At 45.1% G+C, this 72,089-nt stretch overlaps 2 protein-coding genes across 2 annotated transcripts; one reads left to right on the top strand and one right to left on the bottom strand.

Moving 5' to 3' along the window:
- Positions 1 to 22,474: 22,474 nt before the first annotated feature.
- On the top strand, positions 22,475 to 29,563 carry LOC144134958 (AB hydrolase superfamily protein YfhM-like). Its single transcript, XM_077667745.1, has 7 exons — positions 22,475 to 22,625; positions 24,173 to 24,388; positions 25,140 to 25,273; positions 26,175 to 26,287; positions 26,859 to 27,036; positions 28,033 to 28,169; positions 29,049 to 29,563. The coding sequence occupies exons 2-7, from the start codon at positions 24,200 to 24,202 to the stop codon at positions 29,474 to 29,476; spliced, it is 1,179 nt and encodes a 392-aa protein (XP_077523871.1). The 5' UTR covers positions 22,475 to 22,625; positions 24,173 to 24,199; the 3' UTR covers positions 29,477 to 29,563.
- Positions 29,564 to 42,812: 13,249 nt separating this feature from the next.
- On the bottom strand, positions 42,813 to 58,536 carry LOC144132617 (epoxide hydrolase 4-like). Its single transcript, XM_077665149.1, has 7 exons — positions 58,450 to 58,536; positions 55,239 to 55,456; positions 51,926 to 52,059; positions 48,851 to 48,963; positions 46,493 to 46,670; positions 45,081 to 45,217; positions 42,813 to 43,327 (listed from the first exon to the last, which is right to left on the bottom strand). The coding sequence occupies exons 2-7, from the start codon at positions 55,425 to 55,427 to the stop codon at positions 42,906 to 42,908; spliced, it is 1,173 nt and encodes a 390-aa protein (XP_077521275.1). The 5' UTR covers positions 55,428 to 55,456; positions 58,450 to 58,536; the 3' UTR covers positions 42,813 to 42,905.
- Positions 58,537 to 72,089: the final 13,553 nt, after the last annotated feature.

The raw sequence follows: 72,089 nt of genomic DNA, 5'->3' as shown, positions 1-72,089 counted from the left end.
ACACACAGGCACGGTACGATAACTTGCCTTCTGAATTCGTTTAAGAGATGGTATATATGAGGCAGACATATTTGCCACCGAAACGTGAACTAACTTTAGCCAGGGTTAAAATATGCCTACGCTGCCTACGACGACGCGACCAAACGCATGTTGCTAGCTGTCGTATCCAGCAAGTCACAGTATTTTGTGTATTCTGTTTAATTGCATAATTAGTCGACATTAGTTAACCAAATTACCAATCAACGCAGAACAGCAAAAATTGCAATTAGAAAGTTGTAGAACGGTCCGCAAAACGTCCGATTGAACACCTAACTTTCGATTGGTTCTTATATTGGGAGTATTTCAGAATATAGAAGGAGTTCAACAAAAGAAATCAGCCACCATTCTGAATTGATCCCAGCCCTTTTCCGTGCAGGCCGGCACGCAGTACTCAGGCCACGAAAGGTTGTCAGTTCCAGCGTCTTAGACGTGCGCCGAGTGAACGTGTTACGTTATGTTTGAAGGTAAGTGTGTTCGTGACGTCTGTATGAGTATGCAGTGGCATAGCATGTCGGGAAGTGCAACCTAGATAATGAGTGGCAAGATCTGTTGGTTCTTATGTGCGAGATTATGGTTTGTGTAACTATGTGGCTGTGCAGTATGTGTTTGCTGTGTGGAAGTATTCAAGCTGTGAAGTTCGTCGTGAGAGCCCAGCACGAAGCAGTCTGTGTAGTGGATGCGCGAATGTTGTGTGCATGCAAACATCGTACTTGATGATCACAATAATGTCAATGTCAACAAAGTGAAAAAAAAAGAATTAAAAGAGACAAACACAAGGAGAATGCGCTATCGCGTACTCTCACAAGGCAATGCTTAAGCGTCCTCCTAACTTTTTTAACAATATACGCACTGGAACACGTACTGTGCTTCCGCCCTCGTCTCCGGCAGACACGCGCTTCAAGTGGAACCCCTTCCCCGTCGTTCTCACATCCGACACAGGCACCATCTCACGCTTCCTCGTTTGCACATCGGGCTTCTTTCCTCCACGCCATTTCTCTCCCCCTACCCTTTCAACTCCTATTTCCTCCTTTCTACGCTCCGTATCACCTTCTGGACTCCGGAATAATTGAGGCCACCTAAAGAACTTTAATGAGAGTGCGCGTCAAAGATACCCAGGTGGTCTAAATTATTCAGGATTCAGGAGCCCTCCACTACTGCACCTCTTTCTTCTTTCACTCTCACCTTCCTCCCTTTTTCTTACGGTGCGGGTGAGGTGTCCACAGAAAAGTGAGACAGTCACTGCGCCTTTGTTTTCCTGGTGACAATTTTTCCCGCCATGCCCTTCTACTGCTCGCGCTCCGGAACTCATCATCATCGGCAGCCTGACTACGCCCACTGGAGGGCAAAGGCCTCTCTCACGTCGCTCTGATTAACCCTCTCCTTTGCCAGCTGCGCCCACCATACGCCCACAAACGTCTTAATCTCTTCCGCCCACATAACTTTCCGCCACCCGCTGCTACGCTTGCTTTCTCATAGAATACACTCCGTTACCCTTAAGGACCAGCGGTTATCTTGCCTTCGCATCACATGCCCTGCCCAAACCCATTTCTAACTGTTGGCTTCGACTAGGATGTCATTAACCCGTGTTTGTTCCCTCTCCCACCCTACCCGCTTCCGGTCACTTAACGTTACACCTATCATTTTTCTCTCAAACATGAATGAGAAATTCGGGTATCTGTTGCTGCAGCAAACATTGGGCGGACGTGCATGCTTCGACCCCCTATTGCTTCATTTTTTTTTTTGGTGTATGATTATAGGGTATATCTGCTGCTTCAGAAACCGCTAGGGCGGACGTGGCTGGTTAGACGTGCTATTATTTCAACGTCGTTCTGTCCGCACATGGCAGTGATAATGGCAGCGCAGGTGGAGGTATACATTTTATCGTCGTGTGGACGGACGTACGAAAAAAAAAGTTGGAGGAGACAGTTGATCTCCGCCTTAAGCGTATGACGCGATAGCGTAATGGGTTAATTCCTTTATATGCCGAAGGTCATTCTCTACTTTGCATTAAAATATCCTTGGGACTCCTTGTACATCTGGCGGAGTGGTGCAGCGGTTAAGCGATTCGTCACTTCCCTGCGATGGCAGGTGCTGCCACCGGTGGGCTTTGTGCAATCCAGGTTACTGTTCCGGAACGACCAATCCATAATTTACTTATTGGCAACCATGGTGGGCAGTTTGCTCTCTATCCGGTGTGCAGGTTGTGATGACGCCGTGATGTCACGTTACCTAGGCGGCCCACTTGCCTCCTAGTTCGCTCTCTGGGAACAACCTTGCAGAGCCATGCGCGTGAATTTTCTCTCACTATGCCGACAACAAATTTTCTGGTGAACCGAGTCCTTAACGCTGTCTTGTTAATATGCGGAAAAAGAGAAGTGAAAATATAGCAGTTAAATGTATTCCTGCATTAAAATACACAATTGCCGGCGCGGTTCAAAGCGCCCTTTGAACTTTATTAAAGTTGCGAACTGGGCGAGTTGGTACTGATTCATATTTGAACAGCGCAATAAAACAACAGAACACAACGAAGAATGGACACCACAAGCGCTGCTTTAGTCGCAACTAGATTTTTATTCACGCCAAAGGCATCTTAAATACTAAGTACACCAAACACAAACAAGAGGGAAAACCAAAAGAAAACAACACAAAAGCTAGTAATCATGCCCACAACGGTGGCAATCGCACGAGCGCGAAGCTACACATCTTGGCCGGATAAGAACATCATCTCTTTATCAGTCAGTGTGACAGAAGGATCACTAATGCAACTATCTGATTCCAAGCGGATGTGAAAAGCCTCCAAAATCTCACGCGTTAGGCTGTCATTAGGTTTTCCTAGGATGACGGTGTTAGACAACACGTGTTAATTCAAACAGCGCGCAGGGAACCTTAAACCATGCTGGCAAGCCTAAAGATTCGTTCCGCAGAAGAAAGCATTGCTTTTCAGCGCCGCCAAGGCTCAACGGTTTGGTGAGCTTAGCTTCGAGCACTTATTAAACATCGCTAGGGGGCTACAGCATGCATAACTCAGCGAATATTCTTGAAAACCCTCCCAATTAGTGGAAAATCCATACGGGCAGCATTTATTAGAACATGCTTTAAAGCTACCCAATCGTCGCATTTTGTTTTCGTACGGCCTTAGAGGTCAGAAGCCAGTATGAGAGCAAGATATTGCCAAACAATTATGTGTGAAACCCTGTCCGTCATGGAAGGAAGATCTCTACATTTCCTTTTCTTCTGAAAATGTGCGGCCAACTCGCATGTTGTTCCGTTTCTGAATCACTATTTGAGGAAAGGTTTGCTCAACCTTCAACAAATGAGCGAGGGCTAAGGACAGAGCCTCAGTCCGCTGCCAACGTTTCGACAAGAGGGCTCGTCTTTCAGTGAGAAAGCACCCCAATTATCGAAGGCAGAGAATTAAGCAACCGAGCGAGATGACGTCAGTACAGTGAAAAGTGACGCAGCTGTGCACGTTCAAGCGGCTTCTTGTTTCTTTGATAATAACCACGTATTGGTTCTCCTCTGTCGCTAAAAGGATTTGTCGATTTCTGCGTATGCCCACGTAACTACAGTGAAAATTAGCCTGGAAGGGTTGACGAAGGGTCCCAAATTCAATCGTTTATTTGCTAATGTTCTGCCAAGAATTAAAAAAAGAACAATCTCAGATAACACGAAACATACCTTCGACGTTGTTCAATAATTTTTTGGGCGTTCCACATTCCTGAACGGTAACCGCGTCGACGTTTTACAGATGAGTGTGGTAGGTGTATCTCAACTGCCATCAAAGTAGACGGGATCCGCATGCTGCCGACCAAGATATTCAAATTACGTGTTAAATTAGCACGTACACTTGGCGTAACAACCTTTCCACGTTTCAGTGCAAAATATGAGCAGAAAAAGAGAAGGATGTTCAGTTCTTGGATTTAGTAGCTCGCTAATATAGCATTTTTTTTAAACCCGGTGGAGAATTGCGCGGCACCAGGATTTGAACCTCGGTCCTCTTGCACGCGAGGCGGATGTTCTACCTCTACGCCATCGCTGCATCGCTGCAAAAAAAAAAAAAAAAATCCGCGTGTCGATGGAATTGCATAACCAGGTCTGGAGTGCGGCCTGATCTCGGTGACCAGAACCGATAACGCACTCTCTCACCAGAGCAGGATTTGGCCACCCTGGTGTAGTATTTGGCCACAACCTTCTATGATCAAACCAATTAACCCTCGGCCCTCAGTCCCCAGCGGCTGCAGAGCAACTGACCACGGCGGCGGTCAGACATGTGACGCAGCGGAGGGTGCTAAGAATCTCTAGCTCCGGACAGGCCGCCATTGGAATCTGAACCTGGCAACGTTTAACGCTAGAACTTTAGCTAGTGAGGCTAGCCTAGCAGTGCTGTTTGAGGAACTAGCGGGAATTAAATGGGATGTGATAGGGCTTAGCGAAGTTAGGAGGACAGTTGAGGCGTATACAGTACTAAAGGACGGACACATGCTGTGCTATCGCGGGTTAGAGGATAGACGAGAACTTGGTGTGGGATTCCTCATTAATAAGGATATAGCTGGCAACGTAGAGGAGTTCTACAGTATTAACGAGAGGGTAGCAGCTATAGTAATTAGGCTGAATAGGAGGCACAAGCTGAGAGTGGTGCAGGCCTACGCACCCACATCCAGCCATGATGACCAGACCGTTGAAAGTTTCTATGAGGACGTAGAATCGGCAATGAATAAAGTAAAATCGCAGTACACTGTACTGATGGGCGACTTCAATGCGAAGGTGGGCAAGAAGCAGGCTGACGACCACGCGGTAGGTGACTATGGGATAGGCTCTAGAAATAGCAGGGGAGAGTTATTAGTTGAATTCACGGATAGAAATAATTTACGGATCATGAATACCTTCTTCCGCAAACGAGAAAACAGGAAGTGGACCTGGAAGAGCCCCAATGGTGAGATTAAAAATGAAATCGACTTCATACTATGCGCTAAACCTGGCATCATTCAGGATGTGGCCGTCCTCGGAAAGGTGCGTTGTAGCGACCACAGAATGGTAAGGTCTAGAATTAGCTTAGACTTGAAGAGGGAACGGAAGAAGCTAGTGAAGAAGAAGACCATTACGAGTTAGCCGTAAGAGGGAAAGCACAGGAGTTTAGGATAGCGCTGCAAAACAGATATTCGGCTTTAACTGAGGAAGACGATCTTGATGTTCATTCAATGCACGATAATCTTACATCAATAATTACGGAGTGCGCTGTAGAAGTAGGCGGTAGGACAGTTCGAAAGGATACCGGGAAGCTATCTCAGGTGACGAAAGATCTGATTAAGAACCGCCAAAACATGAGGGCATCTAACCCTACCGATAGAATAGAACTAACCGAGCTATCAAAGTTAATAAATAAGCGCAAGGTAGCCGACATAAGGAAATTTAATATGGAGAAAATCGAGCATGCTATAAAGAACGGAGCTAGCCTAAAAACAGGGAAGAGGAAACTAGGCATAGGTAAAAACCAGATGTATGCATTAAGAGACAAGCAGGGCAATGTAATTAGCAATATGGATAAGATAGTTAACGTAGCCGAAGAGTTCTACACAGACCTGTACAGTAGCCAATGTAATCAGAGCGTTAATGAGAACGACAGCAGTGCACAGCAATGCGTCATCGCGCCAGTAACGAAAGATGAAGTAAAGAAAGCCTTAGAAGCAATGAAAAGGGGAAAAGCAGCTGGCGAGGATCAGGTAACAGCAGATCTGTTGAAGGATGGAGGGGACATCGTGCTAGAAAAACTAGCCACCCTGTATACGCAATGCCTTATGACCTCGACTGTACCAGAAGCTTGGAAGAATGCAAACATTATCTTAATTCATAAGAAGGGAGACGCCAAGGACTTGAAAAATTACAGGCCGATCAGCTTACTATCCGTTGCCTACAAAGTATTTACTAAGGTAATCGCTAATAGAGTGAGGGCCACGTTAGACTTTAATCAACCAAATGATCAGGCAGGCTTTCGTAAAGGATATTCCACAATAGATCATATTCACACTATCAATCAGGTGATAGAGAAATGCGCAGAATATAATCAACCTCTATATATAGCTTTCATTGATTACGAGAAAGCATTCGACTCAGTGGAAACCTCAGGAGTCATACAGGCATTGCGTAATCAGGGGGTAGAAGACCCTTATGTCAAAATACTGGAAGATATAAATAGCAACTGCACACCTACTATAGTCCTCCATAAAGTCAGCAATAAAATTCCAATAAGGAAGGGCGTCAAGCAAGGAGACACAATCTCGCCAATACTGTTCACCACATGTTTACAGGAGGTATTTCGAGGCCTGAATTGGGAACAGTTGGGAATAAGAATAAATGGAGAATACCTAAATAATCTGCGATTTGCTGATGACATTGCCTTGCTGAGTCACTCAGGAGGTGAACTGCAAATGATGATCAATGAGTTAGACAGGCAGAGCAGATCGACGGGTCTAAAAATTAACATGCAGAAAACCAAGGTAATGTTCAACAGCCTAGCAAGGGAACAATAATTCACAATCGGCAGCGAGAGCCTAGAAATTGTGACGGAATACGTCTACTTAGGGCAGGTAGTGACAGCTAATCCGGATCATGAGAGGGAGATAACTAGAAGGATAAGAATGGGGTGGAGCGCATATGGCAAATTCTCGCAGATCATGAGTGGCAGTTTACCAATTTCCCTCAAGAGGAAAGTGTACAACAGCATAATCTTACCGGTACTCACCTACGGGGCAGAAACGTGGAGGCTGACGAAAAGAGTTCAGCTTAAGTTAAGGACAACGCAGCGAGCCATGGAAAGGAAAATGATAGGTGTAACGTTAAGAGATCGGAAGCGGGCAGAGTGGGTGAGGGAACAAACACGGGTTAATGACATCCTAGTCGAAATCAAGAGAAAGAAATGGGCTTGGGCAGGGCATGTAATGCGAAGGCATGATAACCGCTGGTCCTTAAGGGTAACGGAGTGGATTCCAAGAGAAAGTAAGCGGAGCAGGGGACGGCAGAAGGTTAGCTGGGCGGATTGGATTAAGAAGTTTGCAGGCAAAGGGTGGATGCAGCTGACAAAGGATAGGGTTAATTGGCGAGACATGGGAGAGGCCTTTGCCCTGCAGTGGGCGTAGTAAGGCTGATGATGATGAATATAGCATTCCTGCCCCCACTTAGGCACTTTATCAAAGCGGTCTCCTTGTTGTCATCTTTCACTGTAACTAATACAAAAATTAAAGCTTCGGGCGCCTCGTTCCTTGGATGCAAAGAACGAAGGCCGCCTTCGTAGATTCAATTTTGCCGGCTGCAAGGTTGTCACCAACATCTAATCAGGGAACGACTTGACGCCAGCCGCAGTCGTGGCAGCTCTAATTCTCAACCGCTGGGAAAAGAGGAAGAATGCAGAGAAGGTTGGTCCCACGGCTCATTGTACATGCACAAGCCTAGCATTTGTATACCGCTGCTATTGCGTTTCTCTCTAAATATCGTCTTCGCTTTGCTTTACGTCAGCAGTAATTGAGCGTTCTAAGCTTATACTGTCGATGTGGTCTTTTATTTCGTGGCGCAATCCGGTAGGCACAGTGTAGGAAAACTGCAAGAAAATCACAGTGAACAATCTCTTTTTGCTGTTTTGCTTCGCAGTATTGTAATTTCTACTTTTCTATTACTTTAGTTCAGTGCTTTTTAATGGCTTTGTGATAATGACAGTCGATCTTCAACCGCAGTGGTTTGTTAGGAAGTGAAGGCAGGTTTGCTGGTTAGATAGTTGAGGTGAAACCTTGCCGGCGCTCCGGTCGAAATCCACGAACAACCCCTTTCTCCAACTGGTTCAAGCATGCTCTCAAGATAAGTTAGATTTTTGTTTTACAGCTAAGCAACAAGAGAAACCGCACACTGGTCGTAAGGCGTTTCGTGCCAGGATGATGGAACTGAGATTGTGCGTCAGCCTTCGCATGAGGAACTAAGCAGTAACATAGGTTGTTTTGCTTTCCCTCTATCAAGTCTGTAATTGCATAACACAGACATTGTAAAGCATACAGAGGAAGGTCCCTATAATGTGCGACCTAAATGGAACCTCCGAATAACTGCGACAGTGAAAACAGTATGTAAACAAAAGCACTAAATGGCTGCAATAAAGGCAACGAAAAACGAACATATTGAATAGATACAAAATAGAAAGCAACAAAAACACCGATTAAAAGGTGTTAAAGGTGACAGTGAAAAAAGTATTCGCAAAACTAGAATGAAGAAACAACAAAGAGATCCATATGAAAAAAAAAATTATTCAACAAAGAATTAGGAGTGCATACTATGCACTGGTAATTTTATTGCTTAGAGAAAGACAAAAACTGTCTTGTAAGGGGTGATGCAAAGTCAAATATTTCTTTCTCGATAGAAAACACTAGGGTTTATATTTGAAAGTGTGCAATGATGATATTGCTGTTAGTTTATCAATTTCTGCATTCCACAATTTTACAGCATCAAATGAGCAGGCCTGCTTTTTATATCGCGAATGCCGAGTGAGAAATTAATTTCACAGCAGATTCACTGCAGTTGAAATATCTGAGCGAATTTTTGACGATGAATTCTTAAGAGAGTCGTTTAGTACGTAGTCTAATAAACAGAATCGAAAAAATCGCCTTATTTTGTATGAACAAGTTGGATGCTGATGCAATGGCTGGTCACGAAGTAATAGGATCGCATTAAGGTGTGAGCCATTTTTCCCGAAAAAAAAGATAATACCAGATAAAAAAACATTTAGTTGTATGCCCTGAGAACGATGTTGTTTCGTCCTAATCAAAGTGTGAAAACGGACGAAAAAATTAACAATTTTTCATTTTTAAAAAAATCTACTGAGTTTAGATCTGACGACAGCAGTCATCACTTTAACTTAGTTCACTGCAAGTCAGATTGCTTTAGCTGCTATACACAAAATGGCATTAGCAGTGCAAAGAACCAATATGATTACGGTGCCATAAGTAGAGATTGTTTAGTAGTTGAATGACCAGAAACAATGGCTTCCGTGTAAACGTCTTTTAAGAAAAATGCAGCAGTAAGCAAAGAAATTGCATGACTAGTTTACTTAGTGCGAAACATTGGGTAGCCAGATATATAAGAAATAGGCGTATGAAGTTTCAATAACGTACAGGGGTAAAGTTAGGATTTCTCGCGTGTCCAGTAATGAAAAAAGTTAATTTCAAGAAAAAAACAAGAAACGAGATTAAGATTAAATACAAATGTCATAAATCAATATCCAGAACGGTTAAAATCCACCACACTATTAGCTCAGCTCCTGTTTAGTCTGAAATTTCCTTGATTTTGCTCGCGTGCCACCTCACGTTATTGTTTTGCAGCCTTTTTTTGCGACGTCAGCAGACCAAAAGATTTCCAGATAACTGCTGTTCACCTGGCTTTATTAATATTGCGGACCATGGGACCACATGTTGCTAAAATATAATTCGTTTTTTTAATACACTTTTTTTTCTTGAAGGAGCGTTCCTCAAGTTATTTTAAACTTTGCGCTGTCTCCAGTGCGCCCTTCGTAAAGTCCATCATACCACGCACTGTAATCGAGCGAATAACCTATTAGCAAACACGGCCATCGAATCTAACATATCTAAATTTCATGACCTATTAAGCAGTGTTTTCATTTAACAAAAATCTTGTTTCTTTTTTTTAGCCTTGTACTGTTCTGTTGTACTGTTGTGTGTGTGTGTGTGTGTGTGTGTGTGTGTGTGTGTGTGTGTGTGTGTGTGTGTGTGTGTGTGTGTGTGTGTGTGTGTGTGTGTGCGTGCGTGCGTGCGTGCGTGCGTGCGTGCGTGCGTGCGTGCGTGCGTGTGTGTGTGTGTGTGTGTGTGTGTGTGTGTGTGTGTGTGTGTGTGTGTGTGTGTGTGTGTGTGTGTGTGTGTGTGTGTGTGTGTGTGTGTGTGTGTGTGTGTGTGTGTGTGTGTGTGTGTGTGTGTGTGTGTGTGTGTGTGTGTGTGTGTGTGTGTGTGTGTGTGTGTGTGTGTGTGTGTGTGTGTGTGTGTGTGTGTGTGTGTGTGTGTGTGTGTGTGTGTGTGTGTGTGTGTGTGTGTGTGTGTGTGTGTGTGTGTGTGTGTGTGTGTGTGTGTGTGTGTGTGTGTGTGTGTGTGTGTGTGTGTGTGTGTGTGTGTGTGTGTGTGTGTGTGTGTGTGTGTGTGTGTGTGTGTGTGTGTGTGTGTGTGTGTGTGTGTGTGTGTGTGTGTGTGTGTGTGTGTGTGTGTGTGTGTGTGTGTGTGTGTGTGTGTGTGTGTGTCCAAACACGTGCGCCGTTACTTTTCTCGTTGGTTCTCGTACCCTAATATTGTTTCACCTACTTAGGTTTTGTTTTACAGTATTCATTAATCTTCTTTCTATCTGGTTTGATTTCTATTCCTGTTCCTAGGTATTCAGATTTTAATACCACGTTACCACTAGCCAGTCAATTCCACAATTTTATTGTTCTTGTTGTTTGTTATATTGCAATGTTCATTAAACTTCCGCTCGCTATGTGATACCCTTAGTTAGGGCTTTTAGGGGCACCTTACAATAAATAAACTAGAGAAATTTCCCCTTCGCATTGCCGAGGAGATGCTGTTAGCTTTTGTCAGCAGGTGCCACAACTGTGTTATGCATTTTTCGGATGCGACTCTGTTTAAAAATGTTTTCTACTTCCTAGGGGTGCGGTTTATATTACTCTTTGGCACATAGCTTCTTCCAACGTGAAATAAACTTTGCATTCACTGATCATGGTTTCGAGCATCGACCTACATAAAAATGCGCGTATGCACTGATCGAAAAATTCTCGATAAAATCTTCTACAGTACTTCTAACAAAACTGTTGTTGAATCGAGCGCTTTAGCCAACAAGCTTTCCATTGCCACTAAAACAACTGGGTGCATAAAATTCAGTGTTCTGCCCCGTTAACTTTGGTTGAGTAAAATGGAGACAAGTGGAGTTAGGCGCCTCAAGTCTATTAATTTTAGGCGTATGTGCTCACTTTCACTTTCATTTAACGTCGAAGGAAAAATGTGTTCATTAAAGACCATTATATTGTTTTATGTTACAAAGTGTTCCGAGTGCATGATGTGCACCGATCTTTAAATTATACGTGCAAATTTTGTTTCTAGGCGACTGTTTCCAAGAGACAAAAGCATAGAACAGACTTCTTTGTTAGCAGAGGGTGAAAGACAAGAATTAGTAGGAGCGCAGCGAGACAACTCGCTTCTTTCTGTTCGTGTTTGCCCATGATGGTGTTTCGCCGTCTGTGCCTTTGGCTAGCAATGCTCCTCGGGGTGTGCAGCTCAAACTACTTGTGTCGCGGAGGGAGGGTTAACACTGTGTTTTTATTCTGCTCTTGTGCAGGTGTGTGTTCTCCTCATTCTTAATATCGCCCATCCTACGAATCGTTGTTTTGTATTGTCGCACTGCCTATTTTCTGGATCTCGCTCTTGAAAATAATAATTGATTTGAAAGCAGTGCTCGTCTGTGTCTCTCACTTGTTTCCTGTTCCCTCTGGGCTGTGCGTATACTCATCACTCTGTCACACCAACCAGTTCAAACTGCCTCCTTTCGAGAAACCGCATAATGGGTCCAATAAACTGTTTGGACGTAATTGCAGGAATTGTCTACAAAGGATAGTTGTGTGATGGCTCCATCGTTATATCTTGTTTTATCAATAATATTGTCAGTCTGTAGTTTGTCATTCTGTGGTGTGTGCATGTCGATGCTTGCTTCAGGAAACATAGCGTGCTTTCAGGTTCCAAGTAATGAATAAGCACTAGTTGTTTCGATATGCAACCAACTTATAACGTGAACCTGATGGTCACGCGTATTGCATTCGTTGTATCCGAGGTTTGTATTAGGCAGACTTCGATGTTGCAGCCAAAAATACAAGGTCGAACAGTGGTAGTCGTTTATGCGCGTCTGCTGTTCAAGCTACCTTGTTACGGGCTTTCTAGGCTCTCGAGTTTAGTCATACTCCACGCCGATACGCTTCCAACAGGATGCGATATTAATACTCACGCAGGGAGCAGTCAGGGGAGCAGGTGGTAAGGCGGCCTCCTCGTCATCTCTCTCATCAGATTCCTAGCTGTGTAATAGTTCTCGGACATCGTAAGTACTAACTATTTTCGTCAGTTCATGGCTTTTCGATATCGGCGTCATCATCCGTACCAACGAAGTCATCCGAGGCGACATCATCACGGACCATCCGGGTATAGACGACGCGTTGGCAACAAATCCACATGCGTCCGATAATCTGATCTTCGCAGCATCCTCCATCGTTCCTGTGTCACTAAAGGATGTCTTACGGAAGAAGTTCTTGGAGCACCCCACTGTCAGTACAATCGACGAGACTATCATTTTACAGTGGGCAGCAAAGAAATTCGAACTGGTATGACGCGTCACCTATTCGGTTAATAGCTATTTGTATGCACTGGTGACGCACAGCCGACAGACCACATTGAGCACGTAAGTTATGACCATGTCAAGTGGCTGGACTTGCCCGTCGCGTTCGGTGTAAGAAATGCGTGGTCACCGCAGCTAGGGAAATCAGAATGTCGGACGGTTCTCGAGCATGAGAGGGACTTTCCTATTTTTCTTTTGCCCTCATGGCATTGCCGAACTAAACCACACATTTGGTGAATAAGACGCCTGTCACGCACATACCCCCTCCGAAATTGTGCTTGGTGGCACACTCTTAGAATAAACGAAAAAGTCGCGCAGCACACAGGCCTTTGTGTCGTGCATGTGGAGTACCAGAACGTAGCTTAGAAAGCACTGCGCCTCGCGAGTCTTCCTAATAACATACTCCGACCAACAGTTGGTGCCATTCATGCTCGTGCACAGAAAGCCACCATTGGGAAACTTACTCCACCAGCTCAGGCATCACCTTTCCAGGCATGCGTTTCGAACGGCCGAATATGGTAAAAAGTTATGCCGGCGTTACATACGTCTCGTATTTATTAATTGTTATTCATTTTTATTGTTTCTGTTTTTGGTGTGTGTCGCGGCGTTATTTACATAGGACGTGAAGAGAAGGTGACATGGAGGCTAGGAGACGCTCGTCGCTCTGTGCTCCTGCAAGAAGCGGCGGTTTTCGACTGCGGGGCTGAGTTTACACCGCCTCCTCGTTAGCTGTAACCGAGTTGTGTACCAAGAGTGTTTGTTGTATGTGAGACGCAATGCCATTGCCCTAATGCATATTTTGACGGTTGCACCGCCCTGGTTCATAATAAGCGAGCGTTCGTTATAACTGTCCCTGTTCCAGGTGAACTAACTGGACTGTATCTGCTCCTGGCAGAATGGTACACCGCTTCATTCGTTCGACTCAGTCTCTTGAAATGGTGCTAAGACGGAAATATGCCATATGACATGCACACAGTGCTACCGACTATATTATGTTCGCAGTTATGTTTTCATTGGTTTTGAGGATCTGCTTGCGCCCTTCCATAGAGGTCAAGGATCCCTGACAAGTCTTGATGTAAAGCTTCTGGCGTCATGACATTAGAGACAGCATCACTCATTTATACAGTGACCCAATTGCGTGCAGTAGTCTACAAAAAGTTGAATTCGTATAGCAGCTCATGGTTTTCAGGGTATTGTGCACGAGTCCACTTCCTCTCGCAGAATAGACCACTTTGTTTTCACACAAGCGTTGTGTCTAAAACCTAGCAGCAATGGCAAGATGAATGGTGCTTTCTCTGCAAGGGTATGCGCCGCTCGAGCGCTCTGTACTGCTCTGCTGCAAGATGCAGTGTCATTTTGCATTGGGTGATATAATTCTGGTAGCAGTGTGCAATTCAACTGATATCCCATATTTAGTAAGGCTGTAGTTGAACAGAGATGGGCTGTCTGAGGCAAAGGGTAGACGAGAGCAGCTTGGTAAAATTAATTGTAACAAAATCAACTGGGAAAGGAAGTATGACTTTTGTTGCAGGTATACATACTACGGACCGTACAAGCCTCTTGATAGCAATGTCTGGCTTTGGTAGTTTGTGCTTTATGTGCAAACATGTAACCCTGGTTGGCATATACACGTGCAGGACACACCGACGCATGCAGTGTATATTGGCTGCGAGGGTCGTTTAATAATGTTGCATTCTAACAGCGGAAGGGACATCAAGGACAGGAAGGCGTGTTGTAATAGTGGAGCACTTTCGGCTTCCCTAAAGATTAAAAAGTGCTCGAAAGTGAGAGGTAGGGTTCGCCTTACTTTGGAGAGATCTAGAGCTTGGGAATTAGCGCAATGGCTCCGCTAAGAGACTGAGAAGCAAACCATGATCCTGGTTACTTCTGTCAAAGGTGGTTCATCATTAGAAATTATGGTGCTTATTACACGCTATACTTAACGGGACGAACACCGAAGAAAGGAAGGAACTGACAGGACGGAGCGCGAAATGACAACTGCTCACTGAGTAACTAAGGTTTTCCATTTTAATGAATACTTAGGGCATGTAGTGACAGATGATTCGTATCATAAGAGGGAAATAACTAGAAGGATAAGAATGGGGTGGAGCGCATATGGCAGGTTCTCTCAGATCATGAATGGCAGGTTACCAATATCCCTCAAGAGAAAAGTGTACAAAAGCTGTATCTTACCGGTACTCTCCTACGGGCAGAAACATGTGTCATGGATCCCCAGAGAACACTCGGGTCGAGAGAATGGACTAGGCGACATGTGTACCCACACAGACGCACATTTAGTACAACCTACGTCACAAAAACACTAGCAGACAAAACTAACACACTAAAACAAAACACAAAGATTACCGATGCACAGGACCCGGGAACACCCAGTCTACTAGCGTTCGACGTTCGTGCTAGAGGTTCGGTGCCCATGAAGCGTTGGATGGGCCCAGTCCGTGGCATCCAGGTAGAAGGCGTCGAGGTGTAGTTCGAAGTTCTCAGGCCGGCGTCGCTGGCGGCGTCGTTGGCGGCGTCGCACGAGCTCCCGGCCCAAGTGCCCGTGAAGGTGATTCTAGTGATGTTGGCATTGTGGGCACCACCCGGATGGGTGGCAAAAGCTCTGGAAGCACCCCAGGCCGTGGCAGGTGGTCACGTCAGCCGTTGACTCCCCACAACGGGCTCAGAAACGGCAGGAAGACCACGGTGCGACGCCGTAGAACTCGAGATCACCGGAGCAGAAGCCGACTCTCTTCCATGCCAGGTGTTCCTCACCCGCCGGAACACCCGCTTCTCTGTTCTTTCCTCCCCGTGCCATGGTATCTCTCGCGCTTTTATAACCTTGGCGTTGGTACACGTCATCCTTGTCGTTGTCGTCTTCGTCTTATCTTCACCAATCATCTCTTCCCACCACACCGAATCTTTCTTCTTCATTTTATTTGTTCTTGGGTTAATACTCGTCATGCTATCGTCATCCTCGTCGTCTTCTCCAAACTTATTTAATTCATACTCCACTTTCAAGCTTCCTATCACATATGACAAGGGCCCCCTCTCTCAAGAGTTTTTTCATAAAAAGTTGATCACATCACCCTCATCTTCAAGCCTTCCAGCCATCCGAATATCTTCTTTGGCGATGCTAGACACAGCACACAACAAACCGCAGATGTCAAGCACACACAGAAAGCACACCACTGACACAGCACACCAAATTGCATTTACAAAACATTAACACACCACTGCCGTTGTCCGTGCGGTGCCCTTCTTAATAAACATATTGATGTCCACGACACAGGCCGTTGTATAAGCACACAGCAAGAAGAACAAAAAGATACATCCCAGATATAGCTAAAGCTGTTTAGTTGGCTCTACTCATGAAGCCCGCTCCAACGTTTTGTCCGCCTTTAATATATTGCACTTGAAATGAGCGTTCTTGCAAGGCCGAGCACCATCTCCTGAATTTACAATTGTTTATTTTGGCCTTGGTTAAGTATTCAAGCGGCTGATTATCTGTTTGAATTCTGAAATCTCTCTCATAAAGATAAATGTAAAATTTCTTTACTGCCCACAACACCCTCAAGGATTCCTTTTCAACAGTGGAGTAATTGCGTTTACTCGCCAAAAATCACTTAGCGTCGAGGATGGCGTCACACTGGCCGTGTTAGGAACACGCAAAAGATGCCTCTTATTACATAAATGCGGCTCTCCCTCATGTCACATCGCACTGGTGGAATGCCAAAGCCACGCTATGGTTTGGCACACCTGACGAGATTTCCGGGCACTAGCCTCGTCTCTGGACATAAACTGTGCCGTGGTTGTGCGCCGAATTGGCGGAGCAATGACCCTGCAGTTCAGCTGGACTTGATGTGACTGCAGCTGTGTGGCTAGCGGCGATGCAGCGACTAGAATGGTCGTACCTACTATTCGTCTTTATCTCCATCACCTCCTGTTGCTTTCATCACAATATGTAAAGGACAAATAAAATAAATAGTTGCTTAATACGTGTCCAGGATGTAATTATTTGGTGAGAAACATGAGCCAGGCATCACCTGTACCAACGAACCACTACTTGTCAGCTTCGTGTACGTGGTCACGGCGACCATAACAGGGAAAAGCATTGAAGCACCAAGTCGCGGACATTCCTGAGGGGTGGATGGATGGGTGGGGACTGCGTGTGCTGTATGCAGGCACAGCCTTTGTCAAAAGTTTTGAGGCTACAGCGTTCAGTTGCAGCAACATGAATGTTTCTAGAATGCTCCGTGTAGCAGATCATTCAGAACCAAGTCAAGCAGGCAGCTTCTCTACCGCAGTAAGAAACCTTGTGTAAGAATTTCAAAGTAATTTGGTCTTGAACACTGCTGTAATCGCTCTGTTATGCGGTTGAAGCAAAACGCCGAACAAGACGTTTGACATTTGACATTTGCAAGACATTTGCCCAAGACTGCGCCTTATGGCGATAATTATACGCTTCTGTCTTCATTGTAGCACAGATGGAAAAGTCCTCGAAAGAGAACGAAATTGAAGCTCAGCACCGCAAGTTTTATGTGGGGCGTCAACGGTTGCCCCTTTCTTAAAACGCAATTAAAACGGCGACGCGATAATGGTCAAAAGAAAAAAAACACATTAATATGGTCGTTCCAACATAACTTGCCTATCGGCGATTCTCTTGCGCGCGACGATAGAGAGGCGTGTCGATTGCGGGCGTGCGACACAAGAAAGAATGTGATAATGCACGAAAACGAGATATTAGTTGAGGCCACCTTGTGCAACATCCTCTAGCAAAGGAGGCTTGCACTGGACCGCGGTTTGTGCGTTCTCATGTACAGCTAATGTTTATAGCTCCGGGATAATGTTTCTAAGGCGTGTCGTAGGACTCCTGTGCTGTCAATGGAAGTCGTAACCTTCGGCGGGGTGAGGAGGAATTTGGAGTGCTTCGGATGCATAACGGACACCCCTATGTGGGCGAGATGCAAACCGCCCTAGGCTCTCAACTTTCGGCAAAGGTTGTTCATGCTCTTGACCATTCTGCGACAGTGCCCCGTCGTGACCTACCTGCTGCTTAGAATTCATTACAGTGTTTTTCTACGGTGTAGGTTACAATGTCGCTGCACTTACTTCAAGGGGGCTTCGATAGAAATCCGGGTATTCTTCTAGACTGTCATCTCTCCCCCTTTCTCTGTCCCCTTCCAAGCTCACCGGAATAATATGTACAAATTAGCTTCCCACCTAGGCAGCCAAGAATGCACTGAACGATATGCGTGGCTATGGTGTACTGCGAGTTTGTAACCCTAGCAGCACAGATCATCGGCTCAATATCGGAAATGTGCTAGCAAAGGCTGGTCCTTTATATAATCGACCTTTGCGTCCAGATTTCTATTATTGTGCCGATGTTCTGTGCGGTTTGGGAAATAAATGAGCGCTCTTCCGTTCTCCAAGTGAGCTTCAACCTACATTGTCATACAGACAAGATGTTCTCCCAGTTGTTGTTGTCCTCAATGGAAAATTCGCGCGTATTCACTGATAGGAATTTACCAAGACACAGGCGACGACTGACAGATGCTCAAAAACGCACAATAAAACAAATTGGGATATTAAAATTAAGAACAATTCGGTGAGATCGGTGACTCAGGAGAGGAAGAGGGCTGTACGAGCAGAGTTTTGGATAGCTTTGTTTGCGGTTGGTGCTTGTGCATCAGCAGATAGAAGCTTCAATTCTGAGAGATTTCAGGATGGGAGTCGTTTCGTTTCTAAAAGGCAACTTTAAATGGCGAAGAGCAAATTTTTGTTGCTGTGCCCAAGCGCAGAAGTGCCAACAAAATGAACAACCTCAATGGACAAACTCAGACCCAGATATGAAACGGGTTTTCTAGAAGGTGCCTTCCGTAAAGAGGAAAACCTGCGGCCGAGCAACACAAAATATATTGTCATGTTCAGCGCGGAACGCAGCGCAATTACTCCTGTTGCTCCTACATCTGGTTTTAGTTCCAAGGCTCTCTGCACAACACGGATAATCAATTGGTTAAAATTCGCCCGCCACCGTTTAATGCCTCGTCCGTCATAAGCCACCTCTGGCTTCGCGACATTAAAGTCTATAGATAATTGCTATCTGAACTCGTTCCAGCATGTTCATGCTATGTTAATACCGCAACCATGCAGCTAGAGAGAGGAGTTGCGGCTGCTGAATTTTTTTTTTTCATTTCTACTTAGGAAATGGATGCCGACTTGCCAGACTTCCTGTGCTGTGACAATGCAGTCTTGGTCGAGATTACTTCTATACTTAATAAGTTCAGCATGCTTTGTTAGCCTTATAGAGCACGTAATTTTACAGTAGTGAGTTGAAATGATTTTAATGCGGGAATCGTGCGCAACTAGAATGGCTTGAACATATTCACTCATAACAATATAGGAGTGCGTTTGAATTTCATTTTATTACCATTATGTTTTGTTGGATTCATGCGTACAATATCGGGAGTTTGTTTATGTCTGAAGGCTCAATTTATTGTAGTGTTCCTTTTTCTTTCTTTCATATTTGCCACGTGCGCTGTGTTCTGAACGCGTAAGCAAGGATGGCTTTTATGCCACTTCTTTATAAATGGGGGAAAAACAATATCCGACAACCACACAATATGTTCGAGTTTTTACCGTCAGCTAGCTGCTTAGCCCCCTTTGTTTTACGTTAGTGACAAATGAGGCGCTTAATCGTATCGCTACCACTGAAACAACATTTTTGAGGGTGTGTTGCTCAACGAACATGTAAAACCGAATCCAACGGTGCTTAAATAACGGGGCAGCGACATACACTGATTCGGCTGCATGATCCTCGCGCACTTTATAATGCTGAGCCGTTATCTTCTCAAGGCTTAGCCAGCTCGCACAGAATGATGCTCTCGCCGTTGAAGAATTCATGACGGCGTTTGATTCCGCATCCTAACGTGTTCACGGTTGCGCTCATGAAGTCCGCAGTGCCAGGCTGATCGCCGCCTCCACTGAGAGTTCTGAACTCGAGATCCCAGCTGACAGTAAAGGCAACCATCTCTGCAGTGGACAACTGTCTCTGCCCTCTCCTCTTTTTCGGAGTCTGCTTTGAGGCACACACCAAACAGCAAGAGTTGAGAGCGATTCAGTTGCGGCTTGCCCGTGAGGCAAGACACACGCCCCGTGCAAGGCGCTATAATTCGCGGGAAACGTGACTTCAACATCTTAAAAATGCGTGACTTTTAAAAATGCATAGCCCTCGTGTGTTGCGCTAACAACTGGCACTGAAATAACGCTTCTTCCAAAAGCGATTCGAATGGGAATCGAATATTTACGCAAAAATTTTACGATGTTGTATCAAATATAACAAACAAATTAGAGGTCCAGGCAATTAGGCCCAAAATCAAAACGACAAAACACACAATTACATCACCTCACGGCAGGAAAAACTCGCAATGAAACATCTGTGCAGTATCCACTACCCATATTGTCAATAGCAGTGTCAATTTTATGTGTCTTCACCCCACAGCTGCTCTTGTCTCGTCCTTTGTGATGACTGCAGCATATTAACAAACGAAGAACTGTGCGCAAACGGTGTGCCTTTTGCAGTCATATCCCAGTGTAGCAACCCACGGTATCGCAAATGCCAAATGCCGGACGCCGGGTTTCGTTGCTGATGATTAACATAAGGCATAACACTTAAAAAAACGCGACGACGAAATCGAATTCCTAGACGCATTAGGAAAGCCAGCTGCCCTCTATAAGCACCACTCACCTGTCACTTCCAAATCCCATCGCTCCAGGTAAGGGCTGCCCACTCATCCATTGCCGCCCTTCCACCTTTCCACTCTCAAGAAGCACCACTCATTGCCTACGTACCTAATCTTACCCACCTTTACCATCCGGAAAGATTCTGTGACCAATGTGAAGCCGCGGCTTAGGCTAAAACCCGCCGCGGTGGCTCAGTGGTTAGGGCGCTCGACTACTGATCCGGAGTTCCCGGGTTCGAACCCGACCGCGGCGGCTGCGTTTTTATGGAGGAAAAACGCTAAGGCGCCCGTGTGCTGTGCGATGTCAGTGCACGTTAAATATCCCCAGGTGGTCGAAATTACTCCGGAGCCCTCCACTACGGCACCTCTTTTTCTTTCTTCTTTCACTCCCTCCTTTATCCCTTCCTTTAAGGCGCGGTTCAGGTGTCCAACTTTATATGAGACAAATACTGCACCATTTCCTTCCCCAAAAACCAATTATTATTATTAACCTACGGGAGCCCCCAGTTCTCCTATTGACATGATTTTTTAAAGAAAAGTTTTGAAGCTGTCAGGCGCATTTTTTTCGCTGGTAGGGTTTGTGATCCACACTTTTCTGGCTGTTCTAAAAGACAAAAATCACAATCTGAGCAAGGAAAAAAAGCTCAGGGTGATTGTCAACCAGGCGGGCACCCTGAGTTGTTCCCTTCCTTCACTTTGTAATTGTCAAGAACCCCCCCCCCCCCCCCCATCTGACCAACCTTTCTCAACTATAACACATGGTAAGGCATTTGAGTGTGTGAATAATTCTCAAGGTGATTTCGATATAATAAACACGTAGAAGATGCAGTCCATATTTGTTGCTTCAATTTTAGCCAACCCTGTGCCGGAAGAGTAATCTATGCAATCTTTGTCATGGTAGATATCTCAAAACACGTTGCTGATTCGGATATAATAAACACTCAGCTTATTTTCAACGCTGATCGTTTTCAATATCTCTACAATTTAGCCCTAAAACCAACAACTTAAAAACGGGCTAATAATGCAGGCTAAATATTCATTTTTATAATACACTTAATCGCTAAACTATCACCCCTGTCATATAATCCGCATATTTCACAGATTGCAATAGCGCAATTTTCATTCAAAAATTTAAAACGCCATCTATAAGATGAGTACATTTTTACTGGACCTGAATTTCAAACATAGATAACGTTCACCATGTGGCTGAAAGATTTAGAGTGTAGCTTCTATTCGATGTGTATCTTTTATGGGAGAACCCGTAAGATGCAGGCAAATAAGGTTGTCGGGATATAATCTATTACCTCTAGTACAGTTCGCATCCAAATATACACCTCTTATATCGTTATGTTTGTGGAATATACTTTCCTTTTGTGTGCCATGCCCATTCCGTAGTTTCGAAGTTTTGCTGATAAGCATAAGCCCGGGGTGCCCTATAATTACTAAGCAAACAGAAACCCTCTGCCACGTGCTGAGCAGGTAGCGTTTTTTTTTTACGGGTAATTTTACTGTGCGCGCGAAACAAGCAAAATTCGTTTTGCACACTGGCGGGGTTATAGTACGGACACTACTTCGCACACGTTGCTTGAGCAATATGATAAGAAGCAATGTGGAAGGTTGAACGGCCGCTCCCCTTAATGGCACACCTTACGGAAATTGGTGTTGCCCTTATCGGTAGCCTGTTTTGAATCTGCCAAAAGCGATAAGAATTGCGCTCTCACAGCTGATAGTGTAGACAAACACCTTAGCTCTACAGGTTATTGTGCACGGGTCCGGGATCAAGTACCTATTCATTTTGCTCTCGGCTTCACGCGTTGGCTGCAACCGGCCCGTTAAGAGCGGATGTTTAATTATAAGCGTAATCTCTGAACACTCTGAACCATATCTGTGTAACAATATGAAAGCTGCAGACCGAGTTTGATCAATAGGGTCTTACACTATCTTGACAGTGTTGCACTGCCTTGAACCTGATTCACAGACGATCGAATGATATGGGTGGATGGCGAGCAGGGGGCCATTCGATGATTTCCGTGGCATAAAAAAATTGCAAGAAACAAGGTCAAGACATGTTTCATTATGCGCGCTTTCAAGAGCCGGACGAAATAAACAGGTCACAATTGCGACGATTCTCCGAATCAAGGTCGCTAAGTTCATAACCGGGCCTTAGATATCTCTTAGTTACGCGAAATGCTGGAAATTCCTTATGGCTGCAAGCTCGCAAGTGGGTTAACACTTATCTATTATTATGCTTTGAAGATAATTATCGCTCTTTTTCTGTACATGTTGTTTTTCTCTCATCGTTTATCGCGCTTCACGCACATTGTATATAAACGGGACACCTCTGCCCAGAGTTTCATCGGAAGCTTGGTCTGGGCACGCAGACTGCTGATCATACTGGAATCGCTCGTCAGCCAGCCAGCCTGAGAACAGTAGTTTAAGGTAAGCAATTCACAATATTCTTTATCATGTCTACTGTAGTAGAATCAGCAGACATGAAGACTTCATGGAAGTTTTTCGAAAGGTACCTCGAGGTTGCCACATTTTAGCATTAGCACAAGGGCAAATTTCCGGTTACTTTTATTTTTTCGTTTCGGACTCTAAATTGCCACCCACCAGTAAAAAAATCGTCTGTTTTTTAGACAGGTTAGAGGTATTATTCCTAGGAAATAATGAAATTCAGACCGGGGGAATGCACATCGTGCTCTCTTATCTGACACCAAAATTTCTCCGAGATACATCAGCCGCACTTATTTTGTTTTCGAAACCAAAGATTCTAAAGATGGGCTGAATTCTTGAATTGTTGCTGTAATAAGAACAACGTTGGGTGTGCGCCAAAAAAGAAGCAACAAACATGGTAATTAGAATTTTCGGCTGCAAATTTTTCCTTCAATTACAGTTATAAATAACAATGTTATTCAGAGCACTGAGCCTGACTGAAGAACGGTGGAGTAACAGATGCGTGGGATGCAAAAATTATTAAACGCTAAATTAGGTATAGCCACGGCTTCCGACCAAGCGGGGCGGCAGTGAAAGGATGATACAAGACACATAAGGCGGGATACACTGACTAACTCAGGATGTACCTATAGCAGCTCACTCGCGCACTACTAAAAAGAGAATTGGACCTAATAGGTTGTTCATGATGGTTCAAGCCGCTTCACTTTTTACAGCCGAAAATACACAACAACAACTTAGAGCGTACTCTGTGTAGTTGTGTATTTTCGTCTGTAAAAGGTTAGGCGCGTTGAACCATCTACGCGCACAGCGTTTCTTGAGACACACACCTTGAGGTGTGATATCGCTTCGGAGCAAAGCTGCAGACGTTTAAGGCTGCCTACAAACACACTGGCTACGTACGCCAGCCCAAAGTTGACGTTCTGCTCGGCTATATTCCGAAGTATGCTAAAATACATTAGCTGTATTAAATCGAATGCTTAAGGTGATCATGTCATAAACCATTGCCTGAAACACAACTTTAGCAGCCGCGGACAAACGACCTATTTGAGTCATGGAATTTTGCAGAATGCTTTTGTAACGTTAAGCTGTAAAAACTGGGCTGGGAGGCGATGGCAGAATATCAATAGTCAAGGTTATCCGCCCACCAAGATTCATTATTACTAAAACCAAAAGCTAAGAAAGACTTAATTTGGACACTAGAAGGTGTCCGCGATAGAAGCCTACTCGACCAAAACGCTTTCTCAAGGCTGCACTTGGAGCAGATGAAGTCTCTGAACAAGCAGTGGAGGAATGGAGCAAGCTTTTTTTTTTTTTGTAAGTAATAAGTGGTTGAATTCGTACAGTTTGTTCCAAGCGAAAGCGCATGTTCCTTGGCGGTACTAAGGTGAACAGTTCTGTAATAATATTTTATGGCCTGTAGTAGAAATCTTATGGCGCCATTAAAAAAATTGCGCCATGATTCCATTATAGTGCAGCTGAAAACTGCATGATGATGGCCATCGAAAAACTACTCTTGTTGTATTTTCCAGACGCCGTAAACCATACAGCCAGCCAAAATGGTGCTGCCAATCTTTGGGAAAGCACTCTTCTTTGCCATCGCGACTAGCATGGGCATCTGGTTGGAAGCGTACGTGAGGACCAACGTATACTTCCACGGAGACTCCATCCTCATTCCGAAGAACCGGACATATCCACCAGAATTCGACAGCCCACAGTATGGGGAGCACAAGTTCGTGAATCTTTCGGTAAGTGACTGCCACTAGTGCTTACGGTCCAGTCATCGCAGCTTGCGTGAGAATGCGAAGTCGCAAGCTATTTTTTAAACTAATACCTTTGAAGTATCACCGCTATTATAACTGATTCCTATAAGTCTCCCGTAAGTAGTTTTCTTAAGATGGACTGGTCTGTTAAGTGAGAGATATTGCGAAGAAGCTCTCTGAAAATACAGAACAGTTATGAATTTTTTATGATAGCGATTCTTGGCCAAAGAAATTAAGAATGCTGTAGTGGAGAACACATAGCTTGCTCCTGAGATCATTTCGTTACCTTAACTGACGAGTTTTCAGCCAACCATAAATAGGACAACAGCGGCTCGGTGTTCAACCAGCGCTGCTTTTGTAAGTCAAAAATGCTTCATACCCACTGGTATACCACAGTGGGCAAGTCAGCATTAAGTTCAGTGGGTCAGCATGAAACGGGGCAAATTATCCCCGAACACCGTTGTCACAGGTGATTTTTCCAAGATGTGCTCCAGGAAACACAGCAAGGCGCTGCACAGAAGAAAATGATTATCTTCATGCAGCATGAATTTTACCCAGCACACTGGAATTCCGTGCCAAAATTACGCAATAAAACATTTGCCGGGGGCATCAGATCATGCGGAAACGAACTCGCACAGCTCAGTTCACTTTGTCACAAAGAATGTAAAGGAATCTTGTTTTGTGCTGCGTTTTTTTGTCAAAAAAATATTCCTCTCCCATCATTTCTCGTCTTTAGGACATCAGAGTCCATTATGTAACCAGGGGCTGCGACGAAGAGGGAAATCGACCCATGCTACTCCTTCTGCACGGATTCCTCGACTTCTGGTTCATCTGGAACAGGCAGATACCGAAGCTGAGCGAGGAGTTCTGGTATGTGTAGTTTTGTGAGAATTATTTTAGTTTGAGCACAAAATTATATTAAGAAAGGAAATATTATATACAGCTCCCTTGCATGAAAACTGCTTTTTCTCGGAATTTGCAGCCAGTACATTACACTATGTTCGTGCTGTGAGGATAGGTACGATTCGCAGTTCATTTTAAGAAAGCATGACTTTTACACTCAGAAAGCTGCGCGAAAGAGGCAGTAATTGGAGAAATACACAAAGAATTAGCCAAGTTGATAACATTTAAGAAGGCTACGGCTTTTAGAACGCAACTGTCATACAGTCACAAAGGTTAAAGTGGCTTGAAACGTAACAAAATCAAGCAGGATTGTCCAGAGATAACGATGACATAACTACCAAAATATCTGACCTGTACCTTAATCATACGCTGTAAATAACGAGATATATTTTGAAAGAATTGGTCTAGAGTGTTGAATTATAGTCATTTCAGGGGATACGCGAATCTGTTGGGCGCATCACCAAATACAGCCTGAAGTTCTTGGCTCTTTGATTTGAGGTACACTTTGGTGTTTGTTACAAAAAGCTCTTTCGTCTAGTAGAGCCCTAGCCACGATCTCTGACAATCAACAACACAACTGGTCTTTGGGATATTTAAAATTTAAAGGACGATGACTTAAAGCTGGCAAGCGCCACCAGTTGTTAAATGATCGGTTTTGCGGAGACAATCCTCGGTCTGTACAGTGGGTCTTCGTGCAAAAGTCTAAAACGGAAGTAAGTGTGATTTTTTGTCACCCCTTTCCTTCACAGTCTGCTTGTTTCACATATATGGATTTTTCATTTGGTTAGGAGGTTATTTTTACCATGGTCGAGGTACTCAGAACGTCGTTTTGCTTGCAAGAACTAATCCATCTGCCTGACCTTCACAGTGTTGTGGCACCTGATTTACGTGGCTACGGAAACACCACGAGACCAACTGATACCGCGGAGTACCTCATGCCGAAGCTTATCGGAGATGTGAAGGGACTGCTTGAAGCTCTAAGTAAGTACTCGCCCAAAAAGGTGTTCCAGTAAGGCAGAAGCACATCGAGCAGAAAACTCAGCATTAACATTGGGCTCAGCCCAACGTTTTAGCACATGAATGCAGATGCCATTTGAAAAGCGTGGTTTTAAACCAAGTTTTGCCTATTTGCGCTCTGTGTATACCGGAAGTTCACAAACTTGGACTCAGTGCAAGGGATTTAAATAAGTAAGCGTTCCGAATATACTCGTTTACAGATGCTGCAGCTATAGGGAAAAATTGTATACATGGAGCTTTCATCTGTTTTTAAGAATCAGTTATTCCTTTTCATTTCACCTCTGATGGATTTGCAAACGCTCCTGCATAGTTTAGAATTACAACGCCCGACGACAGTTAAATCCACCACAATGTTTAAAACGTCGTGCGGATGCATCTAATACCACATGCTGACACAAGTGAAAACGTGAACATTAGTCGGCCCTCCTGTATCTGGAACAAGTAAATAAAGAAATATATAATAAAAAGACCATAGCAATAAATTTTACATGAAATTTTTCGTAAGAAACACTGAAAATTATTTCTTGTACTGCAGATCCCAACCACACGAGGAATGTTGTCCTTGTGGGGCACGACTGGGGTGGCATGATCAGCCTCTGCTTCGCCACATTGCACGAGACGATGATCGACAAGATGGTCATCATCAACGGCATGCACCCGCAGGCATTTCTGAAGCAACTGTTCAAGAGCCCAACTCAGATGAGGATGTCCTGGTGAGCCCATTTTGTTTGCTTAGTTTTCAGCGCAAGTAGCCTAAGATTCTTTATTTTACATCCCCAGTCTCATCCTCCTCGCGCTATTCTAAAGCACTCACATTCACATGGTCGAACACTAGGTGCACTAACAATGCAAAAAATTTTATACAATGAATATACCGTATTCTACATTAGTAATAAACAAGAAGCAAAAATATCGCTCGAGGAATTGCATATTATGAAGTAGATTATAGTACCTTGCGTTAAAGTGCCATGGCGATTAAACGACTTAAGTCTGTGCAACATAATTTACGGGAGCAGCTTTAACACTTAATTATCTTTGTACGTGATTTTCTTCAAGGCTAAGGAAAAAAAAGATCTGATGTCTCCAGGACAAAAACAACGCTCCATACAAGTGGCGCGTTGCGCTTTAGAAAGACCGATGTGATGAACTAAAGTTATCCTTCCGGTGTTTTCAAGCGTTTGCATTTTTTTTTGCATGCGCTACCGCTTCCCCTTTGGCAGAAAGGCGCGGAATTATAGGAACTCCGAAGACTTCATTTTGGGTAGGCTTTCTTGATCTGTGCAAGGCTGGACAATGAGGCTTACGCGGTTGGTTTCTCTGAGTGCCTCCACCTTAATAAAGATTTCCGCTTGTTCGATTGTAAAAAGATCGCCTCTAAAAGTAAGACTGTATGCGTCAAAACAAGCAACATGGTATTTAACTTCGTTTGAGTGAAAAATAAGTGCATTTCTGGGAGTTTATATTCCCCAGGTGGTCAAAATTTCCGGAGCCCTCATCTACGGCGTCCCTCATAGCCAGAGTCGTTTTGGGACGTTAAACCCCATAAACCAAACTAAACGAAACCATATTCAAATTTGGCGTAGGAAGCACATGTGCGGAGACTTACTCAGTAGCAACTGCTCTCGAGAAAGATTTGCATGGCTGTCAACATGTAAAGACTCTTCCGAGTACCTTCAGCGGCGACTCACTAACGCTCCTCATATGCGCAGGTACATGCTTCCGTTCCGACTTCCTGGTACCCCCGAGAAGTACCTCATCATGAAAGACTTGCAGTTCTTGGACAAAGCGCACAAGGGATTCACCGAGAGGGAGGAGTACGCCCACAAGTACGCCTACTCTCAACCAGGTACGTGTTTTAGGAGTCACTAGGACTAATTTGCAAATATCACTGAAAGAGAAAGGCCCACCCGGCAATGTTACGCCGATACGTTCACCGAAAACATTTAATCTGCCTTTTCATTGCGGTGGTTCCTATTTTTTTCAGCGCAAAGTTAAAGTGATCCTTGAGGGCCAAAGTGTGATTCATTTAGAAAATTCTCTGCGAAGGCGATATCAGATATTTTGCTATGGAAAATACAAACCTGGAAGCGAGGTTTTGAATATCTGAGTGCAGTTGAGAAACCACGCTACCATGAGTTAAGCAAGACCGCGAAAATAAAAATGGTGCGTGTCCAATACTGACAAAATGGTTACTGATATGCTCCCAAAAGTTCGCGTTCAAGGTTTCCATTGGATCCGTACCAATCTATCTCCACCAGCTTTATTATAACCAGGTTGCAGTTATATAGTGGCCGAAACTATCCCAGAGGCAAAAGACGTCTCGTGCCGCACGAAGTAGCAAAGAAAATGTCTGAATGTCGCTTTACAGTTATACATTCTGTTCGTTATTTTTAAAAGAATAGGAGAATGAAGCAGGCTATACGTCGTATTGCATGCCGCCAAATAATATTGGCTCCAGTGCTGCTTCTCATTGAAATTCTTCAGAAGTAATATTGTGTCGTGGTGTCTGATTATTGGGTCCTCTTTTTTTCTTGATGTTTTTTCGCTTAGTAATATTGTCATTATATTAAAAGTGTGTCCTATTAATGAAACCTTTCATGATCTGCAGTCAAGCCTAGCTATCATTACGATCGAGAGTATATCCGCGTAGTTATCACTCCCTATCCAATATTCTCACGCCAATGTAAATTATTCGCCAATACACGAAAATATTTTCTGCTTCCAGGTGCACTCACAGGCACCATCAACTACTACCGCGCCTTCAACAACGACAGTGATCAGTTTAACAAGCTGCCCTTCCGCAAGATCAATGTCACCACTCTCATACTGTGGGGCCAGCGTGACGCCTTCATCACCACGCCCGTCGCTCGATACAACCAAGACTGGCTTGCCGACTCACAACTGATTTACTACGAGGGAGCCGGACACTTCCCTCTGAGGGAGTGCTCCACGCATGTGACAGGCCGCATCAAGGAATTCGTGAAGACCGGCACCGTTGTCGTTAACAAAGAGCGCAGCTGGTGGCTTTGGTGGCAGCGGAGCACTGACGACCCCTGCAAGGAGTCGAAGGAACCTTCTAGTCATCAAGCGCCATCTAACGGGCCTGCTTTGCTTCCAGATGACGCGGATCTGCCGGAAAACATGAAGGCATGAAACGTTTGAGCTCACGTTTTCAGCAGGCCCTAGAGTAGCTAAACCACCTGCTGCGGCCCGAAATAAATTTTGATATTATATACAATTTCCAAGTTCCCCCTGTGCATTTTATGGTCTGTATTTCCCGTGCAAACTTCTATACAATATCAGTATAATATATCAGCCACTAACTGTTTTTCTCGTGAGCTTGGCACATGATTACCTTATTTTTCTGTGTGCCATATTGAGACTCGCGTAGCCCACCGTAAGTAATATCCATATCAGTCTTTGGAATTTAGCAAATTTTGGCTATTTCTACGTGTCACGTGCAATGGCGAGGTTGTTGTGCCTGCGAGCTTCTCGAAAGCGCATGTATTTTGGCGCGATCTATCTTCTATGTTACATCGTCTTTATTAAACACGATATGCCGGGCGTTACAGGTACTACTAAAGTCTAACACACAGGCACGCTACGATAACTTGCCTTCCGAATTCGTTTAAGATATGGTATATATGAGGAAGGCCTGTTTCAGAAACGTTGCCTTTAATATACAGGGCGTCACAGCTAACCATACTTAGCCAAGGTGTAAAAATATGTCGACGCTCTCTACGACGACGCGACCAAACGCATGTTGCTGGCTATCATATGCAGCAAGTCAGAGTATTTCGTGGATTATGCTTAATTGCATAATTAGTCAACATTACTTAACCAAATTACCAATCAACGCAGTTCAGCAAAAAACTGCAATTAGAAAGTTGTAGAACGGTCCGCAAAACGTCCGATTGAACCGCTAACTTTCTATTGGCGACCGGGTTGTTCAAAATGAAGCATTTTAAAATATAGCAGTATTTCATTAAAACAAATCAGCCACAATTCTGAATCGAAATCAGGCCCTGCTGAATGCCAGTCCGCCACGCATAGATATGCCGGTAAGGGTTATTTTTGTCTTTAGTGGCGATAGGCCACGAAGAGTAGTTGGTTCCAGCGTATTAGACGCCCACCTAGTGAACGCGTTGCGATGGTTATGACTGTAATGTAGGTTTGTGGGGTGTGTATGAGTATATAGTGACGTAGTATATCCTGAAGTGTAACCCAGATATTGACTGGTAAGCGGTCTTTGTGCTCAGGACATAGCTTATGATTAGTATAGCTGTGTGGCATTGTAGTGTGTGTGTGTTTGTTGTGTGCAAGTACTCCAGCGGTCAAGTTCATCGTGAGAACCCAGGATGAGACAGTCTGTGTAGTGGATGTGTGAATGTTGTGTGCATGCAACCATCGTATATGGTGACCACAATAATGTCTATGTGAACAAGGTGAAAAAGAAGAATTAAAAGAGACAAACACAAGGAGAATGCGCTATCGCGTACTCTCACAAGGCAATGCTTAAGCGTCCTCCTAACTTTTTTTAACAATGTACGCACTGGCGCACGTACTGTGTTTCCTCCCCCGTCTCCATCAGACACGCGCTTCAAGTGGGACCCGTCGTTCTCACATCCGACACAGGCGCCATCTCAAGCTTCCTTGTTCGCACATCGGGCTTCTTTCCTCCGCGCCATTTCTCTTTCCCTACTCTTTCTACTTCTATTTCCTCCTTTCTACGCTCCTTATCAGTTTTTGGGCTCAGGAAAAATTTAGGCTACCTAAAGAACTTTAACGCCAGAGCGCGTTACTGATCCCAGGTGGTCTAAGTTGTTCCGGAGCCCTCCACTACGGCACCTCTTTCTTCTTTAACTGCCTCCTCTATCACTTCCCTTACGGCGCGGATCAGGTGTCCACGGAGGTGTGTGAGACAGTTACTGCGTCTTTCGTTTCCTGCTGGCAATTTTTCCCGACACGCCCTTCTAATGCTCGCGCATTGGGATCATCAAAGATGAATGGGGCATTGGGGAATCTGTTACTGCAGCAGCTATTGGGCAGACGTGGATGCTTCGACCCGCCTATTCCTTCATTTATTTTTTTGTTTTGGTATAGGGGAGGGGGTTATAGGTGATATCTACTGTTGCAGAAAACGCTTGGACAGACGTGGCTGCTTATACGTGCCTATTGTCGCGATAACTACATTACGCTAGCATTTTGAGCCTTCAGCTTGACATCTCGCCACGTGGTCACGTTGTTAGTCACGTGGTGCGGAGCAGTTGCCGGCGGCGCGCGCCGGCGAAACCGAGGTGGGGTGGGGGTGGGGGAGAGGTAGGAAGAGAGTAAATCGACGTCCAGGGACGAAGATGATGAAGGATCGCCCAGCGAAACGGAGCTGCGAAAGACTGACGTTGCACTCTGAGCGAGTTCCACTAGGCCAGCTGTGGCTATCGCGTCACTCCAAGTTTAACCAGAGCTAAACCACAGCCATTTCTTTTTTATTTTTTTTAGGTGCCTTTTTTGTCAGCGGCGGCTCAGTTGGAGATGTGCATTTTTTCGTGGTGTGGACAGACAGGAAAAAAAAAAGCAATTAGAGGAGACACTTAAGCTCCGCCTTATGGGTATGATGCGATAGCGTAGTGGGTTAATTCACACATTTGCAGAACTACGTCATTCTCTAATTTACATTCATAGATCCCTGCGAGTCCTCATACCCCTCCTGGCGCAGTGGTGCAGGGGTTAAGCGATGCACCTCTGCGCTGCGCCGGCCGGTGCTTCCACCGGATTGCCTTGTGCAACCGAGGTTACTGTTCTGGAACGACCGATCATTAATTTACCCATTGCCTACCATGGTGGGCAGTTTGCTCCCTATCCGCTCGGCCGGTTCTGATGATGCCGCAAGGTCACATGACCTCGGTAGCCCACCTGCTACTTAGGTTGCTCTATGGTAACCACCTGCCAGCGCCATGCTCGTGTTTTTTCGTTCGCAACGCAGACAACACCTACACCAGACTTTCTGGTGAACAGGCCCTTTAACGCTGTCGCGTTAATATGTGGCAAAAGAGAAGTGTAAGTGTGGCCGTTATATGCATTCCTGCATGAGAATACATGGCGCCGGCGCTGTTCAAACCGCTCTTTGAGCTTTATTTCAAACAGCGCGCAAGCAACCGTAAACCACACAGGCAAGAGTAAACATTCATTGCGCAGAAGAAAGCACTACTTGCCAGTACCGCCGAGGTTGAAGGCCCCGTTAGCTTAGCTTCGAGCGCGTATTGAATGCTGCTCTAGGGCTATAACAGGCCTAAATGAGCGATAACTCTTGAAAACCCTCCTATTAGTGGCAAATCGTTAGGTACAACATATAATAGAAGAAACCTGAAAGCTGACCAATCACCATATTTTGTTTTCGTTCTGTTTTAGAGGTTAGAAGCCAGAGGCAGTGCAACATATTGCCAAACAATTCTGATACCTTGCCCGTCATGTGTCAGCTCATATGTCAAGGGACTAAGCAAGATCTCTACATTTCCTTTCTGTGTGTGCAGTTTTTTCTCTGAAAATGTGCGTCCAACTCGCATGTTATTTTCTTTGTGAAGCGCTATTAAATTAAAGGTTTGAAGGTTCGACAACAGAAAACAAAGTTAACAAGAGTTGAGAAGAGGGCCTCAGTCTGATGCCAACGTTTCGACAAGAGGACTCGTCTTTGAGTGCGAAAGCACCCCAATTATTGATGGCAGTTAATTAAACGACCATGCGAGAAGACGTAAGTACAACGAAAGGTGACGTAGTTGTGCAATTTCAAGTGTCTTCTATTTTCCTGAAAATAAGGACCCCTTAGTTCTCGTCAGGCGCTAAAAAGATTAGACGGATTTATCTGCGGTGAAAATGAGTCTGGAAGGTTGGCTAAGGTTTCCACATTCAATTGTTAATTGGTTCACGTTTTGCCCAGGAGGAAAGAGTGAACCTTCCAAGAAAACACGAAACATACCACCGACACTGTCGAGTAATTATTTGTACGTCGAAAATCCCAAGACGGTAACCACGTAGACGTTTTACGGATGAGTGTGGTAGGACTGTCAGCATCCTTCGAAGTAGACATGACCCGGATTCTGCGTACCGAGATATTCAACTTACGTTCAGAAGTGGCACGTATGCTTGGTATAACAGCTCATTTACGTTTAAGGGCAAAATATCAGCCGCGAAAAAAAGAAATTTTGAATGCTTGACATTAGCAGGACGTTAATGTACAATTCCTGCTGTGACTCACGCGCTTGATCACAGTGGTCTTCATTGGTTTCACCTTTCACTGTTATTATACAAGAAAAAAGCTTGAAGTGCCTTGACCTTCGAATGCAGAGAACCAAGACCACCATCGTAGAATCAGTTTTGTCTGCTGCTAGGTTATCATCAATGATGATAAAGCGACTGGATGCCAGAAGATGCCGTGACGTCTTCAAGCGCTGGGAAGATTGGGAAGAATGTATTGAAGGTTGAATCCACGGATCACTTTACATGCATAAGCCTAGCATTTGTCGCCCATTGCCACCGAATTTCGCGCGAAAAATTGCCTTTCCTTCAATTTGCGTAACCAGTAACAGAGCACTCTAAGCTCTAAAAAGATATGATCTTTTATTTCGTTGTGTAATCCACCAGGCACACTGGTGGAACACTACAATGCAATTCACAAAAATCAGAGAGAAGAAACGTTTGTTTTTTCTGCTCTCTAGCTTAGCAGTATTTTAGTTCTACTTTGTTGTTGCTTTAGTTTAGTGCACTTAAAGGTTTTGTGAAAATGACAGTGGATCCTTAACCATAGTGGTTAATAAGGAAGTGAAGGCACGTGTGCTGGCTACATAGCTGTTGGGCTGAAAGTCCTGCCGGCGCGCCGGTCGAAAACCACGTGTTCACCAACAACCCATTTTTTGGGCGACTGGTTGCAGCATGCTTTCGTGCTGAGTTAGATTTTTCTTTTTAGCGAGGCCGCAAGAGAAACCGTACCCTGGTCGTAAGTATTTCGTGTCAAAAAGATTGAACTTAGATTGTGCGTCAGCCTTCGCCTGCGGAAATGAGCAATGACATGGTAGTTTCGTTTTCACACCATCAAATCTGTAAATACATAACACAAACATAAAAACATACACAGAAGATGGTTCCTAGAGTTCGATACCAAAATGGAACCCTCGAATAACTGGGACCGTGAAAAGAATACGTAATCGGAAGAAAGAAATGGCAGTAATAAAGGGAACAAAAACAGACTTATTAAATGTATACAAAAGTAGAATACAACAATAAAACACCTATTAAAATACGTGAACTGTGACATTGCAAAAAATATACACAAAAAAGCATCAAGAAAGAATAAAGGGATGCACAGAAAAAAAAATTATTCAACGAAGCATTAACAGTGCATAATATGCGCTGGTAATTTTGTGTCTCAGCGTAAGACAAAAATGTCTTGAAAAGGGAAGCAAAGTCAAATATTTCTTTCACTATAAAAAAAAACACTTTGGGTCGCATTTGAATGTATTCCATGGTGATATTCCTGCTAGTATATCGATTCACTTTGTAGCAACAAATCAGCTGATGTTTTTTATACCTCGCAAGTGCCCGTGTGATAGAATAATTTCCCAGCAGGTTCGGCGCGGCGAACTGTGAGCGAACTTGTGACAATAAATTCTTAAGAATTCGTTTAGTACGTAGTAGAATACAACAATAAAACACCTATTAAAATACGTGAACTGTGACATTGCAAAAAATATACACAAAAAAGCATCAAGAAAGAATAAAGGGATGCACAGAAAAAAAAATTATTCAACGAAGCATTAACAGTGCATAATATGCGCTGGTAATTTTGTGTCTCAGCGTAAGACAAAAATGTCTTGAAAAGGGAAGCAAAGTCAAATATTTCTTTCACTATAAAAAAAACACTTTGGGTCGCATTTGAATGTATTCCATGGTGATATTCCTGCTAGTATATCGATTCACTTTGTAGCAACAAATCAGCTGATGTTTTTTATACCTCGCAAGTGCCCGTGTGATAGAATAATTTCCCAGCAGGTTCGGCGCGGCGAACTGTAAGCGAACTTGTGACAATAAATTCTTAAGAATTCGTTTAGTACGTAGTCTACTGAATAAAATGGCCTTGTTTTGTATGAGAAAGTTCGTGTCTGATGCAATTGGTAGATCACGAAGTAATTAAATAGCATTAAGGTATCAGCCCACTTTTCCGGAAAAAAAATTAATAGCAGAGAAAACAGAAATTTAGTTGTATGTCTTGAGAACGACGTTGTTTCATCATAATCAAACTGTAAAAACGAATGAAAAACATTTTTTCCTTTTTAAAAACTTAGTTTACAGGTGACACCAGTAGTCACAACGTTAACTTAGTTTACTGCAAGTCAGAGTGCTTTAGCTGTTATACACAAAATGACATTAGCTGAGCAATGAACTGATATGATTACGAAGCCATCTGTGGACAATGCGTAATAATTACTTCACCAAAAGCAGTTGCCTTCATATAAGCATCTTTTGAGAAAAATGCAGCTGTGAGAAAACAAACTGCACGATTATTTTATTTATTGTGATTTAATTCGCAGCCAAATATATAAGAATTAAGTGTACGGAGTTCCGTACCGCACAGCGACAAAGTTACGATTTCTCGCGTGAGAAGAAATGGCAAAAAATTGAATTTCAAGAAAAAACAAGAAACAACGTTAGGAATAAATACAAATGTCATACATCAATATCAAGGACAGCTAAAATCCATCACGCGTCAGCTCAGCTCCTGTTTATTGTTAAGTTTCCTTAGTTTTTCTCATGTGCCACCTCACGTTTTTTTGTTGCCTTTTTTGCGCCATCAGTGTACCAAAAGGAAAATTTCCAGATACAGCGTCTCGGTAAAATATCGCTCATTTGTTTAAAATGTCGCTTTTTTTGTTTGGTTGAGTGTCCCTCATGATTTATAAAACTTTACGCTCTCTCCAGTGTGCTGTTCGCAAAGTTTTGCGAAGGCAATGCCACGCACTATGATCAAATTTAATAGTCTATCAGCCCACATGGCCGTCAAACCAAACGCATCTAAATTAAATGGCCAGACATGTTGGAAATTTAAGAAAAAATTTTCTTTTTTTTAGACCTGCACTTTTCCGATTGTTTCTCGCTGTTTTTATGTCCAAAAAACGTACGCCGTTACCTTTCTCATTGGTCGTCGTGCTCGAATATTGTATCGGCTATCTAGGATTTGTATTATATTATTCATTAATGTTTTTCTCCGGGGTTTTGTTTGTATTCCTGTTCCCAGGTCTACTCTCATGTTATCACTAGCCTGTCAATTCTACCTCTTTTATGTTTTTGTTGTTCGTTATATTGCAATGTTCACAACCCCTCTCCCATCTATCTAATACCCTGAATGAGTGCCTTTAGGGGTACCTTGAAATACATGAATGAGAGCAATTCACTCTTCGCATTCCCGAAGATTTAGTTTTAGCTTTTGTCAGTCGATGGCGCCTTTATGTCTTGCATTTTTCGGATGAAGCGCAACCGCTGTCCACTAAAACTTCAATCGACAAGGTATACGTCACTGTGCCATAATTGCTTCGGGTATAGAAATAGAAATGAATCTGACTCTGTGTTAAAAATGTTTAATCACTGTCTGCAGGTGAGATTTCTATTAATTTTTGGTACATCACTTCATTCAGTGTGCAGTCAACTTCGGATTCGGTGATCATGGTTTACAGCATCGGCCTACATAAGAACAGGCACCCACACTGATCGAAACAATCGCCCGACGCGGTCGCTCAGTGGTTAGGGCGCTTGGCCAGTGACCCGGAGTACTCGGATTCGAACCCGACCGCATTTCGATGGAGGCGAAACGCAAAAGAATCCCGTGTGCTCTGCGATGTCAGTGCACGCTAGATACCCAGGTGGTCGAAGTTATTCCTCAGTCCTCCGCTACAGCACCAGTCTTCCTCTCATCCTTCTTTCACTCCCACCTTCCTTTCTTCCCGGTGTCCACCGACATATATGAGACAATGACTGCGCCATTTCCTTTCCTCAAATACCAATTTTCATTTTCTTTTTATTTGGCTCTGTAAAAATTTTCTACACACACTTCTAACAGAATTGTTGCGGAATCGAGCACCTTACAAAGCAAGCTTTCCATTGTGGCGGAAACATTTCGTTACATAAAATTCTGTGCATTGCCCTGTTCACTGAGGGTGAGTGAAATAGAGACAAGTGGAGTCAGATGCCTCAAGTTTTTTAACTTTAGGTTCACGTGGGCACTTTTACCTTTCTTTAGCGTTGAAAAAAAAAGTTCAATAAATACGTCATTTTTTTGTGAAAAATGTTAGAATATTCCGAATACATGATGTGCACCCATCTTTAAATGATACATGGAAATTTTATCTGCATCAAGATGACTGTTTTCAGGAGAAAGAAGAAGAGAGCAGACTCCTTTGTTGCCAAAATGGAGAAGATAGGAATTAGGAGGAGCGGAGGGAGACGACTCGCTCCGTTCTTTACATGTTTGCCCAAGATAGTACTTCGTCCTCTTTGCATTTGGCTAGCAATGCTTCCTGAGGGTGTGCTGCTAAGACTACGTGTTTCACGGAGGGAGCGTTCACTCTGTGTTTTTATTCTGCTCTTGTGCGTATGTGTATTTTCTCGTCGCTATTTATATGCCTTTCTGTCGCATCGTTATTTTGTTTCTTTTTCTCTCTGCACTCAACACCTTTTGTCCCACTGCCTGTTTCCTGGGCTTGGCTCTGGTAAACAATAACTGATTTGAAAGCATTGCTCGTCTGTGTCTCTCATTTGTGTCCTTTTTCTACTGGGATCTATACACTTCACTACGTCACACCAACTAGTTCAAACTGCCACCTTATCGAGAGGCCGCACGATTGGTCAAATAGACTGTCTGGATGAGATTCCCGAAGGGGTTGGCTATATATGGCAGCTGAAGGGTGGCATCATTGTCAACTTTTATTTTATGAAAGATATTGTCGGTCTGTGGCTAGTTATTCTGTGGTGTGTGCGTGTCGATGCATTGCTTTCGGAAGCCTAATGTGCCTTCTCTTTCCGGGTGCTGAATAAGCACAGCAAGTTTCTGTACGCAATCGAATTAATTTGTAACGAACGTGATGGTCATGCGGATATAATTCATTGTGTCCGAGGTTTCTAATAAGAGGACTTCCCATGTTCAAGCCGAAAATGCGCGGTCGAACAGTGTTATGCGCGTCTAACTAGACCTTATTACTGGGGCTTTCCACGCTCTTTAGCGTAGTCACATGCTTCTCTTCAATATCCTAACAACAAGCCTTTTTAGGGATGCGGTATAAGTAATCGTTCATGAAACAATCACGGTAGCAGGAGTTAGGTCGGCCTCCTTGTCATTTTTCTTATCAGACTGCTGGCAGTGCATGAGTTCTTGTACTTCGCTACTACTATTTTCGTTAGTTTATGGCTTCTCGATGTCGGTGTCATCATCTGCACTAAGTCGTTATCCGGGGCGACATCAGGACGGACCAGCCGGGCATCGACGACGCGTTTGCCACAAACACACATGCGTCTGATAAGGTTATGTTCGACAGCGTCCTCCATTGCTTATGGGTCCTTAAGCGATGTCTCACGGAAGACGCTCGTGGAGCACTCCGCCGCCAGTTATATCGACGAGACCTTATCATTCCGCAGTAGGGAGCTAAGAAGTTTGAACTGGGACACGGCGTAACCTAGTCGGTTACGCGGGTATCAGTATGCGCTGGTGACGCGCTGCCGACAGACAACCTTGAGCACGTCAGTTATGCCCATGTCAGCTGGTTGGCCTTGTCCGTCGCTTTCGGTGGCAGAAGAGCGTGGAAACCGGTCAAAGACGGAAAAAAGGTCCGTCGAAAGGTTGTGGAGCGTGAGACGTGACATTCCCAGTTACTTATTCGACAAGTGGCTTCTTCAGTTCGACCATGGCATGAGCCCTCATGTCTTCGTCGAACTATACAAACCAATTGGCAAATACGTCGCCTACCATCCACATCCCCCCGCCCCCTTTTAACTTGTGCCTATCGGTACACTCGCTGAATAAATAAATAATGCGCGGATCATTGAGGCCCCTGTGTAGTGTATCTAGCGTACGAGAACGTAGCTGCGAAAGCACGTGAGCTTGCAAGTCTTCCTGATAACAAACGGCGACCACGAGTCGCTGCACTTCATGCTCGTGCACAGAATTAAAGCCGCTAACGCAAAGCTTACTTCAACAACTCCATGTGTCGCCTTTCAAGACACGCGTTTCTGACGGCCGCATGTGTAAAAAGTAATGCAGCATTACATACGCTTCATATTTGTGAATTTTTATTCATTTTTATTGTTTTCGTGTGTGTAGGGACGTTATATCCAGCAATTCTAGACAAAAGCATTTTTGAGCGGGAAACCGTTTATGAACGCATTTTTTTCTTATAATGTAAGATTTTAATAGAATGATCAATACATGAGTAGATCACCTGGCAGCAGTCTGGTGTTTTTGTGTGTTAACGTTTTTGCTGCCATCGAAAGCGTTCCCCTCTGGTTTTCTGTGGATTTGTGTGGTTCTTGCTTTGAAGGGAATTTTTCTGCAGAGCGTGCAACTGTCTCTTATCAGAACGCCTTAACTGCACGGCACAGAGTGGGGAAGTGGAGTGATCGGAACAGAGTAGGGGCCGGATCCGTCGTAGCAAAGAGGAACGGGGCACGGTACATTTCGGCACCAAACTAGAGCACAGCGGGCAAGACGCGAGTATGACAGGTGGGGCGCACTGTTGAATTTCAGCGGTGGTCGAATGCGATGTTGGGGCGGAGAGCACACCACTGAAGCGCACTATATGCGTTTGTAGAGGACCGTTTCATAGATTAAACGAACCAACGCGCACCAGGCACTATTCGCTTTATGTGACGATGCGCTCAGGAACACAAGGCAGTCTATAGTTTTCTATGGCAGTCTTAATTGTCGACGCGTTCGATCGAAACACATTGAAAGAAAGATATTGTTACACATCTGAAGAATAGACCATTACGCCAATATTCCCATAACAGTGTCTTTTCAATTTTCAAAAATTTTGCCCGAGAATGCTGGGCATGTGTCACAGAGACTAGGAGGCGTTCGTCACTCGGCGCTCCTTCAAGAAGGGATGGTTTTGCACTGCAGGGACGAGTTTACAGCGCCTGCTCGTTCGCTGTAACCTAGTTGTGCAGCCACAGGTCTTCGTTGCATCGGAGACGAAATTCCATTGCAAAAATGCAAATTTTCACTGTGGCACTGCCCTAGTTCGTAATAAGCGATCGTTCGTTATAACTGCTGCCGTTATAAGTGAGCTGAACTGCACCTGCTACTGGCAGAATGGTATGATGTTTCATTCGCTAAAGGAAGACTCTTGGAATGCACTAAGGCGGAAACATGCCCTGCGACACGTACATGACTCTACCGACTATATTATGTTCACAGTCATGTTGTTATTAGCTTTGAGCATCTGCTTGCGCTCTTTAATAACGGCGAAGAATACCCCAGAAGTAATGACGTAAAACTTCTGGATTCATGACATTAAAGCAAGCATCACCCATGTATACAGTCATCCAGTTGTGTGCAGCAGTTACGATAAACTCAGTTTGTACAGCAGCTAATAGTTTTGAGGTACTTCGCACGAGTCCACCTCCTTTCGCAGTGTAGACCACATTGTTTTTACACAAGCATTTTTCTAAAAACTAGCGCCAATGGCAAGATGGTGCTTTCTTTGCAAGGGAGTGTGCCGATCGTGCTACTCTGCTGCAAGTTGCGCTGTCATTTTGCATTGGCTGATAGAATTCAGGCAGCAGCGTGTCATTCAACTGATATTCCTTATTTAGTAATGCTGTAGTTGAACAGATATGGGCTGCCGGAGACAAGAAGTAGACTAGAGCAGCTTGGTCCACTTAATTGTAAAACAAACAATTGGGAAATGAAGGATGGCTTTTGTTGCAGGTATACATACTGCGGACCGTACAAGCCTCTTGAGAGCAATGTCTTCCTTCGGTAGTTTTTGTTTTATGTGAAAGCATGCAACCCAGGTTGGCATATGTACATGCAGGACGCACCAGCAAATGCAGTGTAGATTGGCTGCAAGGGCCGTTTAATAATGGTGCATTCTAACAGAAAGACATCAAGGACAGGAAGGCGTGTTGTTATAGTGGAGCACTTACGGCTTCCTTAAAGATCAAGAAGCGTTGGAAAGTGAGAACTATAGGGTTCGCCTTACCTTGGAGAGATCGAAGCTTGGGGATTAGCGTAATGTCTTCGCTAAGGTACTGAGGAACAAACTATGATCCTGGTTACTTTTGTCAAAGGTGGTTCATCATTAGAATGGATTATGCTTATAACGCGCTATACTTTACGGGACCAACACCAAAAAAAGAAATGACACTGACAGGACGGAGCACGAAATGACAAGTGCTTACGAAGTAACGAAGGTTCTCTATGTTTGTAACGCGTAATAAACATCATGCACAACCAACTAGGCCCAGTCCTCGCCCTCTTAATAGAAAAGAACTGCGCAAAGCAAGCATGGACGAGCGGGGGTGGCCTAGAAGGGGAGGAAAGCCGCAAACCACATTAGTGATTTCGTGTTTAAGCCCCCTTCTCTTATGCGGGAGGTGCCGGGTTCGATCCCCAAGTCGCCGGGTACCCACAATTTTTTTTTAATCGTACAAGCTTTCCCCCGGTCTTGTGCTCTGCTTTTCTGTGGTGAAATGCTTGGTAAAACTGTCATTGGCCTACCCCTCTTCTGCAAGTCGCTCATGGGCCAAACCTTGAAGTCCGTCATATGCGGTGTATCCCATTTGTGGCCCTTTTTTACAGGAATCCAGGCCACTCCGGTTCCTCTTAAAAAAAACGCCTTTCCGGTTTCCCTCCTGGTCCATGTTTGTTCTTCTTTAATTAAAAGTACATGCTGCGTTCAACTTGGACAAACGCATTACATTCCTGCTCGGCAGCAACGTTGGTTTTCCAGAATTATCGTTACCATCATCTTTATAACGCCACAACAGTCATGATTTCAAACTTTGTTCGCCTCTAATAGCCTCTTGTAGTTCATAGCATAGAAGCGCAGTGGCTTAAAAAGATAAGGTGCTCATATCAGATAAAACAATTACTGCGTGGCTGTGAAGATAGGCGCTGACAAACCCGTAGACTATGGACAAGCAGGCTAGTGGAGAAGTCAAACTGAGCATTGGACAAACTAGTGTCCGCGTAGAGAACACAATTTGGCGACTACTACAGCAACAAGTGCACTCGGAATGCGTCTGGATCAAATTGCTCGGCGCACGAGAACGCCGCCTACAACATTGAGAAGGACACCGTACGTGGAAGGTTCTCCCACGTGTGCCCACGGTCATTCCGTAAGGACCTGCCCGCGTTTCGCGTAGTTGCCAACGACGATAAACAGCAATTCATACATAGTAAAACTTGCAGCAGCGATATTTCTGGCAATAAGTAGGACACTACAAGTGGTGAGATATTCAAACTCGATATTTTTTTATTTCATTTTAGGCCACAAAAAGTTGGCAGTTCATATTGAGCGTTTCTTAACTGTATGTGGACCCCTCATTCCATCATATTATTGGGTAGGTTAGCGCCAGCGGGAACTAAAGGTGGACCGTTGTATGGCGGCTCTTCACGCGAAGGCTGTTTGGATTCCCTGCAGTGGTCGTTGTAACGCTTCCGAAACCATCGCCTGTGCTCTTGACTAACGGCAACTTTTCCATTCTTTACAAATTCACTGATGCGCCCGTTTACATGGTCGGGGCATTCTCGTTGTGGGAAATGTCCCGCTCCTTCGTAGTAAACCAGCTGTGACCTCACTAGCCATTCCTGATTGTACCTGGCCACGCGTGGCGTGATGAACTCGTCGCGTTCTCCCCAAAGTATCAGAGTGGAGACGTTTATCTTGCGATAGTGTAGCTTGTTGAACTGGTTGCTGTCGTTGTTGAAGGCCCGATAATAGTCTATAGTCCCTGTGAGCGCACCTATAAGCAGAAAAAAGAATATTTAGTTTCTGACAGGTTACTTATACCGTATTGATAGCTTTGAGTCCGTAGATTTATTTCCGAATATTAAAAACAGTACTGCTGAAACCCTCAGAAGCATTAAAAATGCAAAAGAAAAAGCAAAAATATCTTTTCGATATGTCCGCCATGAATACCGCCCCATTAACGGTACCACTTTACATACCCAGGAATTCGGAACAACAGCATTTTTGAGCGGGAAACCTTTAATGAACGCAATTTTTTCATATACTAAAATATTTCCATATAACTATCAATACATCCGCCAAGCACCCGACGGCAGTCCTAATTTTTTTTTTCTATTAACGTTTTTGCTATCGTCGAAAGCGTTCCCCATTGGTTTTCTATGAAAGTCTTAACTGTGCGGTGCGACCTATAGAAACACTTTAAAAGGAAGATTTTTCACATTTCAGAAGAGTGGACCATTACCTTCAATATTGCTGCAAAAGTATCTTACAGTATTGCAATTTTCAAAATTTCTCTCCGAAATGGTTGCACTTGAGTAACTAATAGACAAAACAATTTGTATTTCTCACAATAATGACATTAACTCGGAAGCGCTTTCGTTTTCGGTGGCAATTTATTTCCCATAAAGAACGTATTCCATCACCTTGAGTGATTGATGGAGTATAAAAAGAATTTTTGAAAGCACTTGGCAAACCTTTGACCCTCTTTTCTAAATGGCAGCAGAGCAAATGGTACTATGTTTCCCATATTTCTTACTTCTTGATTCTTATGCTACATCATACAAATTGCATCAATGGCATTTATATGTGCCTACACATGAACAGCAGCAGTGATTGGAGGAGTGGTGAAGAAAAGAAAATGATCATGCAAGTAAGTTGCACTTTTCCATTCATAACAAGGAAAATATCGTGCGGTGTTGTATATATAGTTTAGGCGTTGCACTTTTTTAATATGTCGAAGACATATAAATGCTTTGACTGCCAGAGCATTGTAGTTTCGCTACCGCAGTTGATGATGACTGCTATGTTAATTTACTGAAGAGCAAGTATGGCAGTGTGTTTGTTTTTATTGGTTTTAATAACCTGGAAATGGTTATACCCATGCAGTAGTTAACGATTTTCAGTATATTTGTGTCCTTATTATAACTATCCGTACTGAGGCTTATTGTGGTTGAATAAATTCTGCTGAAAATTTTGTTTTGGAACATAAAAATATATCCAGGTTTCCCTCGTATGCAGCTCCAAATACGAAACTACTAGAGTAATTTATTCGGGGAGAGAACAGCGGTTTGTATAAAACTGCTTACTCTTCATTCCAGCGTATAGATTTTGTTGTCCTATCGGACATGCTTACATTCACAGCGCAAACACGAACACGGACACGAGGGGAGACACCACAAAGCACCCACCTCAACAACGTTTATTGCTGCGCGCAGCGAATGCACAGAGCACAGCGGGCATGCGCAGCAACGAAGAGGAAAGTCATGTAAGACCGGTAGCAGCGCCAAACCGCAAGAAAACATACAATCATAGGTACAAGAAAGAAAACATAACGGGGAAAACCTAAAAGGCAGGACGCAAACGAGAACAAAAAACACAATGCTCTAGTTAGAAATTCCTAAGGCGCGACGCTTTTACCCATAAAGAAGGAGCCGAGCCGACTCAGAAACGGCGGGATTTCTAAATTAGGGTACTTAAGGTTGGATATGGTTCGCAGTTCACTGTTACAGAATACAAAGAAAACATACCTGGCTGCGAGTAGACATACTTGTGGGCATACTCCTCTCTTTCGGTAAATCCTTTGTGCGCTTTGTCGAAAAATTTCAAATCCTTCATGATTAAGTACTGCTCGGGAATTGTGGGGCGTCGAAACGGAAGCTGGTACCTGAGAAAATTACAAGTTTTTAGGACCAGAAGAACTATTCGGCCTAGTTGATTCAATCTCAATAACAGATTTTTTACTTCTATTATATTACGCACAAAATTCAACCTCCTCGGTTTTGTTTCAGACTGCGCTTTGTCAATGGCTGGATAAGCGCCCATTTATTTTTGGGTTCTCATCAAGTGACATTTCTAATCATGTTTTCTTATTGTTGTGCAATTTTATTACAATCTTTTGAATGTCCATGATTATTTCAAATACTTGAAAACATAAGTATGCTTTCTTACACGCTCTGAAGAAATAAATTAATTTGTTAGCGGAACCTCACATAGTTGCGTGTGTGCCTCTTCTTGTCTATGTTGTTCATGTTGTAGTTTCTAACAAACTTTGTAGCTCCCTGGCAAACCAATTTAAAACTCGCTGCGTGTCTTTCAAGTCATGCGAAAGAATTTGCAAGGATTGGTACAAATGTACTTGCAGAGGACAAGCTAGAGAAGTGAGAACTTCGCAATTTTTCAAAAAAAACTCTTCAGCCTATGCCCACGCTGAATGCCAACTTCCACTGAGATTTCTCGACTTGCTAAAGCTTGGTATTCTAAGTAGCGAAGCTTTCCGCAACAAGCGAGTTCAATAATTTCTATGTGGAAGCGTTCAAAAAGTACTCCACCTAAGCCGCTTTAGATAAGCATATATTTCATAGAATTTAAGAAAGTCCACAATAGCATTACGAATCTTCAATAACGCTTGAGTTCGTAGAACATACAGCATTTCTGCAAATAATCGAGTCTAATTTTTAAATAGTGACGCAATAAGGTCCATGTATTTGATCTAAAAACCTTCCAAGAGTAATTCATCGGGTACAAAATACTGATGCTACTCCGTAAACATTATGCAAAGGGCTTGCTGATGAACGGTATGTAATGGTTTGATTGCTGCGGTGTGTAAAAAACTTTTGTTGTTAGATCGGCCTTGAATAAATGCAAATACTTTAGGGGAAATAAGTTGTGATAAAACAGGAAGCAGTGTCAGAGGGCCCACGCATTCGCTGCCATAGGACATGATGCAGCCTCTAATATTGTACGCCGCTATATGCGATTCAGCGTCGCGACACCCAACTTAATATCTGGTGATTGGAGTGGGTTACTAGAGACTAATTTTGCGCGTGGCATCTGTACCACTTCACCTCTAACTAGACGAGCCCAAATGACAGTAGTGTAAGCAGAGAAAGGCGCATAATGTGAACCAAATGGATATAAGACCACACAGATTCGGGCTCACCAGGACATCCTCATTTGCCTCACACTGCGGAACAGCTGCTTCAGAAACGCCCTTGGGTGCATCCCGTTTATGATGACCATCTTGTCAATCATCTTCTCGTGATAAGTGGCGAAGCATAAGCTTATCATGCCGCCCCAGTCATGCCCCACGAGGACAACAGGCCGCGTGTGGTTGGGGTCTGCATTGGAAGAAAAATGAAATTATTTCAGATGCGAAAAATCAATTAAATCAAACCCATTAAACACAGGCACACAAAGTCTTGCTTTTACAAACTGCAGATTGTTTCATCCACAATTACCTTTTTTGTCTGATGTAATATTTATTTATTAATCTATTTATTTATTTGATAACATAGTTTTCACATACTGCTACTTTTGAGTAGCTATGAAAAGGGGGGGAGGGGGCATAACAGTAAAACACCACAAAAATATCACTTTTTTCAATTTTAACGAAGGACAGGCGATATGAATGGAGACTGTGAAGGCAATTCAGTTGTGCAGTGTTTGAGCATCTTGACAAGTTCGGTCCCGAGTAAAAAAGATGAACACAATCACGTCACGGGAGCGGTGAAAATCGCACCGCGCGGCTGGTGCGGCACCGTGCTTTGTGAACACACGTAGCACACTTGTTGTCGGCGTGCTCGCAACCACAGCGCCGAGCGTTACTATCTGCTGCTCCTGTGGTACGTCAGTAGTGCAAATGTTTTTTTTTACTTGCTACTGTGCGACTTTAACCTCCTGTGTAGGTTGCCATTATGAATTCGCACCAGATACATGCATCTATATTTCAACCTTAGGGCTATATTTAGGCATCTGTGGACATTCTGGCTCTGAATTGCGCTTTCAAAGTTCTGTAGCAATGCCCTAAAAAAGAGGGGTCACCGTTGAGGCTCAGTGATTATGGTGCTCGGCTGCTGACCCGAAAGACGCGAGTTCGACCCTGTCCGCGGCGGTCCAATTTCGATGGAGGCGAAATGCTAGAGGCCTGTCTGCTGTACGTCGTCAGTGCACGTTAAAAAACACCAGGTGATCACAATTATCCGGAGACTGTCACTTCGGCGTCCCTCATAGCCTGAGTCACTTTTGGACGTTAATACCTATAAAACCAAACCAAATCCAAAAACATCAGGTGACCTAAAACAACTTGGACTTATCTACAATGACTTCTTCGCGCAAACTTTGCATAAGCGTGAGAAAAGTAACTGGCAATTTTAAATAGAATTTTATCGGTATCACGCTAACGAACATTTTTCCCCCCGATATGTTGTCCTGTGACATTTGCGTGCACATTGGTGAGTAAAAAAAAATCAGGCCATGTGACCGCTTCACCGAGGCGGCACAATGGCACCGGTTCCACTGTTAATTAATTGGCCTGCAGGGACATAACTGGATTTCACCACATTTACGTAGTGCCTCTGAACAAAGAAAGCCAACTGCACTGAAAATAAAAGAGGTCAAGCTGCGGCTCGAAGCACTACGCCTTTGGTGGTGAGCCGGGCGCGCTACCCATCGAACGCTGGGCTAAATCCGTTCGACGCGGTTAAAGTAGCGCCTTGTGTGTCTAGTGGTGAATGAGAAGGAAATGAAATGAAGAATAGTGTTTGTGTCTGCAAAGTGGCATGCAAAGATGACCCCAGGAAACTGAAAGGAGCCACTAACGCTATGACGTCATACCCTTAAGGCGGAGCTTGAGTGACCCGCAAATATTTTGGTTGGTTCATTAATAGTGTGATTATTTTGACTGCGTTTAGCGAATGTTTCGGGCGACAAAAGACTCTAGTATGCCTTGCGCAGAAATCCATGAAATGTAGAAAATATTGGGAAGTTTAAACCTGCGAGTAAAAATTGTCTGATTATTTACATCGATTTGGTAGTGAAGTTGCATGCAAGTACTTCACACCTGGTTGCTGCTTGAGTTAACGCAATACCTGCAGCTTCAGTGCATGTTTCAATGTTGGATGTAAAGCGTAACGCGCAGTTCTCAAGATTCCCTGTTTTTAGTGTGCACATTGTCAGTACTTCGGATGCCTTCACCTGTGTATAACAGGTGTTTCTGGCTTTTTGGAGTAAAAACATGATTTCTGCAGCATGTCTTAAGTAGTCAGCTGGTTAACTAATTTCTTAAAACAGTTCACCGGTTTTCTGGTGTCCGCGAACACTGGTAATAAAATGCTGAAAAAGCCATATTTTGCCCAAAAAATCCTATATTTGAGTATTAATATCTTCCCTGAAACACTTGGTATATTGGTCGCATCAGGTTTAATTGGGGAAAATACTTGGCAAAGCCCTGCTTTTGTAAAGTAGTTTCATGCCAGACATGCTTGCGTCTTTCCAGAGCCTCTCTGTAGCGAGTACTCACTCAATTTATCAAGCAGTCCTTTCACGTCTCCAATAAGCTTCGGCATAAGGTACTCGGCAGTATCTGTTGGCCTCGTGGTGTTGCCGTAGCCACGCAAATCCGGTGCCACAACACTGTGAAGGGAGGCAAAGTAATCAGACGTTAGTCAGAAAATGAGAGCGGAGTGTGGATCGAGATTTAAAGAGACCCTGAAATGATTTGGATGGGTGTATCCTAGTGCAACACATATATAGAGGTGGTCTTTGTTGCTATTCGGGTCAAATTTGCAAGCTCTGCATGTACCCTATAATTTAGAGAAAAATTTTAATAATCGCTGCTTGCATTAGCTCTCAACCGATTAGGGCGAGACACCTCACCTCCCGTCCCTTAGCCCGATGACATCAATGGGCCGAAGAGCCAGCCTTCAAGCTCGTCTCGTCTTCCCGCCGACGTCGTCGGGCAGGGGACGCGCAGTGAGGTGTGTCGTTGCCCTAATCGGTCGAGAGATGATGCGAGCAGCGATTATTAAAAATTATCTCTAAGCTATAGGGCCCACGGTGAGCTTTCAAATTAGACTTGAATGCCCACAAACACCAGTTGTACAGATCTGTTGCAATGGAATATGTCCATCAAAATCATTTCATTGGTATCCTTCTCCACAAGCGTGCAGCAACAAACCAGTGATATACGAATTTCACATTCCCTCCCCTCTTTTATCTCTTTGTGTTCATTGGTGCTTAGTGGAAGAGCAGTCTTGGTATCGGGATGAATGCCTAACTTGCATTGAGGCCGGGAATGTGAGCTCAATTGGCTTAAACTGTTTCTATGTAGAACAATCAGTTACATTAATTAGATATATTTACGCGTCTTTTTCGGTAACACATTTTAACAACAACAAGACCTCTCCCGAGCGTTGCCCATTCCTAGTGGCTTAGTACCTGGCCGAGCATTCGCTTGCAGCACTTTATACACCTTAAGGTATTCGGCCTCACTTACGACACAAATACCCGGGTACAGAGTGATTGGAGGTGAGAAAAGTACCTCTCGACATACGCGTGTTCAGCGCTTTTCTCAAGGCGTGGAAGGGACTTAGGTCCTTTTTAGTGACTCTGACTCCAAGGCGAATAGACACATCGAGTCGTTAAAAAATTGCTTTTTTCCAGTGCTCATCAACATCATTACCTTCGTAATAATCATTCGTAATGTTATGTGCACTGCTAGACAGCTTGTTCCTATTTATTTAAAACTAACTTTGTTCTTTCCAGTCTTGGCTACAGTCTTATACCTCGTAAACTTTCTAACCATCTCGCAAGGTACTCTGCTCATCTAGCATACACTTTTTCCTGCCCTTAGATCGTCCACTCTATCACCACAACAGGCTACCGGTCATTTTGTTCACCGCAGTACATGGCCTTCTGAAGTTCATTTCTTCTCGTAATTTCCTAGTTGCTGCGTAATTATAAATCTGCGTACGAGGTGAATGTGCTGGCCCTGCGCCGCCGCTGCAACATATTGGTTTGTCAAGCTGAACTTTTTCCTGCCTTCCGTTTGACTTCTCCCTACTCAGATAACTAGATAGTAGCACAGCATAGAGCTCTGGCACCAACGCAAGCGGTGGGCTTACGTAAGGGATGCTGCCTGCTCGACCTCAAAGTCCATGCCACTCTTACGACTTTCGCCAAGAGCGTATGTGCCACAGGCAAGTTGCCATGTTTGTTGCTGAGGATCGTTGCACTTCTGGCACATCAGGTCGGACACTGAAGAACAGGCCCTGCCTATTTTCCCAAAGCTGCGGATGTACTGCAAGGTGCCTGTTACATCTCTGGTACGGCTAAAATGGGCTCCGGCACCTTTGAACACGAGCACACTATATTGTGAAAATGACTGAGTCACACTGAACACTTTCCTCACGAATGCCACATAGCTTTGATAAATATGGTCATTACTACGACTCACATTTCCGTGCATGCTATCAATATGCGCAGATAACTTTCATTACTCATTCGAGCGTTTATCCTGTGAGAATTTCGGTTACAAAGCAGAACTATCTGTGCTAGCTTTGCTGCTGAGCCAATCATTATTGAACACATATCTCAGACACTGGTTGTCTGTACCTACTGCGCAGGTCCCAAATCTCCGAATACTTGCATGAAATTATATGTTGCGAAGATCGGTATACATTCTTTTAAGCAAGTTAATGTATAATTCAGTGTAAAACATGTCCAGCAATTTCGCACAAATATGTTTGAAAATTGTGAAATTGTACGATACTTTAATAGTAATATTCAAGGTAATGGTTCATTCTTCTCATATGGAGGAAAATCTTTCAAAGTTTTTCTTTTAAAGTTAAGACTGCCAACAAAAATTAGTGGGGAACGCTTTTGACGATAGCAAAAAATGTTATTAGAAAAACAAATCCAAGACGGCCTTCGGGTGATCTGCAGATATGTTGATTGTTATAGTGCAATCTTACATTATATGAAAAAAATGCGTTCAGAAATAGTTTCCCTCTTTATATACAACAAGATGTTCCCAACGGAATATAGGGGCACATGCCCGTGGTGCGGGGCCACACCCACACTATTTCACATAACATGGGAATGCGAACGAAACAACGCATTCCGAGAACACAAACCCCCGAGTGCGGAGCACTGGGAGAGCCGGCTCGTCAGCTGCGAGCTCGCCGTCCAAAAGAGGATGGTAGAGCACGCACGGGATGCAGCCAAACTCAGTGGAGCCCTGGCCTGAGGGACCACCCTTTGCTGAAGAAGCCTTCCCTGCAGCGCAGCGTGAAGACAGCGACACGCGAAGCAAGCAAGAAGACTTCTGATCGCCTAAATACTTATGATTCAATAAAAGTTTTCCTATCCTATCCTATCCCTCTAAACAACGCTTCTGTCCAGAATTGCTTTCTTCTTTCACTCCCTCATTTATACCTTCCCTTACGGCGCGGTTCAGGTGTCCGCCGATAGGTGAGGAAGATACTGCGCCATTTCTTTTACCCCCTCCCCCCCCCCAAAAAAATAAAAAAAAACCAAACCAATGTCGTCACAAAACATGCATACGCCAAGAAAAAGTTATCTGCTGTGAACGCACCAGAATTCCTCGCTGAGCTTCGGTATCTGCCTGTTCCAGATGAACCAGAAGTCTAGGAAACCGTGCAATAAAAGCAGCATAGTACGATTGTCGTTTTCCTGGCAGCCTTTTGTGACGTAATGAAATGTGATGTTCTAGAAGAAAGAAGAAGTAAAAGAAATGCGCGAAGAAACTTTGTGTTTCTTGAAAATATACAAGCACCAAGAGCTCCGCTTGATTTGTTTAGGACCAAGGATAATTCGCTTATTTCAAGTCGTAGAAATTCTGTCACATTTAAAAATATTGCAACGGATAGAAGAAGAGATGAATGAAGACTCTCGGAGGCGCGCGTGCTCTGGGTTTCGGTGCTCTGTGCCTGGTGCTCTGTGCGGGCCGCCCTGTGCTCTTGACCTGTGTGCTGTGCCCGGGCGTTCTCGCGTCGTTCCCGCCTGGACCACGTAACATCTTTGGTGGAGGTGCGGATTTTACGCTGCGCCCACCACGCAGCTTCGTAGTACTCGTCAGGCCGGGACTACCACCATGGCTCCACCCGGCCGGTCAAGGAGCCCCACTACCCCCACTACCACTCCTTTCGTCATCATGGCTCCACCTCGCGACCCCGGCACGTTTTCCGGCACAGATGGCTCGGACGTCGAAGACTGGATTAACATCTACGAGTGTGTCAGCAACTACAACAGGTGGTACCCTACGCTAATGCTCGCGAACGTCATCTTTTACCTCAATAGCACGGCGCGCGTATGGTACGAGACCCACGAGGAAGAGCTAACAAGTTGGTACACCTTTAAGGAAACGTTGGAGACGCTATTCGGTAGACCTGATGACCGCCAGCTCGCCGCCAAGAAACAGCTGGCTACTCGAGCACAATCTTCTACCGAGAGCTACGTGGCCTACATTCAGGACATCTTGGCGCTTTGTCACAAGGTCGACGCCGCAATGAGTGAGACCGATAAAGTGGGCCACGTGCTCAAAGGCATTGCCGACGATGCGTTCCACTTGCTTGTTTGCAAAGACTGTACCTCAATTGACTCCATCATAAACGAGTGCCGTCGATTTGAGCAAATCAAAGGCCGCCGCATTTCGCCGTCGTTTTCTCGCCTTCCCAACACGGCCGCGACATCTTCCTGTGAGGACCACCGATCACCATCCCGCACGCCCACGGACGCCCCTGCCGTCACCGATTCAGTCACCCGGATCATCCGACGTGAACTGGAGGCCCTCGCACCTGTGATATCCCCGCCCTCCATCCCTGATACAACCCTGCCCGCTGTGTCGCTGATTCAGGCACCCTGCCCGCTGTGTCGCTGATTCAGGCCGTCGTGCGGCAGGAACTCGCTCAAATGAACCTCGCTCCGGCAGTGTGCGCCATCAGAAGCCCGGACACCCCCCAGCCCCCTCCCTCTGCTTTTCGTCGCACCTATTATTCTCAGCCCCGTTCCCGCAATCACAATGACTGGCGCACGGCGGACGACCGTCCCATTTGCTTCCGGTGCTCTCGCATTGGCCACATCGCCCGTCATTGCCGCAGACAATGGTCTTCAACGCCCCGCAACGTCTTCCCCTCCTTCTACAGTCCCGTCTCATCCCACAACTTCTCGACCCGCGCCCCGTCCGAACCGTCTGCACCAGCCGTACCCCCTCCACGCCGATTCTCCCACTCTCCGTCCCCGCAGGACCGCCGCTCTCGTTCCCCCCAGTCGCCTTCTCGCAGCCGCTCCCAATTGGAAAACTAAGTGATGCAGCTCCAGGAGGTGACGCTGCATCAACGACCCGGACTGCAAATCCTCTCTCGACCACTCGACCTAATCTTCTGAACGTCGCTATTGACCGTGTTCCTGTGCGCGTCCTGATTGACACCGGTGCTCATGTATCAGTGATGAGTGCTGCCCTCCTCCGGAAACAAATGGATTGCCGTTGCGACAGATTATGCTACTCGCTATGCCATCACGCGGGCCCTCCCCACCAGTACTGCTACCGACGTGGCCGATTTTCTCCTCTGCGACCTCATCCTCCGTCATGGTGCACCCCGCCAACTTCTCACCGACCGCGGCCGTTGCTTTCTCTCTAAAGTTGTCGACGACATTCTCCGTTCCTGCTCAACAAAACATAAGCTGACCACCGCCTATCATCCCCAAACCAAACGGTCTTACAGAGCGCCTCAACCGCACTCTCACGGATATGCTCGCAATGTACGTTTCCCCGGACCATCGGGATTGGGACATTGCCCTTCCATACGTGACCTTCGCTTACATATCTTCTCGTCATGACACTGCCGGCTACTCCCCCTTCTGTTGTACGGTCGTGAACCCCAATTACCTTTGGACACGCTGCTTCCGACATCTTCCCCGCCTTCTGAATATGCCCACGACGCTATTGCCCGCGCTGACCACGCCCGTCAGCTGGCTCGCTCCCGCCTACAAGCCTCGCAGGCCTCACAGCAGGACTACTACGACCGCCGCCACCGCATGGTAACTTTTTCCCCTGGAGCCCTCGTCTTGCTTTGGTCGCCCACACGCCATGTCGGGCTTTGCGAAAAACTAATGTCCCGCTATGTTGGCCCATACCGTGTGCTCCGCCAGGTCACCGCCGTCACCTACGGTATTGCCCCGGCCTTTCCGGAGACCACCTCCGGTGCATCTCAGAGTGACGTTGTCCACGTCTCTTGCCTCAAGCCCTACGTGTCGCAATCCCTTGCCCCGCCCTAATTTCCACCGAGACTGTGTTTTTTTTGCGACCGGGGGCCATGCAACGGATAGAAGAAGAGATGAATGAAGACTCTCGGAGGCGCGCGTGCTCGGGGATTCGGTGCTCTGTGCCTGGTGCTCTGTGCGGGCCGCCCTGTGCTCTTGACCTGTGTGCTGTGCCCGGGCGTTCTCGCGTCGTTCCCGCCTGGACCACGTAACAATATCTCACTCCAAGAATGGCAGAAAAGGAGTTAGACTGATTGCAAGCTGCAAATTGTGCACACGTAACGACAAATTAAATTGGTTTTTGTTCGTCCATGTTCTTGCATGAGCACTAATTCTTCTCTTTCTTTTTTATTTTTGTTTGGAACGCATGCAGACCACTACACAACGGGTGTACTGAACTTTCATTTCCGTGAGCACGTAATTTACTTATTGCAATGCCGTTTAAATGTTTTACTACAAATATAAGCTCCAGCTGAGCACTGAGTGAAACTCCACTCTACGCAAGAACATTTTTTAATTTGGTGAAAAGTAACGCAGCAATATAGCTTGAAGCAAGGGTGTAGTGGCACAGCGATCAGCAATACGATGAGTATGTTTTTAAAATTGGTGTCTCGCCAGTCACTTACGGACGCGTTCACGTATTTGTGGTCTCCGTACTCCTCGCTGTAGAATTCATCCGGTACTGTACGGTTTTTCGGAACGAGAATGGATTGGCCGTGGAAGTAAATGCTCGTCTTGACGTACGCTTGCATCCAGATGCCCATGCTGACTGAAATGCCGAAGAAGAGTGCCTGCCCTATAATCGGTGGCACCATTTTGACAGTCTGTTGTGGTCCTATGGAGCCTGGAAAGGGGGGGAGAAAAGGACAGCGCTTTTGCAGAGTATTGTAAATGGGAAGGTTCGGCAAATAGGCACATGATGCCAATACGCGCGTTATTTCATTTAGAGCGCACTCAGCTTAGTAATATGATGCACTTATCACCTAAAAATAGTCCTAAAAGCTTTCTTACCTACAGGGTAAGCATTCGGCAAGGCGGAAGCGTTGGCAGGTCTAGCATGCGTTTTCGTTTTGCGGCTTCTAGCGTGGACACCTTCACTTATTACCAGCGCTGTGTTTGTCCCTTTCTCAGTCCCGCCTTTCGTGCGCTGTGCCTTCATTTAGTACCATGTACCGACTAGCCCAGTCAAACACCTAATTTCACTTATTCATTTTCACCTTTTCTATTGCCTTGTGACGCTGGCCAAACTTCTTGCCAACTTCACATGGCACTGATATACCGGACGTAAGCTTCCATCAGGCGGCTTTTTGCCGTCTCTTACAAACTTGCATTGAAACTTGAGCTCTGGCGGCGCTGCCAAGCAAGGGCAGCCCCTGCCTTATCTAGAAGTGTGGTATATTTGACTATACTCGACAAATTATTCTAGCAGGACGCTAGTATTTGTTTTACATAGCTAGACTGTCTGTCAACCAATAAAACATCGACCAAGGCCTTTGAGGCCTTGGACTATCGCAATCATGTTTTAATAAAAAAAGCCATGGTCTCTCTGCTTCGCTATCTCTGGGGGCCAACTTTGGTGCACCCCCGGAGATAGCTCAAAAGCTCCGGCTTTCCCTGGTAAGAGAGAGTCGCAGCTTCCAGCCTTGTGCGCAGAAACAGCGTTGGTGCGCATCGGCGACTGCTCTATTCCTTACGACCAGTAAGGGATCAAAAGAAAATATATGAACGCCAAGATTTATTTCTTGCCACCTTCGTTTTTCTTATTTGACACGCACACAAAACGATAATCTATATAATGACAGCTGGAGCATGAAGCTCATGGAGTCCATAATGCATCATGCATGCAGTCCAGCATTTATTCTGAACAGCAAAAGTGGGCTTGTCAACCCATGAACAAGAAATTCCAGTGCCTTAATACTAAGGAATGACGCCGAACGAACGTGTCATGGAATCAAACTACTCCTAAAACGAAATTCTTCAGAAAGGCAAGGATGAGGCTGACTTTTCCTCACAAGATTGGTTGTCCGCTGTTTACCACTATATCTCTGCCACTTCGAGAGTAACATATCGAGAGAAGCAAGAGAGAGAAAAGTACGAAAGTCGTTCAGTGGCTCACTTAATTGTGAAAAAACGAGTTGGGCTGGCTCGAATTTTAGCATTTAACGTATTGCGGCACTAATTGTGTGCTTTCTTCAAACTCAAGATAAGCCCGGCTCAGAAAACATTTTTTTCCAAGTAAAACCTCCAGTGTGGCTCAATCATCGTCTTCTCAGTAGTCAATATATTTCGGGAAAAATATATCTAGTGTCACCTCTAGTTAGCTGCTGTGGCCACTTCGCGCCATTTAGAGCTCTCAAACAGCCTCAAATGCGGGATGAGTCAGCCAGAAGCTTGCGGCGACAAACAAAATCCGGACACTTCTGCCGAGAAACCATAACGCGAGACTTAACGAGCACCCAAATTTAACCTTTGGAGCGGCTAAGTGGTTTATGCGTTTATGGGATATATCTGTTCTTACTGATGTTGTTTTAGTGCTCTCTTTAAATAAAATAACCGTCTTGCCCCTCTAATTCTTGCGGAGCTACTTCAGTCACATTATGCGTTCAGAAAGTCTCATATTATGCTTACCAAAGGGAGCCTTGAAACATATCGCGTTGTGCAGCAAGCAAAGCACCCTGGGGTCTGTAGGGCGCGCTAAATGCGATACCACCCTGAAAGAGTTGTCCCCAATCCTCAGCAAAAACGAAGAAATTGAAAATGAAAATGCGTTTAGTTTTCCTTCCCTTTCGATATATCTTCTCCATCTTCCCTTGTCTAAGTTAGTGGTACTGGAACGAAACAGCGCAACAACACGGGACTACAGAAACGAAGAACACAGACACAGCGGCTTTGGTTGTAAGTCGTTGCTGTTTGTGTGTTCTTCCTTTCTGTAGTCCCATGTATTCGTGCTGTTTCGTTCCAGTGTCATGAACCAACTAGCCCAACAATCTTCCCTTTTGTGTTAGGGGACAGCGCTACTTTAACAAGAAAGGGGGCAAAAAGACAAAGCGGTATCTACAACGTAACGCAGCACAAAGTACTCTATTCCTCGGTCTATCTACTTCTAGCTGCTCTCGGCAGCGATAGAGCGCCTCTACCCCCCCCCCCCCTCTTCCTCACCGCCTCACCGCCTTGCACACTGCAACGACAACATCTTCTCTGTGTTGCCCGCGTAAGCCTTGTCATCTTAAAAAAAATATGTTAATTGGAATTCAAGTAACTATCCACGAAACCTGTCTTCAGCAGCGCCAACTGAGCAGTTCAGTGCGCGGGCCGACGTGTCCTCTTGTGCGTTCCAATGGCGGTGACAATGCGTCCCAATAATAGGTGGGAGCAGTAATCTCAGCTTCCTGTCCTTAGTGCTACGTCAGTGTTAAGTTAAAACACACCTCGTTGCCTAGACTAATTCGCAGTCGTCCTACTGTATTCCATCTTTCCTTCCTCTGTCATCATTTCCCTCACAACAAGGTAAAGCCCCCCCCCCACCCACCCACCCCCCGAGCGAGATAGTAGCTATTGCACCTTTCCTTTACCAGTAAAACATTGTCATACAACATCTCGCACCGTATAGTGTCTTGTAAAGCGGCCAACATGTTCACGGCGTCCGCTATCCGCTGAATGTATTCGTTTGCCATGTTTCAGGGGAATTGCATGACGCTTGAAGTGTGAACTGGGATGTACTAAAAGCTGGGGTATTCCTATGGCTGGTATAAGCCTAAAAAGATCCGAAGTAAAATTTTTAACCCGAAATAAAACGCACTTCAATAAAGACTTGCATGCGAGCAACTATATACTCACCTACCCAACTCCCCCTCTTCAGTAGGAAGGCTGTGTATTCGTTCTCTCGAAATAAGCTCTTTATATATGATTCAAAATAAGAGGCCTTTACATACACCATGATTGATTTTCTGAAAAGAAATGACAGCTTTAAAAGATTTGGGGATTAAAGACGTGACAGTGGCACAGAACATAACCTTAAGGGACTCGTTTGATATTTTTAATGTTGTATGTTGAAATAATGACGTAAGCCAGGGCTCACAAGAACGACACTTTGTCCAAAGGCTGTGCTGACATGATGAACAAAACAAATTCCCCGGTAGCGCTAAAGGTCCAACTCTTTTCTGATTGTTTGACGTCAAGAAAGAACAGTTGTTTCTGAGCTCCACATGCGCACATCGTGTCGGAGGTTTTCTATAAAAAATAAGACAGTTCTGAACATATTTTCCACGAACAAAACTGTTTTTCGAAGAAAACAAACTATTTTCAGCCACTGGCTCAAAGTTCTGCTAGCTTTCCAGCGTTGTTGTTTTGGACACTTATCGCCACAAGCATTTTGAGTGGTTATCTGCTGTACAGCTGAGAGTTACGTCTTTTTGTAGAGATCGAAGCTTGCCTCTAATTGGTGGCACTAGGTTCTTTGCATTCTAGGCTGCTAGGCATTGTTCCAAGATACCGACAAATCACCGAACCACGTAGGTTCAGAGACTAACTATAATCTTCTGTGCCACCTCAGATCTTGATCCTCGTTGCCATAAGCAAAACGTTTCTTACATACGCAGAAAAACACCTGTTCTGGGGACTTTTTCCTAGCAGCAAGTTGGAAAATCCCTGTATTTTCACCTGCGTTACATAGAAATAACCTTTTCTTTAGCCTTTGCTCTTTGTCATAATAAATGAAGTCGAATATGTAGAATTTCACAAGGTAATAATTCTCGTGCGTGTTTCTACCTTATTTCCCGCATTTTATTTTCTTTAAGCAGGGGTGAGCAGTTAAAAAAGTCGGTCGTTCATGCTACCTGAAGCTACCTGTAAAATAAATAGTTCAAGCTTCTCCTAACCAGAAAGAAAACAGACGCATAAATGAATAGCATGATAGTGTAACTAGCCGCCGCGGTGGCTGAGTGGTTACGGCGCTCGGCTGCCGGCCCTAGAGACGCGGGTTCGATCCCGGCCGCGGCGGTCGAATTTCGATGGAGGCGAAATTCTAGAGGCCCGTGTACTGTGCGATGTCAGTGCACGTTAAAGAACCCCAGGTGGTCGAAATTTCCGGAGCCCTTCACTACGGCGTCTCTCATAGCCTGAGTCGCTTTGGGACGTTAAACCCCCATAAACCAAACCAAACCAAACCATGATGGTGTAACTATAGTATGTAACTAACATGTAACTCATGCTAACGTCAGCTACAATATTAGTCAGTTCGTCGCATAGGCTGACAGCCAAACCTCGAGAACTGAAAAAAGAATACTACCTCGCCTGCAATCGCAAGTAGATGTAAGTATTAAATGTGTTTTATGACCGGCGCAGCACACTGACATGCCGCCGCTTTTGCTCGCCTGTTTTACTCGAACTGAACAATGTGCTCCGTTCCTCTCTTTCACTGCCTGTCGTTCCGCCGCCTTCAGCCGCTTTTCTTCATGAAACCGTGCAGCGCGCTCAGCATCTGTCGCTGCCTTCCCTGCTAGTCGCGCCGAAGCGATCGCCAGCATTTCTGCGCCCTTACCTTGACGCTCGCCTTTCCTGGCGGCCCTGTGAGCCTTGTGCGCAGCCGCATAAGCCTGGCATTTCCGACTCAGTCGAGTGGTGTTTGTTTCCATTCACGCGTTCGTCGTGTCGGCCATGCTCTCGCCGTGCTTCGAGGAGTGTGGGCGAGGTTTGAGTGAGTCATCTTTTTTTCACGTGAAGAACGTGGTCAATAAAAATATTGGACTTGAACAGAGCGCACTCCTGGTGCACTCCTGGTGGTGAGTCTTGGTGCGCTCCTTCTTTCACCGCTTTAATATATCATAATCAGTTTTATATGCGGATGCTGGCTTACACAATACAGTGTGTGTTCCCGGTACACCTGCTTATATCCTGGTGTTTCATTTTTAACCTAATGTGTTATGAATGCAGCCGGTGCTCCTAAGCTAAGAATCTGCATATTTCAGCCCCTCTATTTTGACACTATTTTTATCGTTTTTAAGCAACACCAATATCTTGAAAATTGCGGCCTTTCAGTGAAATGGAATAATAGAAAAGCAAAAACAATTTTTTTCTTCAAAAAGGCAGGTTTTCTTGATATTAGAGGATTTCAATTTAACGTTAGAAATTGTAAGCACCGTTCAGGAGAGCGTTCGCTACCCGATTGCCTCGTTTCGGCTGTTCTTTTTTATTTACCCTTACGCAACGTTTTACCAACTGTTACCGGCGGCAAAGAAGTATCTATGACTATATTATTGCAGGAACAGTCGCAAAGCATGAAATTAATAAATTCAGGCTCCGTACCATAGCATACTAGCCCCCATCGTCAAGGTGTCTCTGGTCGCAGGCCCACAGCACCTGCTTTAGCCGCCGACAGGTATAACTCGTGAAAAAGCTCTTAGGCGTTCCCCTGAGGACCGTTTGAATGTGTTGGCATTTTTCGTTGCTGCTGATTCTCTTGTAGCTCCACCTTATGGGCATGAGGCGAAAGCGCTTATGTGTTAATACCCTAATATGCGAAATTGGTCGTCCTCTACTTTAATTCATAGTTCGCTAGAGGGCAACGAACCACTGTGGGTTGTTTGCTCACAACCCGGTGAGAGGTTGTGACGAGGTTACAAGGTCACGCTTGACGGCGATGTGGCCACGTGTGACAGTGGTCGCCATTTCCACTTGAGTGGTCACTCTAAGGCATTGATATTTTCCAGAATCGGACTTGCCCACCGTCTACTCGTTGAAACGCGTATTCAAAAACACACGCACCCTCCCAGAAATGTAGTCAGCACAAAGCTGTTGGCTCTGACGGCCTCAAGGCTCAATTGTCAGAGGTCTCTTGATTTAATCCTGATGCCTAAGTGTTTACTACGGCTGAACAGTCGGCTTTTTTATTTCCAATACCTGGTGAAGAATAATTTGTCTAAAAGACATGGCAAGACGTTGCGCGGTCTGGGGTACACACGAGTCCACGACAAGTCCGTGCGTTTAGATGCTAAGCGTTATAAAAGCTTGTTGGGAGGCCTGGCTATAGATAATACGACTCCTGCGCTCGTCGTTAGGTTGTCACGAGACAGTTCTTAAGAAGCACCAGCAAGGAGCGGAGAAATTCTCGTTTTAGCAGAAGTCCTAGAATGTACCGCACCAACGGTGTTTTCAGCTTTGTTGTAGCGGCGATCAGGCTTAGTACGAAGTAGTACGTGGCGGCGGTGACTGTTCTGCGGCTCCAGAGTTATTACTACGGGACGCTCCATGATGTGAACACGAATCATCCGAGACCCTGCATGTGACTCTAATATACCTATTTGCCAACCGGCAAATCAACACCGCCGATTATTCAGTAGCTGTTTCTCCCGGCCACGGCTGTCGCAATTTGATGGAGACAAAACACTAGAAGCCTATGTATTGTGCTATGTCAGGGCACGTTAACGGACCCCAGAAGGTCGACATTTCCGGACTCCTCCACTACGGCGTCCTTCATAGCTTGAGTCGCTTTGGGACGGTAAACTCCATAAGCCGTGATAATCATTTTTTAAACCAAGCTGTTTCCTGAAGTGTGCATCGCACAAAGCGTGGTAAAACACTCAACTCAAACACCATTCTACAATGGCATCCGAACGAAGGCGGATCGATGATGACAGCACACCTTAAAAAACAGCGGCAGCGCCACTCTTCGGCCATCGATTTTAGCGCGAAAGCATTACTTAACGCAGTCCTAACCAAGCGCATTGTGTGAAGCCTCGGAGTAACTCGGGTAATCTACGGTTAGTTCGGAGGAGCAACGCGTAAACTGCAGGCTACAGGAGGAAGGTCCAGTAAGTTCGGAGGATCATCGCGCAACCTGCCTTCCAAGTGGAGAGAGGGTGTGCAGATGAAGAGCGATAAACGCGGTTGCGTGCACATGCAGGAGCCAGAAAGGAGAGCCTAAGGATGACCACACGCTTTCGCGTGTCTACTCGGTGTAATACGTTAAATCCCTACCACTTTTTTCTCCTCTTCAATGACTCAGAGGCCAGAAGAAATGCCGAGACATTTCAACACAACAGTGCCTGATAAACTGCCCGTCATCTATCAACTTACACGCCTAGCGTCAAAACACGCTTGTGCATAGCCCCGACAAAACACAAAGTTGTTGCTTCCAAAATGTGTTCACAGCTAACAGGTTCTTAGGTTTTGCTACCACAGTTCCACGAAAAGTTTGCCGAAGCTTTAAGCTTTGAGTGCAAAAACATGATTATTATCGAAGACGGCATTGGGTGACCCTTGGTGATGACGTCAGTGCAAAGGAAAGCAACGTAGCCTATCACTTTTGAGTGACTTGTTCATTTTCTCTTGGTCAATGTCCACATGCTCATCGTCGGGGCGCTAAGGCAAGCTTATGCTTTTTTTCATATCCCTGCATAGCCGTGTCGGAAAGAAGACATGATGGTGTACGAAGGCTTTCAAATCAGTTGAGAGAACAAGCGCCCAGGATGAAATTGTCAAACTCTATTGCAGTCACACTCGAAATTGAAAACTGTCGAGAAAAGAATGACTACTGATCTCGATCACGATTGTTTAACTAAGACGTATAGTTCTCAAGGTCAGACGGGTGCGTGCAAAAGAACAGTCCTGAGAGCGAGGTCGGCATCGTTCTCGTAAAATTCGGCCTGTTGTTTTTTTTTTCCTAGCATCGAATGTGACAAAACCAACTTGGAGGGTACCTAATTACCATTAGCTGTGACATTGCGAAGCCAGCAAAAACCTTGCTGCGAGCTGCCATGCACGACCACACAAACCATACCACAGGAGATGAGCACCTTCCTCTGTCCACTTTTCCAACTGCCAGCTGTGGCAGGCGGAAGACCGCACCTAGATCTTCCGTGCCCAAACTTTGGCAGGTGACAGGGTTATTTCCATGGCCACCACCTTCCGGATCCTCCATCCTCTATCCGAGAACAGAAGAGCAGGGCTTCCATCTTTACACGTTTCCACCTGGCAACCGTCGCTCTGCCTGTCTAAATCCCTGATCACGCCTTAATTGCAAAGCATGATCAACGCTTTCGACAATCTCGGTGGTGGACATGGCCGTAGTAAGTGGCGGGTGCGTCCCGTGCCCCTGATCAGGTCCCGAGAAAATGATTTTATTTATAGACTCAAGTTATTTTTTTTCGGAATATAGTGGCAGCAGATAATAAAGGCACCGTTGACGACTCTTCAATCATGTTCCAGGTGGACTCGGCAGCAGCTAACCCTTCTAAATTACATCTACATTGAATTCTCGTGTTTGATAATATTATATGCATCATATGGAAACACCACAGAAACAAAACACAAACTAAAAATATAACGCGTTTGAAGTGAGGAGTGCCATTATTTTGTTTTTCAATCGGCTCTTTGAGGTATAATATCACGTTTGAAGCTTAGTAATGCTATAGCTGGCGAACGCGTGGAAAGAGCAGAATTATGTTAACTATTAAGCATGTTCACCAAATACAGTTCACTTTGTAAATATTACAGCTTCATACATGATTGCAATTACCATTTAGTTGCTGACCGTTAGTAAAAGCCACTTGTTTTCTAGAATTTCGAATTTTCTACGCTCTGTGCGCGAGCAGCGAGCAGTGGTGAGCACCGCAGCGCGGAAAAGACGAGATCGGGTGGTACGCGCGCCGCGGAGTGACATGTTCTCGTGGACGTTGCTGTAAGCCCCCCTCCGACGTGCAATTCTTGAAGCAACTTAACACTGCCTGATTTGTGTCGTGAATTGAAGCTGGAAGCAATAATCGCGTGCAAATGTGCCGAAAAGGACTACATCGGATTCAACAGTATGACAATGTAAAACCTTGCATGATATCGCCAACGTTTCCTGGAAAGCACGAAAAAAAAACTTGCCAAACTGTTGACTGAGCCCATTTATTAGCCAGACAATGTATTATTAGCGGTATCTTAGGTCGTTAATCTCTGAACAAACCCTACTCAGGAGCCAGAATTAATTTAGATTGCCATAAGCAAGATGGAACTTGCAATCCTTGCACGGACAGTAGTTCCGTGTATAGAGATCTGAATTCATTGACTGCAGAATTCTTCAGTGCTTCCGACACTGCTCATAATACCAGTATCCTGTTCTATGAAATCACTGCTCTTCGTTAGTGCCGGAGGACTCCCAAGCAGATGGCGCGTTAATCAGCGACTGGTTTGTCGTCGTGTTCATATGAAATACTGACGCAAAATGCACGGGGACAATACAGACAGTCTGTCTAAATACGCTGCGAGCCTCCCGTGCATGTTTGAGCAGAGAATAATAAAAAGAACAAGGGTTCTTTTAGGATATATACGATGGAAAGCGACGCCTTTAAGATAAGAAAAAAATTTGGAGGGCGCTTAAGTTTCGCCTTTAAAAGCAGGACGCGACAGCGTGTTGCAGCATTGCAAAGGAATCCACGGAACGCCGTCGTCCTTCGGTGCGACCCCTTGCCAGGACAATTTAAGGAAAGGAGACATATCTTGGTGTACACCCTAACCGCATCGTAAGGCAAGGAAAATAAAAATAATTTTTTAAGGAAAGCAAAAGACGCCTGTCTCACATACCTCGATGGACACTAGAGCCGTGCCGTAAAGAATAATAATAAGGAAATTGAAATGAAAATTCGTTTTAAGGAAAGGAAATGACGCCTGCTTTACAATTATCGCTGGACACCCATACCGCGCCGTAAGGGAACAAATCCCTTTCCTTACGGCGCAGTTCAGGTGTCCACCGAGATGCGCCATTTCTTGCTCACGTCCAAAGACGCCGACGACACCGGCTTTTCTGCTACACGAGATCTTTAACGCTGTCGCATTAAAAAAACGTTGACTGAAATTACTTGCATTTGTGGTTATGTGCAGAAAGAGATCATTCCTTTTAGATTCCATCCACAAAAGTTCCATCCACCAGACTACTGCAGAACATTTTCCTCCACAACCTGACACAACATTCATGTACCTCCACCCACCCTCATCCTCCAGAAGCGCCATCCACCAGACACATGCAATACTTTATCCTGCACAAGCGCCTCCCACGACCCAGTCATGCACCTCCGCACACCCTCACCCTCCAGGGGCGCCATCGACCAAACACCTGCACAATTTTATTCTCCACAAGCACCTCCCACCACCAAGTCATGCTCTTCCGCCCTTTCACCCTGCAAAGGCACCATCCACCAAACACCGGTGCAACTTTATCCTCCATAAGCGCCTCCCACCACCCATTCATTCACCTCCACCGATCTTTACCATCCAAAGGTGCCATCGACCAAGCACCTGCACAAATTTATCCTCCACAAACGCCTCCCAGACCCACTCATGCACCTCCGCCCACCTTCTGAGACGCCATCCACCAAACATCTGCACAACGTAATCCTCCACAAGCTCCTCCCGCCACCCAGTAATGCAGTCATGATCCTCCGCCCACCTTCACCCTCCAGAGGCACCATCCACCAAACACCAGCATAACTTTATCCTCCACACCGCCTCCCTCTGCCCAGTCATACACCTCCGCCCACTCTCACCCTCGAGAGGTGCCCTCCACCAAACACCCGCGCAATTTTATTCTCCACAAGCGCCTGCCACTACCCTGTCATGCACCTCCACCGACCTTAGCCATCCAGAGGCGCCATCCACCGAACACCTTCACAACTTTATCCTTTCTTCACAAGCACCTACCACCATCCAGTCATACTCCTCCGTACACCTGCACCTTCCAGAAAATTTCTGTCGTGTGTGTGAAGCCTCAGATAAGAGTAAAGGCATTCATTGGTGTAAAAAGCAATCGTAAGTTGTAAATCCAGCTTCTATCGCAGCTCTATCGCATCAGGTTTTATAATCATCTAGCCCTTTTTTGGCACAATTTTCACACGTGGTATTTTGTTCACCGTAACTGTAGGCGCATGTGCAACGTCACGTTAACAACCCGTTGGTAAAAAGTCGTAACATTGCCGCTTGCGCAGGCTACGAAAGGTTGTAGTACCGTTATTGGTAGCATAAATTTTTTTTTTCGATTGCGTTCCTTACGCCGTGCAAACATGTGGTTTTAAGAAACCCATCGTCCAGGAAACACTAAATAAACGAAAACACACGCATTATCGAAGAGGACGCATAGTGTAACTTTGTGTGTAGGTGTCCGTGCAATGCAAAATGCACACAATCCTGTCGACTCTTTTCAGCGGCGGAAAAAAAACACCTGCCACGCTCTCCTATAGAGGTGAGTTCTGAAGATTAGTCTAATGCCACTGCTGCTACTGTCCGCCGAACAAATTAAAAGATCAAGCAGAAAGACCTTGGTGGCACTCTGACGTCAAGCTGCTGACGTCAAGCAGCTGTCAGTCCACTTCTAGAGCTCTTATAATTTTGCCCTTCAGACTTTCACCAACGATTGTTTAAAATCAGGTTGCACGTCCACATCACTTCACAGTTCTTAGAAGTATTGTTCTAATGTCTCTCCTGACTTGAAGGCACACCAATTATTCTTGTTGCCCAAGGTGGCCCTATTACTGAGCAGCCTACCGCAATGTTAGGGGAGCCCTGGGAAGAACACATACTGACTTTTGGACACTCGTGTCAGCTGCAGCCTCTCATTACGGAAGAGCCCGTTCTAACAACCGCCGGCGCGGGCTGGGCACTTTTATTTCTTTTTTCTTTTTCTTGCCCATTCTGACATATGCCATTGCCGAAGGTTGTGTAGTGTTGTCAACAACAAAAGAACGTGTAAACAACATCGTGATGCCTACTGCGAAATATCGCTACATTTTCCCGTGTGAGGGTCACATAGCGTCCGCTTAGTTTTTATCCTTACTCCTGTTTACAAATTTACCTAGAGAGCGTAGTTCGCCTCGATAAATATCATCGCAGCAGGTAAGCGCGATTAATGAAAAGCATAGGTGAGATACCTCAGGAACGGTGCATGAATGATCAAAGGAGGAGAAAAGTTGGGAGAAAACAAGCTCTCGACGTAACATCGACATTCTTATTTCCGGACATTTACCTGCTTGATAATACGAATTTAAGCGCTAGCAGGGCTCCCTCGAAACGATATAATGCAGTCGATGTGTTTGGTAGCTTCAGGTTAGGGTGTAGGAGGGGGAAGTGCAGGGGTGAAGGACAGTATTCCATCACAGTATGATAGGAGCCAAGCTCTTGCTATGTTCGCCCGGTGCCGACATATCTTCCACCACCACATAACAAAACCAACGACAAGAGAGAGAGATGGTTTATTGATAGGAAAGGCAGATCGGTTGGACTGAAAAATAAATATCTGGCCTGCTACTCTGCTCTAGGGGACGGGAAGAGGAGATAAAAGAAGGTCACGATGGGGGACCATGATGATGGGAGGAGGCAGATGAACAACTACTTTAAAAAAAAAACAACGACAAATTGGCGTTGTTGGGCAACCGACAGTTGAAGCTTCTACCTTTCAGTCTTGCAGGGGCTCTGAAACACCTTTCGAGGTGAGCGCATAAGCTCGTTCAATTACTGCATTGTATTGTCATGAACACTGGAACCATATAAGACACGCACGCAGAAGCGAGCCCTCAGGCGCGCGCGAAAGTCGGCGGGACCTTTCTGGCAACTTTTTCATCCTCGCGCCCTCCTCCATCGAACGCTGCTGTGTATACCATTTCAGATATGGCTATTGTTTGGGTTCTTTCAGATGTCACGCAGCTACGATTCGCGCCCAGTCCGCAGCGTATCTCCTGTGGGTCAGGCAGCTCCACTCCCGGCGGTGGGGCCGGCGGAGGAGCGCTGACCTTTCAGCGTGCAAAAAGTGACTAGAGGAAAGGCAAAAGCGCGAAGGCGTCGAAATTCAACCTTTGACTCAGATAACTCCGCTTATACTAAGGCATCAAAAAAATTCTTGATGGAAGATATCCTCGGTATACCGCAACTTTATTTGAGCCTCTTTCACAACCCCTTTAAGAAACGTGCTGCTGCCGAACATGAAGTGATCTTTGAACCGGCTGTAGGCGCGACAAGCAGCTTTAACATTGTCACTTTCTGCCTTCTGCATGCCGGAAGCAGGAGAAAATTGTTGCACTTGGAATCGATAACAGTTAAGGTGATATCGATTACATGTAATAAGGTGAGTGCAGTTGACACCGTTATTTATTGCCGTTTGATGTTTAGCCCCTCTTGTGGTTGAGGAAGTGGCTCAAGAATGTTTTTTTTTAGCTTGCAACCCATTTAGCAATATTTACTCACCAGTGATCGAACCGCAACGTTCCGAATATATTACACTTTTTTTATTTTAGTATGTTATGTGCGTAATGAACTTCTGACTTAAAGCCGGGACTCATTGACAACTGCGGCAAGAACAGATTTCGGTCATGAACTTCCCACATGAAGGCACAGTTTCACGGCTCGAACTTTCAGTGATCTACTCTCATCAGCGTTCAGTGGGTGTAGCCATACAAAATCATCATCTTTTATTAAGGACGCCCTCCTTGTGGGAGAGCAAGTAAACTGCATTTTCGTGCAACTGTCTTCGTGTTCGGGCAATGGGCGTTTTAAAAGAAAATTCATACTTTTGGCCAATGACCTTGGTGCAAAGGCTCCAGTATTTCTTCGCAGAGAGCTAGTTTTAATCGATTTCTTCTTTCTTTTCTGCAATCGCGCATATTTATGCGCTAGCTATTGTGGCTACTTGACAACTAGAACTTTTGATGTTGAGCCAGAATTTCAGGAAGCCACGGAACACTTTTTTTAACAAAGTTTAATATATGTGAAGTACCGCCTTTTGTAAAATATCCTGCGTGTCTTACTGAATTTTCTTCTAGTTCCGTGCTAAGAGCTGTCAGTTATTAAATCCTATCTATCAGGCCATGAAACTTAGTTTTTTCACTCCGTTGGTGGTGGCTCTGGGAACCACCAGTCGGTTCTCATAGTCATAGGTTCGCTCCCAAGCTCAAGAACATCGGAGCCTAGGGCTTCTTATCAGAGTGATATTTCCTCGTCGAGCAAGCCGGCGATGTTCTGCAAGCGAGCCAACCATTTTGAACTCAACGAGAGGGGCTGTGCAAAGTATGACAAGCGTTTAGAAGAATGTCAGCCGGGTGTAATGGATGATATTTAGCTTTCGTGTAGGCGTTCATACATCGATCACAGTGGCCTGTGTGTTAAAGAACGCTTGACACAGCACGCATGTCGCGTATGCCTTCTGTGCCAAACAACAACAACCCCACGGTTTAAAAAGTACCGAAAGGGCAGGCGCAGAGCAGTTTTTGACGAATGAAAAATCCTGACAAAAATCCACAACTTATGTTTGAAATGATTATTGTTATCACGATGATTAGAAATGGAACTGATTTTATCAGCGTACCCTCTGCCACCAAGATAGCAGAGCAGCATGCACAGCTAGACGCTAGGCAAAAACCATTATCTTCAGTTGTTTTCTTGTTGTCTTTTATCTTCGCGTTGTGTTTTTTTTTGTTCTAATGGTCTCTAATTCTTGGCTCTCAATAAACCTTAAGTTGTTAGATGAACACCTGTTGCCTAAATCTCTACGTGCCGTCTTTGCGCTAATTTCAAGCCTAATAAAAACCTAGTACGAATTAGCGTTTTCTAGTTTGCACAAGCTGCACCACACTGTTTTTTTTTATCTCTTCTTCTACGCCTTCAAGGCTCTTTTTTTTTTCCTCTGTTGCATGGATCGTTGTGGCATGGACCACAAGAATCACTGCAGCGAAGTACTGTTGTACGATATGCGGCCACACGACAACAGAAACATCTTAGTTGCCTATCGCCGTCAGGACAAAGAGTGGCGCCGGCTCGTAATACACGAAGCGCGCACACCTGATCTTAGAAAAATGCGTGCGGGTAAAAAAAAAGGCAGGTTAAAAGTTTGAATAAAATGTTTTATCGCCGAGGATGCCTTTGCTACTTTAAAAGCCGGTGACGTACCAGCGTGGCGGATTAGCAAAACCTGGTGAAAGGACAAAGAGAGCAACGGTGTTCCCCAACGTTCCACTCAGGTGACGATGGACAAGGGAGGGGGGGGGGGGTAGCTAGCATATTTCAAGGCCACTGAGTAGAAGGTGGAGAGCGCTGATCAGAAGATTTTGTGCTGAGATGAGTCGAGATGGCGACGTTATCTGTGGCGGCGACGTGTTAGCGGTGCAGGGCAAGTTGAGCCAGCGCCACCTCGAAGTTCTCCTGACAGGCGGCGGATTCCGTTCGTTATATCAGTTGTTCGTATTATGTGCACTCTCCGTAAAACAGCCAAAAATACTAAGGTCGCCAAAAGTGGCGTCTATTTCTTATAAAACTTCGTTATGCGCGCCTACTTGTGCAAAGCAGTACCTGCCGCGCCTGTTTCCAGGCCATCTACGGCGGTCATTTAATTCTCGCCAAGACCCCTGCTGCCAGCTATCAGGTTTAGGGACGGGATATAACTAATCGTGGTTCAAGCGTCCGTGGCAGCTGATGGGATGTCGACCACGCCAGTAAGCTTCCTGAAAGTAGTGGAGTACTGGTACTTGCCGTTCAACGTCTTCGTCAGAGCCCACGCCTGTGTGATTCTGTGGTCCTCAGGAACGCAGTCATCCGAGAAAACATCTGGCCAGCTGTACATCAACGAAGCGTTGCCACAAATCTATACATGTGTCTGATCAGGCGTGTTTTCGAGCTTCATCTGTCGTCCCTAGGCTCACGCAACGACGAAAGTAGCTCAGCGCTCGTTGCACAGAGTGCATCAGCTGCACTATCCGCTGTATGACGCTGCCTGCATGAGGTAGCAGCGCAAATAAGTCCTAAGCCGACTGGACAGACGATGCATACAGCAGGACCAGCATGGTCAGCAAGGCCTTCAAAATTCTCAAATAGCTGCTGTTAGTTTACAGGTTGATCCACGACCATGGTCAGTATACCTTCGCTTTCTACGATGTCCCTATCTTGCGCGCACCGTTCTTCTTCCACTAGCGGATGCTCTGCCCAGCTGGCGAACACACAAGCAACGCCGATGGCCCTCCTAGGCCATCGGCGCGGAATTGGCCGGCGGCTGCTTACTGTTTCAAGGCCGCTTTTTCATTGCATTTTTCGGCCGACTAGTTTTTCCGGGGCGCTGCCGTGAAGTGTGCGAGACCCTGTTCGATCTCCGCCCTTGCTGGAAGCCCCACTTCTTCAACTTCAGGGGGAGTTTACGGCGCCTCCACGTTCGCTATAACCGAGTAGTGCGGCCAAAGTTGTTCGTTGTATCTGCCACAAATTGCTTTTGCCCTAATGCAAATTTTGATGGTAGCACCGCACCCGCTCATAATAAGCGAGCGTTCGTTATATATGAGGCCTTTATAAGTGGGTCGACTCTATTTGATTTAAAAAGACCTTGGAGCAGAGTGTTAAATTTTTGGTTTGATGTTTTTCAGGCAGTCGTTGCATTCAAAGGCGCACAACTGGGAAAACACAGCGATGGCTCGCGTCATTCAACAATACATGCTGCATAACACTGTCAGAAGCCAAACGTTTGACAGCGCTCT

The sequence above is a fragment of the Amblyomma americanum genome, chromosome 5 (genome assembly GCF_052857255.1).
Source record: "Amblyomma americanum isolate KBUSLIRL-KWMA chromosome 5, ASM5285725v1, whole genome shotgun sequence".
NCBI classification, from domain to species: Eukaryota; Metazoa; Arthropoda; class Arachnida; order Ixodida; family Ixodidae; genus Amblyomma; species Amblyomma americanum.
The sequence above is the reverse complement of the archived record's forward strand: the minus strand, read 5'-3'. Positions and strand labels throughout refer to the sequence as shown.

Excerpts from the sequence above, each read along its gene's own strand:
- LOC144134958 (XM_077667745.1), top strand. The coding sequence starts at position 24,200 with ATGGTGCTGCCAATCTTTGGGAAAGCACTCTTCTTTGCCATCGCGACT. Across the intron at positions 26,288-26,858 it reads GGGACTGCTTGAAGCTCTAA|ATCCCAACCACACGAGGAAT; the intron begins GTAAGTACTCGC and ends CTTGTACTGCAG. Across the intron at positions 27,037-28,032 it reads ACTCAGATGAGGATGTCCTG|GTACATGCTTCCGTTCCGAC; the intron begins GTGAGCCCATTT and ends TCATATGCGCAG.
- LOC144132617 (XM_077665149.1), bottom strand. The coding sequence starts at position 55,427 with ATGGTGCCACCGATTATAGGGCAGGCACTCTTCTTCGGCATTTCAGTC. Across the intron at positions 52,060-55,238 it reads ACAAATACGTGAACGCGTCC|AACATCACATTTCATTACGT; the intron begins GTAAGTGACTGG and ends TCTTTCTTCTAG. Across the intron at positions 45,218-46,492 it reads AGGCAAATGAGGATGTCCTG|GTACCAGCTTCCGTTTCGAC; the intron begins GTGAGCCCGAAT and ends TAATTTTCTCAG.